Genomic DNA, 69,106 nt, shown 5'->3' on the forward strand with positions numbered 1-69,106 from the left:
AAAATGGAGATTGATGCGAGACCTGCCATATATGTGATGCAACAACTAGCAGTTGAGAGCACTAAACACAATGGACAGGCTTATCCGGAAGCTTTATTCACGAATTTTCATCCTTCTGATGGATGATCTTTCTTCGTGTCAAGGTAATCCGTTCAAGCAATGAAGTGAAGAGGTAGTGAACTTGGCCGAATTCCACCTGCAAGCTTGAACCACATAGAGGGTTTTCCAGCTTGGCGATGGAGACCAATTTATCTTCTGAAATGCTACTCGTGTTAATCCGGTTGCTAATATCCGGTTTGTGTGGCGTGGTCATCTTGGAACAAACAACAAGCAATTGCAGTTAGAGAATATAGAATGTTGGGTTGTTAAAGCAGCCACTCGTGTCCGTTCACGAGCAACCATTTCAAGGTTTATGAACCTGTATATATGATATGATCCATGTGGGTTACAATATATGAACACAGTCAAATAATATCTAAGACAATTTGTAAGGGTTGAGCACTAGGGGTAAGCTACAAAACGAAGAGTGAAGCAGTGAAATAGTTCTAGCCGTAAAGTAAATATTAATCGGTGCCTCATGTAGCGTAAGGCACAAGCTTGTTGGGTCCTCATATTACAGAACGTCATATAGTCCGGTTTTACGACTTAAAAAAAAAAAAAAAATCACAGGCGACCCATATTTCTCCAAATGACACTCATCCACTAGAAATTTACATGCCTTGAGCAATTTACACTTGCGTAAAGCTCCCACAGAACGCATGCGGAATCCACCTACTTAAAAACAAGTAATCTTGACAGGGACGTTGACTCTATTCATTCAAAATACTTACATCTTGTGCAATCTAAACTCTCAAATGATCCACGACTAATGGAAAGAACTCCGTGGTTAGGCAAGTTAATTAAAAAAAAAAAACTACGGACCATGTCGTAACTGATCTTCATAAGCGCACAGAAGTTAAATTCTTCCCAGCGTCCACCAACTTCAGCAACTTGAATCAGGAACATATACGAACGGAATCTGTTCAACAACCTCCTCTCGCCATTGACAACAATGGAGGTTGTGAGAGAGATGAGCTCGTGAAAGGCTGGAGGAGGGGAATAGCTGTTCATCTAAGCAACCAAAAAACTCTAGAGGTTGACTGCAAGTTCGAGGAAATTAAAGACGCCTAGGTGTTAAGAGAGCTGAAAAGACCCAAGAAAAGTGGGGATGAAGTCGACAAATCAACAAAGAAGGTAACAAATAGCAGAGAGACAGAGAGGGGGAGAGAGAGAGAGATATACAACCGTAGAGACCACCGACGCACGCAAGATAGACTTAATGGAATAGCAATACTAGAGTCGAGCAACTCGAGCAAAGTGTTCTTGCAATCGCCATGATGAATTCAACGAAGTTTAGCATAATCAGCCATCTCCTTGGTGATGGCAGGAATGCAGCTCGAGCTTCTGGTTATAGTGGACTTCTTAGGACCACCCAAGTCCCTAGGACTACTAGATTTGCCTCTGACTCCTCTGTTGCTTTTCTTTAGAATCTCCCTCATGGCATCCGCCTGGTAAAGAACAGGGTATGCTCTGCCAATCCTATTAAACCTCACGCACGCACTCATATGCGCTTTCAAGGCATCTTCCTTAGCCCCTCCCTTCTCACCCTCTTCCTTCACGGCCTCCGAGCAGAGGCCACATATCCATTTCCCGCAGAACTTGTCGCGCACACGATGAATGTAGTTTGGAGTGCACTCCTCGGACATGCCGCAGCACTCGCACCTGGCTTCCTCCACCTCAGAAATCGGCGGCAGCTTCGCGTCTATGGCTTCTTTACTGAGCTCTAATGATAGATCAGACATTGCTCTCTGAAGGCCTTCCATTGATAGCTTGCGAGGCTTGCAGAAGCTGTCCCTCGCATCGGAACTGAAGAGTGTCTCTCCATTTGGTGCCATGGGAATCGACTTGAGAAGACGATTAAAGTCGTCTGGAAGTCAGGATTCTGAAACCGAGATGAAAGTTAGTTGAAATAATGGGAGTTGGACTTGATCTGCTGAAACGGATGCCTTCGAAGGTTGGCACCCTGTAGCTAATTTATATCGTTCGCTTCAGATTCTTAGAATCAAAAGGAGCTCACTTGTGTGAACCATGGCGAATCTCGTGTCTACCATCAAACCTCAAAAAGATATCTCATGAAAACCCTAGACTTTTCATGTAAACTGAAAAAGAAAGAAAAAAGATTAGCCATCGTGTATTTACTAATCAGCATGATATGAACAAAATATTAGCTATAGATTTCAGTTATAATTTGTATAAAGTTACATTTTTATATATGATTGATCAGTGGGAGTCGTCTAAAATCAGACCGGCCGCAGTGGTTGCATGCATGATAAAGCAGCCACCCGACTTAAAAAGAAGAATTAAGTAAGCTGGTTATCGTTGTCACCAAGTAATAAAATGTAATACAACGGGACGAGCCCTCACGAGCTGTGTTTGCCATCCATGCAATGTCAGCTCTAGGAGATGCTAAAGCAACGGATGAAGAAGAAAGATGTTTGTTAGGTATCCATATAAGGATACTGCAAGAACATCAACCTCACGAGCAGGCGACTCAAGTAGCCAGAGAAGATATGAGGAAGAGAAGCAGCAGACAGAGAAATCACGAGAGCTAAAGAGGTACCTCCCTTTTTGTCCAGTCACACATGTCATGGACATTAGATCGAGAAGTCCCCGTCCGGCGGTTCTTTATTTCTTATCTGCTCTGTTGAGGTGAAGCATAAGGACTACAGCTGATCAATGTACTTGGTGGAGAATTGTGATCAAGATTCGTCACAACGAGAAAGGCCCGTGAGTCTCAGCTACGACGGAGCTTTCACTTCTACACTATTCTAGTGGCAAATGTGGTACTTGATAAACATAAATCCAAGCGGCCACTGGACTAGTGACTAGAAATTGCCCATATCGCCCCTAGCTAATAACTGACGTCTAGAATTATTTTCCGCACTTCAAAAGATCTGCTCAAGTAAAAGTCTCGGGATGATGCTACTCGATAGTGTCTGAACCTGGCACAATCTAATGTAGATGCAGGCAACCCTCTTTCTCAACTAAGTAAACTTTATTCAAACTTTTCTCCATACGTGGAAACTATTTTATAGAATATAGGAATGAAAAATAATATTGTCGTGATTATTATTGATCAGGTGTAAACTATTTATAGAATTACACAGAGAGATTATAGGTGATTAAGACTCTACAATTTTAGTCTATCTCTAATTCAATCACTAGTTATTTTTATCTCTATTATTATATTTATATTTATCACTATGTTTATCTCTATCTCTATCATGTCCCTTCAAGATGGAACTCCGACAGGAGAGTCTAATCTTGATCTTCAAAAAGAATGTTCTTGGAAGTGGTTTGGAGAGAGCAGCGGCACTGGAGGCGACTGGTGCCGACAAAATTTCATCGTCAGGTGGCAGAGCAGCGACACTGGAGGCAGTTGGGCGGGACGGAATCGCTGTCTGGTGGAAGAGCAGCTGCACAGTAGGCGGCTGAGGCGGACGAAATTTCATCGTTAGGTAGCATAGCAACAACACTAGAGGCGGTTGGGGCGGACGAAATCGCAGTCTGGTGGAAGAGCAGTTGCACTGGAGGCGGCTGGTGCAAACGAAATTTCATCGTTAGGTGGCAGAGCAGCAACACTGGAGGTAGTTGGTGTGGACGGAATTGCATCGTCTGATGGAAAAGCAGCGACACTAGAGGCGGCTGGTGTGGACGGAATTTCATCGTCAGGTGGCAGAGCAGCGGCACTGGAGGCAGCTGGTGCGGACAGAATTGCATTGTCCGATGGAAAGACAATAGCGGGGGCGGACATAATCACATTGTCCAGATAGGATGAAGAGGTTCTTGATTGAGTTTATCTTTTTTATATATAAAAAAAAATACCGCACACGTGTGAAAGCCCACGTGCAGATTTTTTTTTTTTTTGTTCAAAAATTCCTCCTGCGAGATTGCACAGAGAAAAGGAAGAAAAAATAACCAGGTATGGGCGGCTACAGTGGGCTGCAACTACGGAGACTGCTTCTGATAAAGATTTCCAGCGACGACAGACTGGTTCTGATTAATCGATCGGAAGCTCTGATACCATATAGAATATAGGAATGAAGAATATTATTGTTGTGATTATTATTGATCAAGTGTAAACTATTTATAGAATTACACAGAGAGATTGTAGGTGATTAGGACTCTACAATTTGAGTCTATCTCTAATTCAATTATTTTTATCTCTATTATTATCTTTATATATATCACTATGTTTATCTCTATCTCTATCACAATTTTTGTAGCTCCTACTATCCTCAACAATCTGGGTGGAAGCCCAAGTCTGAACACCTGCTCTATACTATATTGGAAGTAAGGAACCCTATCTTTCGATTAATAAACTAAAGATATTTGTATTCAGTTTTTCATATGGCACAATTCTTTCCAATAGAATGTTGTTTGAAAAAACATAACATTGAAGATTTGTGAAGAAAAATACAAATCAAATTCTCTGATCTATTCACTAAGTTCGTCATTTTCCTAGAATTTTAAAGAGTCTACTCTCAAGGCTATTGTTAAGTATAGGATTTTCTTGAGGGTCTCATAGGGGGTTTCCTAAAAGGACATATCAAGTTCGAGTTTCCCCTAGACTCGAAGGTAACTTGGTATAAATAAATCCATTGTAATAGTAAACAACAATAATAATAATAATAATAATAATAATAATAATAATAATAAATGACGGATTCTCCTTTTATAAATGAAGGAGAAAGAGGGCCTAGAATTTGATGAAACAAAAAAAATGTAGAGCCTTGGAAACAACTTGAGGTTGTGATTGGAGTCTTAGCATGTAACTTTTTTTTATGATAAAATCTACTGGTCTACATATAGCATAACTCTTGTAAGTCATGTTAATGGAAACTAGCAGAAAACCGATAGAATACACAGGGAAGAAGAACCTTAAATTTGAATAAACATCTTAAAGTGTTCTAAAATTAAAGAAAATTAAAAAATTAAAAAAAAAATGAATTGAATATTTTAATGACATTAAATTTAAATAAGGAATATTGTAAATTTAAACAAAAAATTAAAAAAATGTTCTAAAATGAAATAAACAGAAAATTAAGGATTAAATTATGAACGGAATACTTTAAAATATTAACCAATAAATAGTGGTTTAAAAATAAATGAAGTAAAATATATTAATGAAAGTAAAATTTGGCTTAGCCTTGAATCATTATTAGTATTGAAATATATAATACAAATTAGATAGGGAACATTGTAAATTTAAATAAAAAGCTCTAAAAATATTCTAAAATTAAAGAAACAAAAAATAAGAATAGTAATACGCTACCCTTCCAACTAGAGAAAGAAGGCTTCTATCATGAGTTTAGGTCCTTTTCTTTTTCTTTTTATATTTTTATCTTAACGGCATATTATATACTCCATTGTTGCACTGGGTTTATATAAAATAGGGGATTTTTTTTGCATTTACAATAAGTTGAATAAGATCATGGTAACTCAGTGGATGCACACTCCCTGAACTTTTTTTATTTTTAAAAACTTTATATTTAATCATCGGTTAATTGGTTGATCAATCCTTTCAATTTTGATTGATGGTCGATGTTGACGGTATAGACTGTTGATGTGGTTACATTTGGCGATCAAACTTTCATACCTACAATGCCAAAATCAGTTTCCCCGAAATTGTGTTTGCGTCCAGATTGCTTAGCGAGGCCTTCAGCTTGAAGGAGAAGGCAAACCAGTGCAGAAGCCAAATCCGTTTGGGCATCTCCAAGAAGGTCACGAAGAAAGTCGGTTGAGGGAATCCATTGGAGCCCCAAGCAAAGATACTTGAGCCGACAAAATTTCTCCTTGAAACTATTGAAAAAATTTCCTTCGCTGATGCTTATGTTTGGTAGAACTCTGGGAGAAGCTTGGGTGTTGAAATTTGAGAATTGTTGGATATTAAACTTGACTAGAATCAAAGAAATATTTAAAGGTCTATTCTCATTGAAATGGTGCAAATAATGTCATTGGAAAGCTTTGCCTGGCTAGGTTCCAATGAATCAGACCATTCATGAATTGGTGTTTTCTAGAAAAGTTGTTGTCAATTTACTATAGGTTGTTCAACAAAACCGAAAATAAAATGCATCCATTGATTAATGTCTTTTGATGTGATAAAATGCATCCATTGACTAATGTCTTTTGATGTGATAAGATACATCTATTAATTAGTAACTTTTGGAATGATAATATGTATCTATTGATTAGTATATTTTGAGTAATATAAATACCCATGTACTCAAGCTTTGTAAATATACCAGGAAATTGTATTAAAGAAATTCCTTTTCTTTTGTCTCTCTTTTGTTTTTTCTTCTTCCTTTATCTTTCTTTGAGTTGTTTGCCCACTATTGCTTCCAACAAAGTGGTATCAGAGCGAGGTTGAGAGAATGAGTTCAAATGGAGCATATCTTTCTTTCCAATATCCACAATTATCCAAAACCAACTATGAGAGTTGGTCAATTCGGATGAAGGCTATCCTTGGCTCTCAAGGATTATGGGAGATAGTTGAGAAAGGTTTCGAAGAATAAGAAAATGAAGTGGCTTTGCCAACAAATGAAAACGAAGCTTTGGAGAAAAAGAGGAAGATAGATTAATATCAACTTACTGTCATTCATCAAGGTTTGGATGATGATATGTTTGTGAAGGTTGCCAGCGACACCAAATCCAAACAAGCATGGGATACTCTTCAAAAATCTGCTATGGGAGTTGACAGAGTTAAGAAGGTATGTCTTCAAACTCTAAGGGCTAAGTTTGAATCACTTTTGATGAAGGAGAGCAAGTCTATCTCAGATCTCTTCACAAAAGTCTTGACAATGGTGAATCAAATGAAAAGGCTAGGAGAAAAGATTGAAGATGTTCGAGTTGTTGAGAAGATTCTTCACTCTCTCAACACAAAATTCAAGCATGTGGTGGTAGCCATTGAAGAGTCTTAAGACTTGGAGATCATGTCCATTGATGAATTAAATGGGTCATTACGAGCCCGTGAAGAGAAAATGAATCCAGGCAAACAAGAGCAAGTTGAGTAAGCCTTGCAAGCAAAATTATCTCTCAAATCTAAAAGTAAAAGCACTTTCAGAGGTGGAAGAGGTCAAGGACGTGGTAAAGGTCATGGACATGGACGTAGTCAAGGAAGAGGTAATGATGAGAAATATTCTATTTTTGAGAATAGAAACTAGATTTCTCAAAGAAGTCGTGGAAGAGGAAGAGGAAGAGGTAATAATGGAGGCAACTATTGGAGAAATAATGAGGTAAGAATTGACAAATCCAAAATTTAATGTTATTCTTGTGGGAAATACGGACATTACTCATGGGAGTGTCGATTCAAGAAAGTATATGAATAATCAAAATTGATTGAGCACAAGGAAGAAGTTGAGGAGCCTACATTATGTTTTTTCACTAAAGGATGAGCCTGTGGGAGAAAATGGTAGATGGTACTTTGATAATGGCGCTAGCAACCACATGACAGGTGATAGAAGCAAATTTGTGGAACTTGACAAATACAAAAGTGGAGATTAAAGACAAAGGTACAGTCTTATTTCAAATGAAAGGTAGTGGCCACAAAATTCTTTATAATGTTTATTTCATTCCCAAGATGAAAAATAATATTTTGAGTATTGGGCAAACAAAATCACCATGGAAGATCGCTTTCTTTGGCTTAGATATCGAGAAGTCAATCTTATTGCTAAGGTCACAATGACAAAGAATCGAATGTTTATGCTTAATATGAAGAACATTGGAGCAATGTGTTTAAAAGCTTGTGTGAAAGATCCATCATGGATTTGGCACATGAGATTTGGTCATTTAAACTTTGGAGGACTTAGAGACTTGGAAGAAAATAATATGGTGAAGGGCATTCCAAAAGTTAATCATCCCAATCAAGTATGTGAAGCGTGCTTACTTGGCAAGCATTTAAGAAAGGATTTTTCGAAACAATCCACTAGAAGAGCCACCAGTCCACTTGAACTAATCCATGCTGATATATGCGGTCTTATCAAGTCTCAATCTCTTGGTAAAAACTCTTACTTTATCCTTTTTATTGATGACTTTTATAGAAAAACATATATTTTTTAAGTACAAGAGTGAGGCTTATGAGGCATTCAAAAAGTTTAAAATTTGAGTTGAGAAAGAAAATAGTTATGAGATTAAAGCACTACAAACTAATCGAGGGGGAGAATTCACTTCCAATGAATTCAAGATTTTTTTGTGAAAGACATGAAATTTGTCGCCCTTTAACACTTCCTAGATCGCTACAACAAAATGGAGTTGCAGAGAGGAAAAATAGAACAATCCTCAACATGGCTAGAACAATGTTGAAGAGCAAGATGATGCCAAAAGAATTTTGAGCAGAAGTTGTTACTTGTGTAGTCTATCTCTCAAATCGATCACCAATAAAAAGTTTAAAGAATGTAACGGCACAAGAAGCATGGAGTTGACGGAAGCCAAGTGTATCACACTTGCGAGTTTTCGGATCAGTCACCTATGTTCATGTTCCAGAACAAAGAGATCTAAGCTCGATGATAGAAGCAAAAAATTTGTGTTCATTGGCTATGATGAAAATTGAAAAGGTTACAAGGTCTTCAATCCTAGCAATAATAAAATTCTAGTAAGTAGAGATGTTGAGTTTGACAAAAATATTTTATGGGATTGGAGTAATAATGTGGAAGGATTGGAGTGATAATGTGGAAGGAGTCTATGATTTTCTTCCACAATGCAACAAACTCAAGGTGAAATTACTCCTCCAATCTCACCAAATACATTATCTCAAGCATCATCGCCATTTTCTTCACCTTCATCTTGCTCAAGTGAAAGACCTCAAAGATATCGGAACCTTGAAGACATCTACAATGAAACTGACAGATTAGAAGATGAAAACTTATTTTGTTTTTTCTCTAATGATGAACCTTTGAGTTTTGAAGAAGTTGTAAAAGAGAAAAGGTGGACACAAGCCATGAATGAAGAAATTCAAGCCATTGAAAAGAAAGACACTTGGAAACTTGTTTCTCTTCCAAGTGGTTATTGGGCTATTGGAGTTAAATGGGTATTCAAAGCTAAGAAGAATTCCAAGGGGAAGGTAGATACAAAGCTAGGTTAGTTGCTAAGGGGTACAATCAAAAACAAGGCATTGACTATGAAAAAGTATTTGCTCCTGTTGCTTGCCTAGAGACGACCCGATTGCTAATTTCTCTTGCAACTCAACATCATTGGAAGATTCATCAAATGGATGTAAAGTCCATTTTTCTGAATGGTTATCCAAAAGAGCAAGTCTACATTGAACAACCATTAAGATATGTTGTTAAAGGCCATCAAGACAAAGTACTAAAATTGAAAAAGGTTTTGTATGGACTCAAGCAAGCACCAAGAGCTTGGTACAACTGTCTTGATAAGTATTTCCAAGAGAATAGTTTACTAGGTGCATGCATGAATATGCACTTTATGGAAAACAAGAAAATGGAGGATTATTTTTTGTTTGTGTTTATGTGGATGATCTTATTTTCACAGGAAGTAATCCAAGAATGTTTGAAGACTTCAAGAAGATTATGACTCAAGAATTTGAAATGAGTGACATGGGCCTAATGTCTTACTACTTTGGGAATTGAAGTAAAGCAAATGGAGGATGAAATTTTCATCTCTCAAGAGGCTTATGTAAAGGTAGTGATAAAAAAATTCAACACGGTGAATTGTAACCCCACCAATACCCCCATGGAATGTGGCATGAAACTTTCTAAAATGGACAATAGATCAAGAGTAGACCCAACTTTATTCAAAAGCCTTGTGGGAAGTTTGAGGTACTTGACTTGTACCAGGCTTGATATTTTATTTTCAGTTGGAATTGTGTTTGACTATGGAATTTTCTATTCATCTTCAAATGAATTCAAGTTGAGAGAGTATTATGATAGTGACTATGCTCGAGATATTGATGATAGAAAAAGCACTACTGGGTTTGTCTTTTTTTTTTGGAAATAGTGCAATTTCTTGGTGTTCCAAGAAGCAACCCATAATCACTCTCTCAACATGTGAATCTAAGTATATTGCTGCAATTTCTTCTGCTTGTCATGCAATTTGGTTAAGAAGACTATTAAAGGAGCCCCATTTAGAACAAAGTGAAGCAACCAAGATTATGATAGACAACAAATCGGCACTTGCTCTAGCAAAGAATCTAGTGTTTCATGATCGATCCAAGCATATTGAAACAAGATATCATTTTATCTGAGAGTGTGTTGAAAAAATGGAAGTTGAGATGGAATATGTGAAGTCACTTAATCAAGTTGCTGACATTTTCACAAAGCCTCTCAAATATGAAAGATTTCAGAAGCTGAGAATGTTGATCGATGTTGCAAATATATAAAGTTTAAGAGGGGGTGTTGGATATTAAACTTGACTGGAATCAAAGAAATATTTGAAGGGTCTATTCTCATTTCAATGGTGCAAATAATATGTCATTGGAACCTAGACAAGTATAGATTTCCAATGAATCAGGCCATTCATCCATTCATGAATTGGTGTTTTCTAGAATAAATTATTGTCAATTTATTACAGGTTGTTCAACAAAACCGAAAATAAGATACAACCATTAATTAATGTCTTTGATGTGATAAGATGTATCCATTAACTAATATTTTTTGATGTGATAAGATACATCTATTGATTAGTGACTTTTGGAGTGATAAGATGCATCTATTGTTTAGTATTTTTTGAGTAGTATAAATACTCATATACTCAAGCTTTGTAAATAGAACAAACAATTGTATTAAAGAAATTCCTTTTCTTTTATCTATCTTTTATTTTTTCTTCTTCCTTTATCTTTCTTTGAGTTGTTTGCCCACTATTGCTTCCAACAAGAACATCTTTCGGTTCACATACGACTCAAATGCAATAACCCTACAAAACTGAGGTTGGGTGCGAACCAACCAGCTTTTGGCAAACCCCATGGCCCCGTTTTCCCTCTTTAAGGTCGTGTACAGGGGCAATGAAAGTGGAGAGAAAATAAATTAAAGAGAAAATGAAAACAAATGAACGCAAATGTTTTGTTTGGGTGTACACAAAAATACTACCTAATTTACAATTTATAAATGTTATAAGTATGGGAGATGTTGCTTGTTCCCTTCAAATACCTCTTTCATATAGCATAACCAGCCGGCCGAATTGATTAAAAAAGAAAATCAGCACTAAAATTTTGCTATTCCATTTATTTTCTTGATTAGGCCATTGACAACAATCCATGTGGTCGCCTCTAACTTATTCAAGTTTTCCTTGCAGCCTTGTTGGTCATCAAACACAGACAAGACGCTTACTATGCAACGTCGTAATCCAATCGTAACGAGGGTTGCTCGTCTTGAAAATCTGATAAGTTTTTTTTTATTATAAAGAAAATTTAATAAAGTCTGTAATATAATAATAATCGTATTATAAGAATTAATCTAATCACGTAACTTATGTTAATTCAACATGTATTGGTCTGATACTCCACTTTTAAGAAGAGTTAGCCCCATTAAGGACAAAATCAAAGATGTTTAGGCACTTGTTTCGCTGGTGTGAGCTACCGTGAATAAATTGGTACTCCCCAAACCGAAGGTTTTTCCCTTGATTTGGATAGCAGTTTCGACCGCAGCTTCCTTTATTGCAACGACTCTTCAACGTCCAACGGAGAGAATTTGTCAAACAGCTCGTACGCAGACACATTTCGATGGCGGTTTGACAAGTTACTCACAGAGGAAGACTCTTGACTATGTTGCGTGTAAAGTTTGACATTTTTTCTCTGCAACTTTGAGGCGCTTCCCGCTCTCACGCTCTAGCAGAATTATGAAATCATTAATCGCTAACAAAGGAGGAAACCGGGAAATCAGAGAGATGTCACCTTCGGGTTCTAAAGCTGCGAGGCTAGAAATATATTCTATTCTCTGGAGACAAAGTGGCTTATCCCTGCTTGTGCCTGACGGTGATGCAGAGGAACGAGCGGTTGGCAAGGATCTAGACTTCATCGAGACTTTTTCGACCTTGTCGAAGCTTGGTTTATGATCATCGGCTCATGAAATGGACTCCAGCCAAAGTCTGGCGCTAAGCGAGAGCTAATTGTCCAAATTTTTATTTGTATCACCTGTCTGGAAGACTCGACCATTTCAGAACTGGAATTCCCCCAGATAGATAGACCACAATCCCTTCCCTTAAAAAAATCAGAACTGGAATACCCAAATCCAGACGTTCCCGGGAGGTGAAAAGATCCGGTGCACTTTCGCTTTTCAGGATGTTCCCTGCTGTGGTAGAACGCGGCCTACAATTTGATGCAAAATTTCTTAGTGGTCTGTAGGCTTGCTTTATCCTCTTTGGACAACAGTAATACTGATAAAGCAAGTCGAGGTGATAAAGGCAGGGCGAAGAAAAGTACGTTTCTGGGAAAGAAAGAGGAGCAAAGCGAACTGAATTATTCGGACATCGGGCTCCTTTTTGTGTGGGAGTGACGACTTTTTGTAGTGTTCCCTGGAACGACGATGCTGACCACTTGTGCACCGTGAGAGACGGAGCTAATTTTGGTAGGTTGGGCCACCTCCGACAAAAGGAACCTCCACCACTCTCTTATGGCGGCACCCTTTGCGCGTCACTGAGATAATATTTGCCGCTCTCTTGGAGGAATACAGTGTAATACAGGGCAAATCTCTCAAATTACATTTAATAGCCTATTTATCATGGAAATGATTCCGAAGGACTAACCCACATATTGTTCTTTCAAGACCAAAAAAATTCATCTGGCAACATAAAGAGAGTCAAAAACCTTGCTTTTTTCACAAAGAAAACATACTGTGGGAATAGAACACCAGGTCCTGGAGCAGATAAGCTCAGTTTTACTTTGTAAAATTCGTAGCTAAATTGGTTGTGTTCTCCGTATGAACAGAGCTCCTCTGTTTAGGTGATTCTTATTTTAGTCTGTCCCCAGTGTCAAGAAAGGGAATGTATGGCTATAATGGGATAGAAAAAACGTCGATTTAAGCAATGATTCCCATTTAAACAAAACGTTCGGCTTTTCCATGCAATAAAGTTTAGCCTACGATAGAAAATCACAGAATCACGGTAAAAAAAAGGACACCATTTGGGTACTGGAATAAAAAACACCAAAAAGAATAGCCGAGCGGAGCCAAGCGTGTCGCCGGTCAAATTGGAGCCCCGTGTGTTTCCAGGACCACCCTGTCTCGTACTCCGCCTATAATTATACCCTCCCATGTCTCACCAACACAAGTTGTGATTTCTATTTGGCAGTTCTCACTCCGCCATGGAGACCCTTCCCGTCGAGGAATTCACCTCCGGGGCGAGCGGTCGTATCATTCCTGTGTTCCGCGACATCCGTAGGTCCCTGTTCTCCCGCCAGTTCGTGCACCGTGTTCTCCTCTTCCTCCACTCCCTCTTCCTCTGGCTCCTCCTCGTCCTCCGCCGCAACCGCCATGCGTCTTCCCCTTCCTCTTTGTCGCCCTCTGCTCTTTCCTCTCCGTCAAAGGCTGCAGCTATAAGGCGTAGAACCGTTTTCAGGAGGGCTGAGGACGATGCCGCGAGGCGCCGAGTTCTCGCTGAGGGCCTCACCATGGTTTCGGATGCCGACAGCGGGACCGCCTGCCGGTGGAGTACGTCGTTGTTCTATGGCTCGCGTAGAAATGCTCTCTTTTCTCGATCATGGCTCCCTGTTTCCGGTCAGATGAAGTAAGTTCTCGAATTTCCATTTTTTATTCGTGTTCCTTGTTTCCCGAATTGGTTTTTTTTTTTCGTAGTTAGGAGTTTTGACTTTTTATGGCCCCCCCTCTGAATGAGAATTTTCCCCAACCATTTATTCCATACTCCTCTCTTTTTGTCGGGTGGGAGGGTAGAAGTTTGCTTCCTTGCATGTGATGGAATTATTTGTTTCATTTCTTCTTTCATAGTTTATTTCATACCAAAGAGAACTTGCCCGAACACAGATCCGTTTTCAAGCCAGTCACCAGTAGGAAAAATTGCACCATTCCATGCTGCTTGTGCTATGAATGTAAGAATGAGTTTGAGGTATCCAGTTTCCTCCGCGGTAACAGGGTGGTTTGATTTTTTTATTTTTTTTATGCCTCCTGGCACTTCAAATGGAATTCATTTGGATAGTCTCAGAGAATCTACAATGAGTATAGCGAAGCAACACTTACTTTTCTGTATGTTCACTGTTAGGTATTCACAAAAAAGGGGGGTGGGGGGTAAGAGAAATTAAGGAAGTTGGGGAGAAAACTGATAGAGGAGAGACATGAAAGAACATCACTATTAATCCAACAAGCATGTGCACTGCTCGACATTCACAAAAAAAAAAATGAATGTGCACCAAATAAATTCAGAAAGTGAAGTTAGTGGAAGGAAGGGTAAAAAGGTGTCAAGTTTGTTCAGCCCATGAAACTTATGTCCACACGCTGGGACTTTTGGTATTTTTGATTTGTGATGTTGGGTTCAAGGCACATCATGAACAAGTAATAAAATATCTCATAAAAAATGGAGTAGGGGAGAGAATCTTGGAAGCATAATATTGAATGTAAGGATAGATTGTTGAAGCTTGGCCATGTTGTGTCCAACAAGTGCCTGCAGGAATGAAAGAAAGGTATAGTGGCTTACTTTGATGCCTGTGTTCCTACCTCTTTTGAATGTGATGGGAAATTAATCACAGTGCCACAGTTATGAAGATGAATGCATGCTGAAATCCTTTTTGATATATATTAGATATATGATGTTTCAAAGTTTAAAAATAAAAGGTAACTATCAGCTTGTTGTTTGAAGAACTTCATGTACTAGAAAACAAAAGTCATGAATTTCATGATGCCAATTGGTTCAATGCCTTAATGTTAGAGAAATAGAGCACATGTGGGTTTATCTTTATAAAACTGATCACACATAGAAGATTGATTGTCTTCCGCGATGGTGGTTGAGTAGAGCGGAGGCGACAACAACAAGGACGTCGGGTGACAATGACGGTGACGGCAGAAGCGTCAGGGAGGGGGGAATGAGAGACGGAGATCGGAGAAAAGAAAATAGGAGAGGAAGAAGATCAAAGACGAATATCGAAGAAAAAGAAGTTGAAATCGGAGCAAAAACCAAAACTTACCGCAGACTATAGTCCATTTTTTTCTCGCCTTCAGCCATTTTTTTCCCTATTTTCCCGAGCTCTGAATCCTCGTTTTCGAGATTCCCCGTAGTCTCGAACTCTGAACCCTCAGGCCCTCGTTAAGTTAATGAGTCGGCTCGCGAGCTTTCGAACCGAGCCATGGTTCGGTCGAGCTCGGCTTAAACGAGCCTCATCTGGATCTCAAACTCGGTTCGAGATCCAGATAAACAGAATCAAACCGAGCCAAGCTCAAGCCGCTCGCGAACCGGCTCTGTTCGATGCCACCCCTAGTTGGGCATTATTGTTTGGCATGCTGTTCAACTTAAATTTTTTCTTTTTTGGTTCTGTCTACATGTATCTACTTTGTTGAATGTCACATTGTCAGTTATTACTTCTGTTGACATTTAATTGCGAAGTTTTGAGCACTAACAAATTTGTTGTTTTTCAGGGGTATTTTGATTGTTATACATGGGCTTAATGAGCACAGGTAGTACTCCTGCTGAGTTATACTGAGTCCTGTATATACATTTCCCTTTCTTTTTTGCTTTGTTGATTGCCATGGAATTTAATCTGCATTAAATGTGTCGAAACTCTTGTCAGAATCCTAGATGTGACATCCCACCTTGTTACAGTTGTTGGACATATTCTAATGAATCTCTGTATTATCTATTTCAGTGGAAGATATGCTCAATTTGCCCAGCAACTAACTGTTTGCAACTTTGGAGCTTATGCAATGGATTGGATTGGTAGATAAGCTTTGTGCTTAATTTTGGCTGACTTATGGTGTTATTGAGTCTGGAGTGGTTATCATCTATGCTGTTGAGCCCCCTTCTTGTCAACTCAGCTTCAGGATTTCTATTTGGGTTAATACATTACACATATCCAATATGTCCCAGTAATCTCAAGAGATAGCAATTTTAGGTTGTGTAATGCCATGATTTTGATTGTTCATACAATTTTAGGGCACTTTCAAAGTGTTGATGTGATGGACCTTCAACAGAAGCAACAGCTGTGTTGTTTCAGTTTGAAGAAAGTGCTGGCAAAAATAAGCCATATTGTATTTCCAACCAGCCATTGATGCAAAATGCTATGGAGAACAAAATCTTTTTTCCACTAGTTATTCATATGCGAGAATCATGACTCTAGGAATTGAATTCTTGTTGAATTAGTGCATCATGGCTTGCGATGCACTATACTTCCTTTCAGGGTTTTCTCTTGTTAGCTTGCATGTAGGACATTTTGTGCCTTTTCTTTTGTGATTGATTTTAATCTGTGTAATTGACTTTGCTGTTCATAACATACCTATTTGGACCATAGCTGACTCTTTTATCAAGTTAAGAACCTGATGACATTTTATCAGTGAATTTATATGATTGTAAAATATGAACTAAATCTTATCATCTTTCTAGGTCATGGTGGAAGTGATGGATTACATGGATATGTGCCTTCCCTCGACCATGTTGTGGCAGACACTGTAGGTTATTTCTGATTTAGCTAAACCAAGAATTATGTAACTAGTTGCATCTGTTCTTATATTTGTTCAAATTTCACAGGTCATCTTTTTGGAGAAAATTAAATCTGAAAACCCTGGTGTGCCATGTTTTCTTTTTGGCCATTCAACTGGTGGGGCTGTGGTTTTGAAGGTAATTTTCTGGAAACTGCAATTTTCGTTGAAATCAGTGTTCCTGGTTGGAGATGCTTCTATGTAGTGGTCATGATGATATGTCTGTGCAGGCAGCTTCATACAGTCACATTGAGAAACTGCTAGAGGGAATTATCCTGACATCACCAGCTTTACGTGTGAAGCCAGCACACCCAATAGTGGGGGTAATTTTGTTCTTGTTTTCCCCTGTGATATGGAACAGTCGTCCTTCAGCCCATTGACTAACAGTTAGAATTTTTTATATCAGGCATTGGCTCCCGTCGTATCTATATTGGCTCCAAAAGTCCAAATGAAGGGTGCTAATAAAAGAGGCATTCCAGTATCAAGGGACCCTGCTGCATTGGTTGCAAAATACACTGATCCATTAGTGTATACAGGCCCCATCAGAGCCAGAACAGGCTATGAGATCCTTCGCATATCTTCCTACCTGACGCAGAACATGAAATCTGTTACTATCCCGTTCTTTGTTCTCCATGGAACCGCAGATAAGGTGACTGATCCATTGGCTTCCCAGGATCTGTACAATGAAGCTGCATCAGAGTTCAAGGACATCAAACTCTATGAGGGTTTCCTGCATGATCTTCTTTTTGAACCGGAACGTGAAGAGATCGCTGGGGACATAATGAACTGGATGGAGAAGAAACTATTACAAAGCCAACATTTGTGAACAGTCAATAGGTTCGTTGTTAGCTCATGTCTCATACAGAAGCGCCAGTGTAATCTCGGCCCAAAATGGCCTCGTTGCTGCTTATGCAAGTAATGTAAGTTTGTGATGCTTGTAAACTTGTTCTATCACTTGATGCCCGCTAGTGTATATGCTTCAGTACTTGGAAAGGTGAAATATAGCCACATTCGCATTTACAATTACTTAATATCAAATTAAGGGTATTTGAATAATTTAATTTAATAGTTATTAAAATCGTTGTTTAGAACTATCAAAGAGGACCAAGGGATAAAACAAAAAAGACAAGGAAAAAATGAGGTGTTCTACCATGCAATTCTTCTTCCCTACTTTGATACTTGTCCTCTATTACTAGACCATCCCTTCAAAAGGTGACATCGGCAGCTCAGTCATCGAATAAACCTGTATTAGAGTTGCAAAGTCTAATACCAATTTAAATTAAGACTTCTGTGTCAAATCTCTATAGGTTTCTCCCAAGAGCAGCTCTGCTGATCGTCGTTGGTTATTACTAGCTGCATGAAACAAGCTCGAAATCCATTAGAAAGATGTAAAAACCACCTTTCTTTATGGCAAGTTAGTGGAAGAATTTACATGGAACGACTATAAGGTTTTGTAGATTTTGGAGAATAAAGTGTACTAGTCAAATTTTTATATGAATTAAAACAAACTCTTAGATGGTAACATGAAAAGTTTGATAGGATAATCCTTTCACATGATTTCAATATTTGTGATTTTGATCAAATATGTGTATTTGAAAGCATTTGATAGTTTTTTTACCATCTTATGTCTCTATATAGATGACCTTTTGATTTTTTGTAATTAACATGTTAAAATTTTCGGGGTAAAAAAATTGTAAAACAGAGTAAGCTCGACCCATGAACATCTTAAAAGCAATCAAGAAGAAAGCCAACGCTGAACCTTATTTCAATACAAAACTAATTTCATCCCACCACACGCTCTTAGAAGAGTTTCAATGGCTTCTGGACTTACAGAAGAAGAAACTAAAAAGGAAATTAACAGGGAATAGGTATTACTCTGGATGCCCGTTGTTGCTGAAGAATACCTCTATTTATAGGTGATTTGTAGCACTGTATCGAGGAAGACAGTTGCGGAAATGAGAGATAGGAAGTTTTCTATCTCTTTCGGCGCGGATGGAGGCCTCTGACCGCTGCGACGGTCTGTACAGCGTTCGCCTCTGCTTCCCGCTACTTCCATTAATTCCCTTTCACACTTGAGTCTTTTAATTTCTGTTCATTTTTGCCCCCTTGGACCCCCGTCGGGGTTGGCGCCCCGAACCCGCCTTCATTTTACAGTTTCTTCACAAATACCGTTGCGGTCACAATTTGACCTCATCAGTGTCTAAGATGGAACTGTTAACTAATTTACTCACTATCGACATTGGCGCTCCTCATAATTGGGGGCCAGTGAATACATTAGTTTAGCAACAACTCGTGAGAGGTGGGCATTGACATACTATCAGAAATATCTAAGTGATAATTTTGATATGAAAGATTTGGGTTACCAAATGTAATTTTTGGAATCAAAGTTATAAAGAAAGAAAATGAGGTTGTTTTGAGTCAATCTTATTAAGTAGAAAAAGTGTTAAGATGTTCATCTATGAGATATGTAAACTAGTTAGTAGACTATAAAATCCTAACATAAAAGTCAAGAAGAATGGGATAGGGTTTTATAGTTGAGGTACTCTCAGGTCAATAGAGGCCTGATGTAATTGTGGAACTTTACTAGATTGGATATTTTCTGCATTGTGGGACGATTGAGTAGGTACATGAGTAAACCTAATAAATTTCATTTGAATGTTACTAAAAGACTTCTAAAATAGTTGAAAGACACCCTTAATTGAAGAATTTATTATTGGAGTTTTTCTACTATGTTAGAAGGGTATAATGATGCTAACTAGATCTCGATGATACAAAGGTCATTCATGATTTTATATCTACCCTAGGTGGTGGTGTTGTGGCTTGGTATATCATCCAAGCATACCTTGATTACCAAATACATCATGGAGGGTAAGATGGTATCCTTAGAGTTTATCGGTGGAGAAGTATAATGTCTCAAGGGTCTACTAGCACACATTCCCATATGGATAATCCAATTCTTGCTATATGTTGAATTTATGAAAAAGAAAAATCCTTCATTGACTTCATAAACTTATTATAATCAGAGTACATGAACCTCTATTTATAATAGAGGAAGGTAGTAGAGTCCAATTACAATAAAACTACATTGGTCCCAATTACACCCAAACTCTAACACTTAAAGATAAGTCCAAGCATAATTAAATAACTCAATATAGATAAAAGACAAATATAACTCAAACTAGAACTCTTCTAGGACGTGACTATAAGATAAAGATGTCTTTGTGAGTCTTTCTTGATCTTCCAATTTATGTGATAAGGATGTCAGCTCGTAGTAATCATGGTGAGTATTACTTCTTATAGGTTTGGGCAAATCTTGTAGGCCTTCTTTGGTCGTATGACCCATCTTATAATACTCTTAGATATGTGTGCATTCCTTGGTCGTGTAGGTTTGGGCCCTATCTTTCAACACTATAGAAAAAGTGAAAATTGAAAATCACAATTCGAAGTTATTTCGACAAATTGAAACTTCTTTATAAAGTCTTGGGAAAGCTCACATCAACTGAAGTGATAACTACTAAGTCAATATTATATCAATGGAGAATTTGGCAAATCATCTAACTAAGGGTTTGTTGAGAGGTCAAGTACAACATGTTTGAGAGGATTAAGATAAAAGCATATTTCTTGAGTTACCATTAGTGGCAAAGCCAATCTATCTGATTGGAGATTTTGACACGCAGGTTCAATGAGAAAAACAAGTTGATTGAGTTTCTTATCTGACCACCAAATTTATGTGAATTTAGTTCACTTCCATCTCAATTTAAACTACGACTTCTGTGTCAAATCTCTACAGGCTTCTCCCAAGAGAAGTTCTACTGATCTCCATTGGTTAGGCATCATCACCACAAGCTTAGCAAAGGCTAAAGCAGAATATGTAGGGACGAAAATCAACATGTTATTGGCAAAGACACAAGATCCTTATGACAAAGAGAGGCTAAACGGATTGCAAGGAACTATACTCGAATGCATATTCTGCAATGAAACAAGCCAAGTATGCTTTCAAGTCGTTCCACCAATCGCGATGCTGAGATATTGAGTGTGAATGATGAAAATGAAAGAAAAATTCAAGTTTCCGCAACCGCATTACATATTTTACACTGGTTATGGTTGATTTTAAGGATTTAACACGCCAATTCATCGAAGCAGGTCCACGTATCAATTTTCCTATAATGATTTATGGAATGATTTAGAAACTGAAACCTCGAGGAATGCTTTTTATTTAGATATAGACTGTAAGATCATGGAGATTGAACAATGAAATTACTCTGAAGCTTGCAGCTCTGCTTCCATCCTCTTAGCCATGGTCTGCACGCTCAAGTCGATAAAGGACTTGAACTGATCTTCTGACAAAGTATCAGCCGGATCGCACACAAAGGACCATTCTATCGTACAGCTCCCTTCGAAATCAGGAAGAACCTTCAACCTCGCCGCGTACTCTGCAAGTCCGAGGTTATTATCGACGATCTCATAGCTGAGAGTGCGTTGGACGGGATCTATGGCGGTCAACTTCTCCGTGGCCCAGGCTACGGTAGCTCCGTCAGCCGATGGAATGCCGACCCCTCCGCAGTACCTGACGCATCCGATTTTGCTCCGCTCGCCTTGGACTAGGTAGCATGTGTCGACGGTAGAGAGCCATTTATGAACGGAGATGAAATCCTCAAGCAGCGACCAAACTTTGTCTGGAGAAGCGCCTCTCAGCTGGGAGCTGGACCGGCCTTCCCACTTGCGCGGTGGCTGCTGCTTACCGTTCTCCATGAAAGAATCTTCTCCGCGGTTCACCTCTCTAAGGCCGGAGACACCCTAAAAAGCTTCCTGCTGTGAGGGATGGGAAAGAACCAACTTCTCTTTTATGCAGTGAGGGAAATGAAACAACAATGACGTTCGGGTATGATCCGGATTCGTCCCCGCCCCGCGTGGTGTAAAAATACCTTGGAAAAATAGAAGACGGTTACGTAAAACTAAAAAACATAAAAGAATCGCCTTTCTAAATGGCCTCTCACATGGAACATACTGCTAGGTAACGTGTAAGAAAGATACGTCATGAATCACATGGATTATTTGGTAAAAAATAAATATAATATTTTATTTAATTATCATTAAACTGTTAAACAAATTAGATAGCTTTGAATTTAATTTTTTGCTATCATTAAAAGTTAAACTTATGTTATTTAATTATTTTGATTGATTAAATCTTATATTATAATAAAAATTCCATTAAAATCTATATCATATACTAACAACAGAGTTTGTCTTCATCAGTTTTAAATAACCAAGATGAGTTCTGTTCAGAAGGTCTTAGAATTCAAATCGTCGGACTCGGGCAGATTTGAGTCACACTCGAGGTTGCCGGCTGACCTCCGATCTTACCTGTCCCTTCCAAAACCCGGGTCAATTCAACCGAATAACGACTCGACTCGCCAGCTCGTAACAGTCTAGGGACCAAGCAAATCCAACCCCTTGGTAGACAATAGAAAAGCGCGTGCGCTTCTCACGTCTTTCTTACTCTCTTCACTCCGCTCCTTTGTGTTCCTTTCGCCCTGTCTCTTACTGGTTTCCATCTTGTCTGCGACTCCGGTTCCTCACTCTCCCGTCATCTTCTGTTTGCTTTTAAGGTGCTCTCTCTGTTTCTCTCTTGATTTTCATGTGCACAGTAAATGTTATCTGTATTCTACGGTGTCTAAACTTTTTGGCCTGCCCTTAACTGAAGCAACATGAAGAACTTAATGCCCTCAAGACCAAGACCTCAAAAGACACTACAATTTGACAGGCGCTACGGTTGGGTGTATGCTATCTTTCTATTTTGATTCTAGTTAGGATCTATCCCTTAACTATTCTGTCTTGCCGCCTCTCTTTTAATGTGCTTCTGTGTCTAGAACCACGAAATTCTTGGGCTTGCTGACATGGTTATTTTGCTGGCAGGATTGATGAATGGAAGGATCCAGTGGAAGTAGCACTAGCCGGTGGCAGGGGAATGTGAGATTCTTTTTGTTCTTCCTTTTACGGTCCCTCCCACATGACTTCCATCTTTCAATTTAGGATTTTTTGTGTTTATTGCATCTTTTTTCTCCTTTTTCTAGGTTTTGCATTTTGCCGCTTGCTAAATCGCTGGTGGAGATTGCTCTGCCGCCAGTAAGAAACTTGAAACCTTGCTCTGTGTTCCTGTTAATGAAGAGTCCAATATGGCTTATGACATGCCTGCTCTCCTTTACATTTTTAGTGCATGGAGTTTTATTATCAAATACTTTACTCAAAATTTAATCAGGTGAGATCCAACATAGCTAATATTTAAAAGGTTTCGGTTCCACAATATGGTCTTTGCTGTTGTAGACTGTACATTCCTGGTAGACTAGTAAAATCGACCTTGTAGCTTAATTCTGGTGACGTATGAATGTATCTTTAGGTGTGGGAGTAGGGTTGTCTTCTATAAGTTGCTAACCTGATTGAGCTGTTTATTGTACTTCATTAATAGTTTTTTTAATAATATTGATTGATAGTTTACTTTTATTATTTTTTTGTATGAAATAACACACAGAAACAAAGCTTGGGTGATGGTTTAGAAGTTAGCGGTGAAGCTAATCTAGTGGAAACCAAGAAGACTAACTTCACAAACAAGAAGCCAAGTAAACACTTTTATAAGCCGTTTGGTCCAGTTGGCTAGTGCCCAGCTCTAATAGCTCATACGGATCCTAGGGTCGAGAGTTTGTGGCTTCCTCAATTGTTGCAAATATAACTCACAAAACTTAAATGCCACAAATAAACTTGACGTAATTACATCGGTGTTGATGCATGCCTCTTCGTGGATGCGCTTCTTCACAACCCACAAAGAATAAATAATTTAAATAATAAATATAAGTAGGCCTGAGGCGTCTATTCATTGTCTTCAAAAGAGATCCACCTCATATAATACACCGGATCTGGTCATGCCTTCCCAAGATATAATAGTCCTTTGGTTTCTTAGATGTACACAAAACTAAGAGTGTCATGTAAACTAGACAAGACCGTTTCTGATTACTCAAACCTTTCACAAACAACATTCGCACTGGTGAGACAGATTAAACATAGCATTATCTTCCTTTTTTACAAAGACCAAAGAACTCTCACAAGAACCAAAGAAAACTTTTACTTGGCCAAACTCTAGAGGATTGAAAGCACTTTTCAGTTTTCAGTGATTTCATTCTCGTTCTCTCTACTCTATTTGAATGTTCTCTACCCACCAATTGTAAAATCGTCCCCTTGATCCTTGAAATGATTTCAGGGTTCAGATTTTGTTTGGATGGTCTAATGATTTAGATTGGTAACAGTCCATCCCATAGTTCGGATCTGTAACCATTTCATCAAGCAAATACGATCCATATCTCAACCCAACAGTCAAATAATCTTGATCTTAACATAAAAGAATACAACTATTTGATCCTAAATGTGTCACACATCTGACATGTATGGCCCATTTGTATGCATGTGCGAACACATAGGCGCCTCACACGCACATGTGCATGTCTCACTTGGGATCAACAGAGGAGGGAGGTTGTTGCTTTTAAGGGGTCACACATTGACATGCTGGACCCACATGCATGCACGTGCAAATGCATGGGCGCCTCGCGCGCACATGTGCATGTTTCACCTGGGATTAACACAGAAGGGAGGTTGCAATTTTTAAGGGGTTTAGTCTCTCCATTGCTTTAAGCAACATGGGACTAACCAGAAAGTCCCCCGCATGTACTTAAGGAAGTTTCTCATGCACATGTTTCTAAATTTGAATAATTCCCACCATTTTAAATTTTGAAACTTGACTCATTTAAAAAAACAAGACAAGAATTTTGAAATTTTCAAGGTTCAAGTGAGTGCAGTTTTGCTTCCGATGGTCGGTGTCTTTTGAACTTGAACCTCCATCTAGCTTTTGATAACTCGTGTTTTTTTATTGTCCTTATATACTTTCATCTATGTTTGGATTGATTTATGATATATGGGGGTAGAACACCAAATATTTGAAAGCCAAGGGTTGTCTTGCTAAAACTAAAACTAACTCTAGGAAGATTGTAGAGGTAATTCCTAAAACATATCATGTTGCTTTTCATAGGATATGCACAAAAAAAAAAAAAAACAATGCTTATTGATTCTTGATCGCATGATCAAATTGACGTAACATTTCTATAAACACTATAAAGAATCAGATGATGCAGTATTTTGTGAGAGTAAGTGTTTTTTGAAAGAGAAGAGGATGTTAGAAGTAGGAGAGTCTTCTACGTTCCAAAGTGAGGATACCGAAGTAATAACACAAACTAAACTTAGGAGGAGAAAGAGGCCTGAGATGGAGAAGAACCTAGGAGATGAGTTTTACACATTCCTTATAGTGGATGATTCTTGAACATATGCCAAAACAATGAAATCTTGTGATGCATTTGTTCAAAAACATGTGTGGAAGTGTCTTACATGACTCTCACAGCAAAAAGTCTCATAGGGTAACGATTCATATGGTCAAATCTTACAAGAGTCTCAAGGAAGGATGTCTCATAAATTTGTCTTAGTTAAAATGTGTTTTAGTTATGTTAGTCTTCTATTCTTGCTCAATTGTTTAATTACTCTAGGATTTATTTTTAAATGTTTGACTTTTGGTGTAACTGAGATATGGATCGTTTAATTGTAATCTAACTCTACTTTTTTGCTTTAATATTAATAGAGGCTCATTGTACTTAGTTATAATCAAATCAATGAATTATTTCTTTTTCCCAAAAATTCAGCAACATCCTTATGAAGGAAGCTGTTAAAAGTAAAATGGATACAATATTTTCACATTATACATAGGTATTGACCAACTTACTTCTATGAACTAGTTCAATCAGATGCAAAGGGATTTTCAAATGGAAATGTAATTTGGATTGTCCTTTTGAAAGTACCAAACTAGATTAGTTGATAAAGATTTTAGTTAAAGAGATGAAATTAAATTTTTTGATATATATTCTTTAGTTACTAGGATATCAACATCAAGTGCTTATACTACTAGCTGCATCAGACAAACTCGAAATTCATCAGAAAGATGTGAAAACCACCTTTTTTATGGTGAGTTAGTGGAAGAATTTATATGGAACAACTAGAAGGTTTTGTAGTTTTTGGTGAATAAAGTGTACTAATCAAATTTTTATATGGATTAAAACACTCTTAGATGGTGACAAGAAAAGTTTGATAGGATAATCCTTTCACATGGTTTCAATATAAGTGATTTTGATCAATATGTGTATTTGAAAGCATTTGATAGGTTTTTTACTATCTTATGTCTTTATATAGATTACATTTTGATTTTTGGTAATTAACATGTGAAAATTTTAGGGGTGAAGAGATATCTAAGTGATAATTTTGATATGAAAGATTTGGGTTACTAAATGTAATTTTTGGAATCAAAGTTATAAAGACAGAAAATGATGTTGTTTTGAGTCTATCTTATTAAGTAGAAAAAGTGTTAAGATGATTCAGCTATGAGATATGTAAATTAGTTAGTAGTCCATACAATCCTAACATAAAAGTAAAAAAGAATGGGGATATAGTTTTATAGTTGAGCTACTCTCAGATTAATAGAAGCCTGATGTAATTGTGGAACTTTACTAGATTGGATATTTCCTGCCTTGTCGGATGATTGAGGAGGTGCATGAGTAAACCTAATAAATTTCATTTGAATGCTACTAAAAGACTTCTAAAATATTTGAAAGATGCCCTTAATTAAGGAATTTATTATTGGAGTTTTCCTACTATGTTAGAAGGGTATAATGATGCTAACTTGATCTCGATGATACAAAGGCTATTAGTGATTTTATATTTACCCTAGGTGGTGCTGGTGTCGCATGGTATCATCCAAGCATACCTTGATTACCAAATCCATCATGGAGGCTAAGATGGTACCGTTAGAGTTCACTGGTGGAGAAGTAAAACGGCTTAGGGGTCTAGTAGCAGACATTCCCATATGGATAATCCAATTCTTGCTATAGAAAAAGTGAATATTGTAATTCACAATTCAAGTCATCTTGACACATTGAGACTTCAATATACAATCTTGAGGAAGCTCACATCCACTGAAGTTATAACTTTTAAGTCAATATTATATCAATGGAGAACTTGGCGAATCATCTGACTAAGGGCTTGCTGATAGGTCAAGTACAATATGCTTGAGAGGATTATGATTAAAGCCTATTTCTTGAGTTACCATTAGTGGCAAAGCCAACCTATCTGATTGGAGATTTTGAGACAAAGGTTCAACGAGAAAAACAAGTTGATTGAGGAGCTGATAGGACCACTAAATTTATGTGAATTTACTTCAATTCCATCTCTATGAAGCTGGTGCTCAACTAAACTAGATATGAGGACAGTGCAATGCCATAAGAATAGAAATTGACCAAATTTGCTGCCCCAATTCCCTTCAGCCGATAGCACTAAACAGAAAGCTGAAAAAAGAAACTTCTCACGAGTACCCATCCACTCTCCTTCACAATGAATTATCTGTCGAGCCAAAAAATGTTCACACACAGACTACTTTGGGCTCAATAGAACCATATTCTGCCCCCAATTGCATGGTCATAATTTCAAACTCTTTCTGATACTCCACTCATTTGAGCTTATTCGCAATACGAAAAGCATGATATCAAGGTTATTATAGTAGGGTATATAGATGTCACTGATGTGTGTGTGATGCTAGGCTGCAATGAAGTGGAGAGTCGAGGCTTATTTTCTAAAAGACACACTAGAAAAGGTACTTGTGCATGGTCATATTGAGATAGTCTGATGAAATTCGCATATTGGACCGATACTTGGTTGTTCGGTATTCTTAAAACTTATGCATAAAGTCCAAGTTCATCACTCATTCACTTAGAACCGGTATGAGTGGCGAGATACCAACTTAGATGAAGGTTTGAGTCTGAAAGACACCTGTCATCGAAAGTCAATGTACTGATTACCCAAATTTTGAATCTTTTGAAATTCTGTTGCCTTTCAAAATCATCAATCAAGTTTGAAATGTTTAAAATGATTGGGAATGTTAAATGGTTTTTGAAGTTTGAAATATTTGCATGAGAAAAGGCCATTTCAGCAGCTCAAGAGGTCTTCAGCAAGGAGAATGCCTTGTCTTCTCTTATTGAACCTTGTCTGTAAAGTCTTTTGCTCCCTCTTCCTCTCTGGGCAGCAACACACATGGTTTTCTGGTTTCAGTCCAAAAGTGGGAGGCTTTCATTTTAGTTGTCTCAGGAAAATCGAAGCCCCTCTAGATTTTTTTCATTTCTTATGGACTACGGTTCATAACAAAATTCTCACCTGTGATGAATTGGAGAAAAGAGGATTCCCATGGTAGATAACATGTGCAAGCTTTGTGGTAACTGAGAAGAAACTGTAGCCTCACATTCTCGTTCACTGTTCTTTCAGCAGTGCAGTCTGGGGAGCTGTCTTCAAGAAGTTTGGGCTGAAAGTTTGTGCCCCGAATAGCTTCTCTTGCTGTAGTGATCAGCTCATCAAGGGTCACTTTCCTAAAGTGGGGAATATTCTTTGTGGTCTTGGCCTTGGCTGCTGGCCGTTAGGAGCTTTGGATGGATCACAACTGAAGGACTTTTAAACCAAAGTCCATCTCTTTGGGCAGTGTAATAGACAGTTTTTCCATAACATCCTGCAATGGAGTGGTCTTCTTAATGTGTTACCTCATTTTCTAATCTCTGTCATTCAGTGGAACTGGAAAGATATTCTCTCCTATATTGAAATTTCACCTCAGGATTTGCGTTTTTGGTCTGCCCCTCCTAGGGCCTGTTCAAATAAAATTTTGATGGCAGTTCCAAGGTCATCTGGGACCTTGCAGGAGTTGATGGCACAATCAGAGATCATGATGGAAATGTCCTCTCCTACTCCGGTCCTTGTCTTATTGGAGCATGTTTGTCTTTATTTCCGTAATTTTTCTATTCCTGTAATTCTGGAAGGGAATTCAGCAGTCATTCTCTCTTAGTTTAGCAAGAAAAAGACACTTCTTAGAAGCTCCAAATTTCCAGATGAAGTATCTCATATTTGCTCAGATAAAACCAGTCTGGTGGCACACCAGCGAATCAGGCAGCTCCCTAGCCAACTAGCTAGCTACGCAGGGTGTCTCCCACCAATAGTTTGTAAAGAGAGTTTATTTTTTTCAGTATTATTAAAAATTATTTCTGAAAGGATTTAGTGGTCACAAACGGTCTTGCCGAGTATGTGTTGAACTCTTAGTCTTATGCACGTCTAAAAGTTTATCCTGGGGAGGGATCACCAAAATCCAATGCTTCATAGGAAGAAATCTCTTTTGAAGATAGTAAATATTTGCCTTGGGCCTACTTAGTACTCTTTAAAATATTTATTTTCTAATGGGTTTTGAAGAAAGTTGAACAAGGAAGAGGTACACGTTGACACCAATTAAACTATATTGGGTTTATTCATGTTATTTGAGTCTGTGTGTTATAATTGCAATATTCTTATGATTTTAGATTATTTTTTTCTAAAACGTCTGCCTTTCTTAGTAGCCTAGGGTTGGTGCTGCCTATTCCTTTAGGTCTTCAAAGGTCGACCAGGTCAGATAGTTTGGTCCAATTAGATGCAGTGAGGTGAATTTGATCCACATATCCTTTAATTCAGTTGGTTTCTATGGAAAGTATACATACGAATTGTCCTCTATAATGATTATGGGTTGCCTGTTGTATTTTATAAGCATTTGAAGAATAATGTGCAATTGGAAGTCTAGATGGTATATACTTTAAGCTGGGTGATGCGTTTCTGACATTTTCTTCATTCCTTCTGTAATTTATTTGTTTTGAATAATAGCTCATTTAAGCATGCATCCTTTACTAATTAGCTGTATGAATTTTTACATTAGTTGCTAAATATTCAACTTATGTTTTTATGTTTTAAGTTTCTATTTGTACTTCTTTGCAGCTTAATTTCATGTCCAGTTCTATTATAAGAATTATTGAAAGGCCTGAGGTGCTTTCACCCCAAGCACTGAAGACAACTGTAGATGATCGATTTCAGACATTAATGAGATCTATCCAGAGACCCAATCTCAATTTGCTGCTCTTCAAAGACAATCTTCCTTTCCCCGCCATCTGTTTCTCTAAGCATTTACATCATGATAATAGCAATCAATAAGGGAACTCAGCAACTACGTGCACAACATCAATACAGCCCTGTGTGGGACTTGCAGACTCGCTTCCAGATACCACCCCCTTGGTTGTAGTAAGGTCCGTTTATGTAACTGACCTACTAGTCCCAAATGTATCCTCTTGATTTTAACCTTCATGTTTTTAACAGGTCAACATGGTCATATTAAGAAATAATAGTGTATTTCTGGAAATTCTTTCCAGATTCAGCGAGCCCATATTTTGCTATAGTCTGCTCCCTTAAATGTTTGCTAAATAAATCAGAAGCCTAGAATTATGTTACTTTATGATTGCAGGAAAATTAGTAGAGTATGCTAAGTCAATGGAACTGATGAAAAGAACAGGATCACTGAGCTTGTCGAGGAATATTGGCCTCAAACTGCCGAAGCTCAGTCTTTACTCAGCATTGTTGACAATGTACTTTTTAACTTTCATGTCATAGTTACTGACTCGACGGGTATTGCATCAGTTTTTTCCATTGGAGTCATCAAAACGCCCTTCCTATTTTTAAAATTACTGTCTTCATGATTGGGTGCTGATGGGGTCATTGTAGTTCTTCCCTTCATTTTTTTTTTCTCATTCCTTTCAAGTCCTATTTCTGTGGCTGATTTTGTCATGTTCGCCACTATTGGATCTTGGTAGGTTTCTTTCTCATTTTTTTTTCTTTAGCCTTTCTGGACGCCCACTGTTTTGTGTTTTGAATTATATTCGAGGGTTAAATAAGCAGGTAGAAGAAAGTGGGGGCACCGCCATGGCATATGAAAGGAGTAGATTCTAAACTGGCGTCGAAGCTCAATAGTAAACCTCTATATATTATACTGAAAGTTCTCTGATTTGCCTGCGCCTATGTGGAACGGGTTATAGAATTGAATTTCGGGATAAATCAAAACAGCAAAAGGTGAATGAATGTGAATTAATCTTCTTATTGAAAAAACATAAAACTGCTATTTAAACATCCTATTTGATATTTGCCATTATGACCAATTTTGAGCAATCCAAACACAAGAAGCTCATTGTAGTGGAACAGCCGAGGAGAGGTAACAAACTAGAATCAAATCTAGTCGTTGTTAATTTGTTCAACAAAACCAAGCAGACCAGTCCTAAGTGATTCCAAACTGCTACCTTCCCAACACTTAGGATGGCCAAATTTCCAGAACAGAATGTCATAAAGTAGTCGGATGGGCCACTCTTTCATGCTTTGTTGCTCTGAGAAAACCCGACAAATTATAAGAAGGAAATTTCTGTTTCTGGCATTCAGCTTCACTTTGAATTTTATTGACCATCATGTAATTGGCAAGAAGTTGATAAAGCGGTAATTCTTCTAATAATCAACAAATTAAGCTACAATATCCAGAAGCAGATTCATTTGCTTCACACAACATGGGCATTACTCCCCCATGCCACAAGCAAGGGAGAGGCCACCTCTGTCAGACAGGATTTTTCAAATTGAGTAGTAGGTGGTAATTCTAAATTTTAAATAATATTTAGCATTTTTCAGCTTTGCTCTTTGCTCAGGAATTTAGATCAAGAGGATAATTCTTTCCGCTTCCTGTTGATACTGCAATTCGGAATGGCTAAGACAGAAGCGCTTCCCGAGTTTTTTATTCAAGGGTCACCCATCAAAATAAAAACATGGAAGAAAGGCAGCAGAATTCGGAATACAGACCAACTTGAGATTATGACAGCAAGAATTTGGAACTGGCAGCAGCAATGATGATGAAAGGAGACGCAGAAAAGAAGAGAGAAAGATGTCATTATTCGGCATTGAGTGCTTCCCCCATCCTCTTCGCCATGGTTTCTACCTCAAGTCCCACATACTCCTCAATGTGTTCTTGGGTCCAAGCCTGCATCGGCTCCGCCTCGAAAGACCAGTCGATTGTGCAGGCGTTATCACCGACGGGCGAAACCGTGATCGTTCCCACATAATAGTTGAAGCCGATATTATTATCAAGGGCCTGATAGCTTAGACTCCGTTGGACGGGATCCATGGCTATCAACTTTTCCTTGGTGTGGCTGCCAACTTCACTGCCGGGGATGGGCGGTCCAGCGTTGAGCCTGACACAGCCGACTTGCCCTGATTCTCCTTCTATGATATCGCTTGAGTCCAAGTTTGGGATCCATTTGTATATTGCCCCGAAGTCTTGCAGGGGGCCTCAAACTTTGTCAGCTGAGACGCCGGGGACCTTGGCACCCGCCTTGCCTTCCCACTTGGGTGCCTCAGCCTCTGGTTTCTGCGCCATCAAAAGACGATCCTGGGGGACTAAGATTAATCGCCATTCAAATATAGATATCCGACCATGAAGACAACTACCAAATGGCCCATGAGCTAATACTAAATACTATGATATCGCTTGAGTCAAGTTTGGGATTCATTTGTATTTTTTTTAGTAATTTTAATGGGTAAAAAAAAATTAAAAAAAAAATTGAAGTCAATCAAGTAATCTGACCATCCTGTTCTTCACTCCGTCCTCATTGGCTCCAGAAAGTACAAGTCGAGCAACCGTGGAATAATCAAGATAGATCATTGACCATGCAAAACGCCATCTGAAACGACGCATTATTGCAGAATCTCAAAACAATCTCAACGATCGGATTAATGTTGGTTCACGCATCTCTGATTCTGTACCAAGACAGTCTAGTCTGCTCAACACATCTCCCATTCATGCACTGAAGCAGGTTGCGTTGAACATGAAAACCACTCCACCACAGCCTTTAATGGAGCCCCAGAAAAAGCAAAAAAGAATCGATCAGTGACTTTGCAGAGCAGAAAAGCTGGAAACTCTTTTTTCAGATTTCAAGTGGCGGGCAAAAAAGGAGGGAGTAGGACCATGCCCGATTTAATGGTTTTTCTGGTGCGAAAGCTCAAACTTCTTCGGATACTTTTTTGCTGGTTTTCATTTCTCAAGGAGGACGGCTCAGGTCTCACGACTTTGATTTTGAGCCTGTTTCCAGTCATAGCTTCTAGAGGCTCTTTACATAATAAAACGACAAGTTTCATCGAAGACGATCACAAAAATAATCTCATCTGATTCCTTAATAAATTTTAATAAAAAACTACAATCATCAAAACCGACGAGTGTTACTATAAACTAAGCAAAAGTAGCATTCAATTAGACATGAGACAGCCTACTGCTGACTGCTGTCACCGTCCATTTCAAGAACAGCATCAGAAACGTTCTGTCAATTTTGCCCTTTTTCAGGTTTTACCGATTGCTCCAATACGTTTTTCTTTTTCATTCAACTGGAGACTTCCTCGCCTGAAATTGCTGAAGAAAAAGTCTTCTACTTTGTTATCTCATTCAAATATAGCTCTCCTTGTTTTTTCTCCAGAAATATGGGTCAAGGAAAACTGTAAACAGCTATGCTAAGTAAGTATGTGGCTTTGCCGAGGAATCAAAATCGGAACAGAATGGATTACAATATCCAGTTTTGATCTTTGTGTTTTTTCCCGTCTTTAACGATTGCTTGTAGTCGTAAATCTAAATGTAGGGTAATACTAAATGCTATGGGACTGCTTCGCCTTGTATATTTTGATGTGTTAGGGCATAGAGGAAATTCTATAATTCGTAGAAGAGATCATGAGAAATCAACCATTGAGAAAGAACACAATGAAGCATTGAAACTAGAAATGTCTTATTTCAAAGATCTCGAAAACATAACAGACCGTCGTAGGAGCTGAAGGCATCCTCGACAACCGAAACCTCTAGCTTTTCGCACAAAAACACACACAAAAACAGGGCGAGAAAGGAAGACAACCTAAGCCTTGTTTTCTTCGACGATCTTCTCTGCCAAGTAGTTCACACAGAACGAAATGTAACCGTTGACCTTCTCCAGAGTCCAGTAGGGCGGCGGCATGGCGGGAGTAACGAAAGACCACTCGATGGTGCTTCCGTCCTCCTCCGGCAACACCTTGAGGGTCGCCACATAATCCTTGAACCCGATATTGTTCTCGACGACCTCGAAACTCAAAGTCCGCTCCGCCGGGTCATACGCCACCAATTTCTCGTTGGTGAAGGCGCGTTCCTGGGAGCCGGGGAGGGGATTGCCACTGCAGAGCCTAACGCAACCGAGTTTACCCGGCTCACCGGATACAATGGTGGTGGCGTCTATGCTTGGGAGATATTTGTAGATGTTCGCGTAATCGTCTATAACCGCCCAAACTTTGTCTGGTGAGACGCCTGGGACCTTGGCGCTAGACTTTCCCTCCCAGGTGTCTTCCGATGCCATTTGTGAGGAGAGAGAGAGAGAGGATTTCAGAGGATTGACGATCAGGGAAAGCTTGCAGCGGAATCCGAGTTAAATGCAGAAACAGGGCGTGAAGATCCGGTGACGGACCTCCTTATATAAAGACATTCGGAAGATCAGACGACCAAAATACCCTCAAAAAAAATTCTCTCATTTTTTATATATCAATTTTTTTTTTCTCAGTATCTTTGACTGTTTGTTAAGCACGAAAGCACATGGCAATTTCATTAATCGATGAGTCGCTCTCAGAGAAGTCTCCAGAGAGTAACCAATATGACTGAACTACCCTCTATCATTCTTTATATATTAATTTTTTTATTTTTCTTTATTTTATTGTTTTGCAACCTTCGTACATGGCACGCCACTTCTTCCCACTAGGTAGAGGGGCAACTAGGCAAGTGCATCTTTGCGTACGGGGTCCCACACGGACGCCTGCCTATATTCGGGAATCCGTAACCTAGTGAATGGAAACGGAGATCACAACCACCGGCCACCAAGTCAGTGGACGGTTTCTTTTATCCAACTACTTGTAAATAAGAAAAAGGGAATTCACCGACCTGCAGTAAAAAGTGGACCAGTGGCTCATGACGTCGCCTTTGTAAGTTAATGGGTTTGTGGCGGAGAACCCGCTTCGGTTGCCACTTGCCACGTCTAATCATGGGGTGGCACTGGTTGGGTCAGAGACGAGTTTCTTACCATCCTAACCTGAATCCGATCACTGTACCTCACTTGCCCACATGTAGTCCACTCATTCCCTTGCAAAAAAATTGGTTTAAAATGTATTAAGAAGTAGTATAGTACGTGGGGCCCCTACTTAATCAGAATCACGGAGGCACATGGCGGTCCAATATGAAAAACCAAAAGGCATCTGTGCGAATGAGGGGGGGAACATGGCATCTGTCGCTGCAGGGCCCGAATCGAGGTTAACGTTTTTAGTTTTAAATGTCACAACTCTCTATTCATCGGCGTCGACCAGAGCTAAAAGTATAACAGGTTAGTTCAGCAGCAACTATCTCCTCCGACAACAAATGTGAATATTACCGGGACCCATTTCCCCTTCAATCACGAACAATCCAAACATAGAAAGATACGCAAATCTCTTTCAGGCGACTGAGGCAGATTTTGCATCCACTAAATTTTCAATAAATTACATTACATTCGCTAACCCTTGATGTGAGAACTCGACGCTCAGAAAGCTTCAGCGACCATTTCGGGTTCCGAGCAGCACTCGAGTAGACTTACAATAGAAGTTAAAAACTCGGTGGAAACCATTGAAACTTGGTTCCTGCACCAGTCTGGAGTTTCCGCTACACGAGAAAGTTGGAATCAGCACACGAGCTATCCGTGGGACTAAACTTCACCGTATGGGATCTGAAGGCCAAAAAACTGAAGGACCGGCGATGCCCAGACTTGGGCCTTTGACTTCCTTTCACTTTTTGTTAAATTTCATCACTTGAATTGCCGAATAGACGCACTACAAGCACCCCTGATTGACCCCGGACTTCAGCTCCCGAATTCGAATTTGTAAAAGGAAAACGTCTCAGTTCCGTCCAACGAAATTATCCCCTGCTATCTCGTTCGCAGGAGGACACAAGTCCGCCGACCGTCGTTGCATTAATCCACAAATGTCATCGGTGGGCGGGTGGCCCTCTCCATCCATTTCTCTTCTCTCTTCCCATAACACCGGCCACGGTCGCCACTTTTCACCTTCTCGATAATGTGGATCGATCAGATTCCTGTAAATGCATATGAAACAATTCATTGTTCTTCACTTGATGAAGACGACAGGTAGGCGAACGAACATGTAGAAGAATTGCGTCAGTTTTCCACTGTACGCTGTTCACCTTTTCTGAAATGTATTTGTTCTTTTCTTCTTCTTTTTTCTAAAGTTTCAGAAAAATTAAGAGGAAAGTACCTTTAGCAAAAAGAGGGGCAGGAATCAGGATAGTTTATTAAACATAACCAGATATGAAAACCATTTTGCATAAACATGTAACATCTTACATGATTCGATGGAAGCACACCCACACATACAACCCTACAGCCGCCAACAAAACAGGGGAAATAACACATAAAAGGGAGAAAACAAAGGAAATTATTTCTTGGGGCTAAGAGCTTCTTCCATTGCTTTCGCCATGCCTTGCACGCTGAAACCAATATACCCCTGAACCTTTTCCGGTTCCCAGTACGGTATCGGATCCGACACAAAAGACCATTCGATGGTACTTCCACCGTCGGAATCCGGCACAACTTTCCATGTCGCCACAAAGTCGCCGAATCCGATATTGTTATCAAGGACCCGGTAGCTCAAAGTCCGTGTAGCGGGATCGAATTCTACCAACTTTTCGTTGGTGAAGGTGGGAGTATCGCTACCGGGTCCGGGAGGCCCAGAGCAGCGCCTGACGCAACCGAGTTTACCCGGCTCGCCTTCCACGACGGTAGTCGAATCAATAGTTGGGAGCCATTTGTGCACGTTGCCGTAGTCTTCTACGAGCGACCATACTTTGTCGGCAGAAACTCCGTTCACCTTACCGGCAGCCTTGCCTTCCCACTTGGCCGGCGGCTTCAGATTGTCCTCCACGGAAGATTGGGCAGAGTTGGAGAGACTGAGGGACGGTGTAACCAGGTTTCTGAAAATGGGTTTCGGCGTCCTCAACGTTAGGTGGCGAATCCGTAAGGCATCCGAAGGTACCATAGAGAGACATCGGCAGAAACCGATAGAAACGTAAGGATTAGAGGGCCGTGTTACGAGGTTACGGCCAAGATGTGATGCGTATCGCCCGAGTTTGAGAGCCATGGCTGAAACTTGAAAGGGTGAAAAGGTAGAAGCAAGTGACCACTAGGAGGAAACGCAGGGACAGCGGTGCGAGACTTGTCTGCCTCTCTTTCTCGTGACCTATAAATTGGATATGAAGCGGACATAATTTTACCAATCTATCCCTCCAGGCACTAATTTTCAACGCGCACCGCAATTGCTGTCGTCTCCTATGGGTCTCCCTGTCCCGACTTTCCCACTGCGACGCCTGATTAGACCAGAACACGGGTTGAGAGTCCGGAGACTACATCCATTCACACCTCCTACTAAGGTATGGGGTCAACGGACGGAATGCCAAGTGCGTGACCTCACACCTAAGGCGAAACGTCTAGTGGGACAGTCCCTTCTAGAAGAGCTGTTGGGCACGTCTGTTCGGGCAAGAGTCGGTCTGAGGCATTTAAGGCTAGGGCTACTGGACATGTTATATAATGTATAAATAGAAGAAAATAAGTTACTTTAAACTGTTTTATTTAAAATAAGATTCAGTGTTATTATTATTTAATAAAATAATTCAGAATTATTGAAGAGGACATCCTCTCTGTCTTTTTCCCTCTGATGCTCTGTTCATACTTTTTTATAACTAAATGGTTGCCGTCAAAATACGCCTCCTAAAATATCCAATTTATTTATGTGAATCCTTCGGTTTCAGTGCTAGGACCAGGCGGTAGACCTAGTTATATTTGCAGAAGATAAAATTCAGATATTCTTAGACGAGATACCAAAGTAAGAACACGATGAGATATTGATGCTAGAATTTTTTTATTTCAGGGACTTCGAAAACATAACCATGCCCAAACAGACAGTCAGACAGTCACAGGCACACACGGGACCTCGAGCTTTTCACCCCAAACTTTAAAAAGTTAAAAACAGGGAACGGAAAAGACATATTAGGCTTTAAGCTCTTCGGCGATCTTCTGTGCCATGTGGTTCACACTGTACCCAATGTAACCCATGACCTTCTCCGCAGTCCAGTGGGGCGGCGGCATGGGAGGAGTAACGAAAGACCACTCGATGGTGCTTCCGTCTTCCTCAGACAACACCTTGTGGGTCGCCACGAAATCCTTGAACCCGATGTTGTTCTCGACGACCTCGTAGCTCAGAGTTCGCTCCGCCGGGTCATACGCAACCAATTTTTCGTAGGTGAAGGACCGATCCTGGCCACCGGGGATGGGAGGCCCACTGCAGAGCCTGACGCAACCGAGTTTACCCGACTCACCCGATTCGATGGTGCTGGTGTCGATGCTTGGGAGATAGTTGGAGACGTTGGCGTATTTGTCTAACACCGCCCAAACTTTGTCTGCAGAAACGCCTGGGACCTTGGCGCTAACCTTTCCCTCCCACTTGTCTTCCGCAGCCATTTGTGAGCAGGCAGAGAGAGAGAGACAGAGAGAGAGAGAGAGTCTTTCGGAGAGAAAGGAGTGAAACGCAGAAACAGGATATGGAGATCGGTGACGGACCTTCCTTATATAAGGAAAATAGCATATCAGATTACCAAAATACCCTCAGTCAATTGTATCCGGTGAATTTATTAGTTTATTTGACCGATTTGGGGCTCCTACGAACCACACGGAACCGATGCCGGTAAACGCAGGAATGGTTAGGGACTTTTGAACGCGTGGTTGGGCACGCATAATTATGACATTATTTTACTATGTAGACCCCAGTTTGGTAAGATGTTTAAATTAGTCTTTTATTATAAAGTAAATTATCAAGGTACAGTTTTATGTTACACCAAACCATCCACTATTTGGTTGCCATTTGGATGTCCATCTTGGCCACTAGAGGTAGACTTCTCGATTTTCTGAGACATGTTGTGTAGTTAAAAACGGATCATGCTTGTTTCCTTCGCCCCTCGCCTTAGGTCGACATCAAATACCTGCATGGGATGTCAATTTTCTAGGACTTTTATATAAAGTTACTTCTGTTAGTTAGGATGGAACTTGGAAGACAACAGGACCAGGCGAAGATAAAAAAGAGTCTAAAGTTGAAGACACCAACTTGGGCCTTGGCAGTTTTCTTCCTCCAACTGTGTATTAATTAGCTCACTTGCCTTGACTGATTGACTTGAAGCAGCCATGCTTGACTCCGGACATCAACTCCCTATTTCCAATTTGTAAAAGGAAACGTCTCATGTCCGAGTCAACGATTCGTAGCCCAGACTCCGGAAACTACCCCCCACAGAAGACCGTCGTTTTCTCCCAAATCAGCATCGATCCAGAAATGGCGTCGGTGACTACCCCCTTTTATCACTTTTTCTTCCCTTCACAGGGCAAACTCCTTCTCCTTAAACCTTGTAGAAAATATGAGCCTATCGAGGGTTTGTTTCAGGTTCCCGTAAATGCATGTTAAAGAAATGAAAGAAATCATAGTTCTTCACTTGATGAAGACGACGGATAAGCTGACGAACTTACATGTAAGAATTAGTTTCAGGGTACGAATTCCATTCGACAGTCCCGTCTTTTGCCGTTCTTGTCATGAATATGTTCTTTATTTCCGTTGTCAATTCCTTTCGACACTCCGTCGTTAGCTATTTCTGAAATGATTGTATGTTTTTTTCTTTTTCATCTTTTCGACTAGTTAATTGAGAGAGTAGAGGTGGAAAATGCATTTAAAGAAAAGAAGGGCAGGATTGTTCATTAAACATAACCGCATAACAAGCGATTTTCAGAAACAAGTAACATCTACATGATCAGGAAGAAGAAAAAGCAAGCCTACATAGCCGCCGACAAAACAGGCAAAAACGTCACAGAAAAGGGAGAAAACAAAGGAAATTATTTCTTGGGGCTAAGAGCTTCTTCCATAGCTTTCGCCATGCCTTGCACGCTGAAACCAATATACCCCTGAACCTTTTCCGGCTCCCAGTAGGGTATCGGAGCCGACACAAAAGACCATTCGATGGTACTTCCACCGTCGGAATCCGGCACAACTTTCCATGTCGCCACAAAGTCACCGAATCCGATATTGTTATCAAGGACCCGATAGCTCAAAGTCCTTGTGGCGGGATCGAATTCTACCAACTTTTCGTTGGTGAAGGTGGGAGTCTCGCTACCAGGTGCGGGAGGCCCAGAACAGCGCCTGACGCAACCGAGTTTACCCGGCTCGCCTTCCACGACGGTAGTCGCATCAATAGTTGGGAGCCATTTGTGCACGTTGCCGTAGTCTTCTACGAGCGACCATACTTTGTCAGCAGAAACTCCGTTCACCTTACCAGCAGCCTTGCCTTCCCACTTGGCCGTTGGCTTCGCATTGTCCTCCACGGAAGATTGGGCGGAGTTGGAGAACCTGCGGGACGGCGTAACCGGGTTTTTGAAAAGGGGTTTCGGCGCCTTCATCGGTAGCTGGCGAATCGGAAAGGAATCGGAAGGTACTATTGAGAGACATCGGCAGAAACCGATAGAAACGTGGGGATTTGAGGACCGTGTTACAAGGTTTCGGCTAAGATGTGATACGTATCGGCCGAGTCTCAGAGCCATGGTTGAAACTAGGAAGGGGGCGAAGTAGGACACACAATAAAACTGCAGACGAAGAGGAAGCACCGGCAGAGCTGAGCAGAGCACTGGGCCTTGCCTTGTGAATTGTGAGATATAAGAAGGACATGAAGCAAACATGTTTTGACCAAACTGTCCCTCTGACAACTGTTTTTCCGACGGACACCAGTAATTCGATGTCAGTGCGTTTTCCCTATTTCGTCATAAAGATATTTCCATTCAAATCACTTCTAGAAGAAGGCTGATAAATCCTCTTGTTCAAGAGCAGATTCTCCTTGGGATATGATCGCGACGCTGCCTTGTATGGATCTTGTACTCTTCTCGATAGATGAAATTGCGACTTGTCTGATTGACCCCTAATCGAGCCTCTCCTAAATTACTTCTTCCGACAAAACTGATTCTGCAAAAGAAACGACGAAACTACAAAAACCCTTCGCTCTTGCCAAACGACTCCATTGACTCCAGCTGAGAGTCTTTAGGTTCACACCTGCATTGGACCTCTTCGGCCAACGTCGCACTCACTCGTACTCGAGCAAGCCCGACTGGAGCCGGTGATTTATAAAACCGTGGTAAAGACCCGAAGCGAGAAGTCTAACGGGGGAGACTCTTCTAGAAGCAGTGCGGAGAAGGTCGGTAAAAGCATAAAAAATCAAGTTCCACTCAGGCCGTCTCCTCTCTCTGAAATCTCGAGTCATGAAGGCCCTCACGTAGTGGAAAGAAATGAGGGAGGGTTTTTTTCATGATTGGGTGTTGGGTGAGTTGGATTCAACCTACATGAAGCTTTATATTCAATTGAAGATTGAACCTAAGATTTGAGAAAGATTAAAATAAAATTAACAAATAATTCTCCAAGGATAATTTTGAAGAGAGTGGACGTAATAAATTGAAATTTAGGCATTAGAGCTTATAAATGTATTCACGGCCCATGAGCTTTATGTTTGTAGGATCCAACAAATAGTAGGGATGTCTCAAATCCGACTCGGAAAACCCCGTTCTGGACGACGACTTATTTAAATTAAAAAACCTAGAAAATCCGTCCGCTTCCCGGGCAAAAAGAACACTTGGTTCTCCTCGTGAAAATGGCGGATGGTCTTGTCTTCAATAACATTCTCCTGGGAGGCCGGGGTGGTGTGGTGAGTTCTCACTCCCAAAGTTTTTTTCTTTTTTTTTTTTTACTGTTTTGTGTTTCGTTTTTGTGTTTCTCCTGGAGTCCTTTTTTATTTCCTTCGGCCGTCGAAACGATTGAAATGCGTGGGTTGAGAAATTGCCTAGGGTTTCGATTTTTTGTGGTATACTTGTTTGCGACCTTTTATAAGGCAACAATATTTAAACAAAAGTAGCAAGATTTTGGGAGTGACAGGAATTTCTAATGGCTCATTTCACAAAAAGCAGAACCCTGGACAGCTTACGGTTCATTCGATGGGGATCAGGTGGAAGAAAGTCGGAGGTCAGGGAGAAGCAAGGGTTCTTAACCTTGAAAAGGCAAACATCCTTGCTGTTTCATGGATGAAGATCCCTAGAACCTTTGAGGTCAGTGTAAAGGGCAAGGATGGCTTATACTACAAATTCACTGGTTTCCGTGAACAGGTATGCTACTTCTTTGGAAAAAAATTATCTTCTCACTCTATTTTTTTTTTTTTTTTTGCTTGGCGGCGTAACTATTTGACCTACTATAAACTCCGATTATCACAATTAGAGCCGGGGGAAAATGTATGAATTGTAGCTTTTTGAATGCAACAGACCAAAATGAGCATGTGTATCATTTAAGATTGCCAGGTCTGTTGCCTGCAGGAAAATATCGTCTATAATTTTTTTCTGGATACTCTTTGAACTACGTGGTGCCATCATAGTGCTACTTTAAGTTGATCTGCCATTTTGAACAACAGATGTGATCAATTCAAGCTTTTGAATGGTGTTTGTAATTAGCTTTAAACATTTGTCTGGGCCATCCGGTGTTAAATCGATTGATAGCAAGGCTTTCTTCTCAGCTTTTTATTTTTGTTGTGGGAAACTTCATAAACATAACGTAGAAGGGTACACATATTAGAGTTTGTCTTTGTTTATGCTCGAAATGAGTGCTAACTACCATAAACCAATCAAGGAAAAAGTAGTGCTGAGGAATGTTATTATCATGACAAATACAGAACCAATCACGGCAAGGAAAAATTTGGCAGCTTCATCCAGCTGGTTCTTTCCTGAAATTGATTTTGAGAAGTATTTTAATATTTAAACATCTCATATAGAACCTTCAAATACACCAAATTGACATTCCATTTTCTCACTTGCTAGTTGCTTGTACCTTTAGTTTTTATGTTAGTTGGAATATGTTGTTATCTATCATATGCTGCTATTGTTGTTCAATACTTTGTAAAGACCTCATTCTCGCTTTCTATCAGGACGTCAGTAACCTGACAACTTTTTTTCAAAGCACTATCGGAATAACACCAGAGGAGAAACAACTCTCTATCAGTGGCCAGAATTGGGGGGAAGTTGATTTAAGTGGTCAGGGATTATCTATAACTTGCTTACCTTTTTTTTTTTTTTTTTATTCTTCCCATATGGTTTTGTTCATCATGGACTATTCAAATGGCATGGCATTTTCAGCATTGCATGTGAACTATACTCTATAATATTTTTCCAACGATCTTAACGTGGACATTTTTGTTTATGTTGCACGAACTTGTGGCTGAGCATTTTCCTTCCACTTGGAGTGTGACTTTCAATTGCTAATTGATGCTGGTGGATTGCTCCTGTTCACGACTTTTCTTGCAAATTAAAATTGCACTTTTCTCTTCCACTTTGTGTTGAAATAAATGCATCTTCTTCCATTTTAACTGCAGACTGAGGCAGCAATCTTGATTTCCCATTCTTGACTTTCCTTTTTTTTTAAAAAAAAAAAAGAAAAAAACTTGTGCAACATTTTCTTTGCAGGCAATTTACTGAATTTTTTAGTGGGCTCAAAGCACGCTTTTGAAGTGTCATTAGCTGATGTTGCCCAAACTCAGCTTCAAGGAAAAAATGATGTTTCACTGGAGTTCCATGTTGATGACACAAGGGGGGCTAATGAGGTTGGTATCTTAACCTTTTTTTCTTAGGTACAACCATTTATTCAGTATAGAGCTTAGTTGAGCCTGAAACAGGGGTGGGAAGGGATCTTTTACGATCGAATTCCTGACAGAATCACATAATATGCACATGAGTGCTAGTAACATGCATGCATGTATGTGTTCACATGCACAGGCACACGAGCATGCGCACATGCACACTTATGTGTATGTTTGTAGATGTGTATGAATTTGCAAAACGTCTCATGACATGTTTGTGAACAGGCCTGTATATTAGGCATTTTTAGAAGGTTTATTTAGAAAACCATGTGCTTTCAAAAGTAGAAATATCAATGTATGGCTCAGAACTAATTGATCTTGGTGGGTTTCAGTTGCACTTTAAGAGTCTAATGATGCAAGTGGTTGTCTGAAGCAAATGACCTTCAAATAATTTGCTTTTCTGAAACTTTCGTTGTTCTAACAGTTTCTCTTTGGTGTCAACAGAAAGATTCGTTGATGGAGATAAGTTTCCATGTACCTAATTCAAATACACAGTTTGTTGGTGATGAAAATCACCCTCCTGCTCAGGTGAAAAGTGTGCTGACTTTGTTTGGTTTATTGCAATATCTGCATTGAGTCTTGCTTCTTATATATTCATGATCTGAAATTTTTAACTCTTTTGTATAATGATAGGTTTTCCGAGACAAAATAATGTCTATGGCTGATGTTGGTGCATCTGGTGAAGATGCTGTTGCTTTGTTTGAGGGCATTGCAATTCTTACTCCTAGGTTTGTCTGATAATCTAGCTATGCCCTTGATTTTGGTTGTATTAATAGTTTGTATGTTAAATGGATGACCTTCCTTGTTGCAGAGGACGATACACTGTTGAACTCCATTTATCATTCTTGCGGCTTCAGGGACAGGCTAATGATTTCAAAATTCAATATACAAGCATTGTTCGCCTTTTTGTACTTCCTAAGGTACTGAATTAGTCCTGATTCTGAGAGCTGTATACATATAGTGTATTCTAGTTTGGCAGGATTCTCTCATACCTAAGTATTCTTGTTTTATTTTGGCTGGATTCTCTCATAGCTATCTCACTGCCTGTGATATTTGACTTCTATGCTTACGGTTGTGTTATTTTCATTGTGTTGCACATCTTCTGTATCTCATTTTGTTTCATTTATGTTGCAATTTGTAGTCCAATCAACCACATACCTTTGTCGTGGTGACTCTTGACCCACCTATCCGCAAGGGCCAAACTTTATACCCCCATATTGTTTTGCAGGTATTGTGTTTTAGTTCACTGCATTGCTATTTATTTTTATTTTTTTTGGAAATTTTCTTGGAAACGTTTTTTTTTTTAATGAAGATTTTCTTGGAAACTGATAATGTTTTATTTTCCTTGCTTTTGGTTGCAAAGTTTGAAACAGATTTTGTTGTTGAAACTACTCTGATGATGAATGAGGACCTCTTGAATACCAAATACAAGGACAAGTTAGAAGCATCGTACAAGGTATTAAGCAAATCATTTCCTATAGTTACTCTCCATTTTTTGTTTATTAATTATAATATGTTTTTCTGAGGGAGTTGGTATGTTGATTGCTTCTTTAATATGTCTGGAGCAACTATATGTGAGTAAAATGCCTATCATCTTGCATGCATTTGACTGTTTTCTGTTGGATTGAAAGTCTGTGTTGTTGAGGAGAGAGTGGTGGATGGTAGGTGCACAAGTCTGTGTGGATTTATGAATCTATGTGCCTACTAGTTCAACATGGGTGTATTCATTTTCAAGTGGAAAGACATAATGTGGCCTCCATTATAGGAAGTAGCCCGTGCACATTCTATATAATTGTGAAGTATGTGAGGTTGTGTATGCTTAGTTGGGCGTATGGTGTGGGCTCCACATTGGATATGTGAACAGGCATTAAACTAGGCGTTTTAATGTTAGGCTTATTGGTTCATATACTTGATGTGTGACCTCTCCATGCCTATCATTTTTTTTGTGGTTCTTACATCAAGTTTATGATCCAACACTGAAATCGGCCATTATTCTATTATGGATCTACAATAATGGTATGTAAATGGTTTGCAGCATACTGATATTGGTGTTGACGGTATGGCAAAAAATCATTATGTGCTTTAGAAGATCTTAGTTTTTTTTTAATTAGGGATGCAAATGGTAAATAAAAGGAATGGTTGTGTCTATGGACAAGTTATTTGTTTGTTCTCTTGTTTTTTGGATAAGTGTTAGGTAACTAATAGATAACCGATAATCGGGTAAATAAAATCCAGAATGAAGAAAATAGAAAAACTCCTTGTTTCGAGGTTTAACTGGGTATTAGGATTGATTTTACTGCCAAACAAAGAAGGGTAGACTATTTGAAGTCCTGTTCTTGAATATGGTTCTCATCATTAAGGAAAAAAGAAAGAAAGCGGAGTCTGGTTTTGTTCTTCTTCTAGAATGGAAGGCAGGCCTGCGAAAGGAACAACTTTCTTCTGCACAAATTGGAGTTTGAGTGCCAGCCTTCATTGGCAGATGTAGCCTTATCTTCCTTTATATGATCCTGCTGCTTGCTAATTCTTTTTATTTATATATATATATATACACAACCTAGTCTGGCCCTATGGGTGTCACTGACTTCACTTCAGCTGAGCTTCAGGCCCTCTTCAACGGCCTCACTCTCTTTCAGGATCATCTCTCTGGCCTGCTCCATATCGAGGGTGACTGTGCTGTGATTATTGGTTGGTTTTTCTCTCCTTCCACCCCACCGTGGCAACACTGGGATGTTTTTTATGTTATCATGGACATCTTATCCCATATCACTTGTATTTGGTCTTATGTTCCTAGATCTGCTAATTTTGTAGCCGATTTACTTGCTAGACAAGGAGCCTCTTTCCAATCCCTTGTTGTAAGGGGTGTACTTTCCTAATTGTATTTGTTTGTTGTTTCTTGCTTAGTAAAATGCTCACTTTTTCAATATATATATAAAATGTTGGAGAAACAGTTGGGAAAGAGAGTTTGAGAGAATGGGCTGGAGGAGAGAAAGAGAAGCATGATTTGCATAGAGAGAGGAGATCTTTGATTTAGCAATTAGATTAGAAAGTAATGGGAGGTTTTCTTGAGTCATTTATATGATGATGTGCAGATTTATATATGTTCCCCTCGTATCTTTATCCTTAAATGGGTATGGGTACTAAGTACAAAAGTAGTCTTACCTTTGTCATATCTGTATAATAAATAAGAAAGAGGAAATTGGTTCAAAATTTTCATAATCTTACATGAATAAAGATTTTCATGAATAGGAATTGGGTATAATTCACTCCTATTGCTGTAACTAGCAGTGAGACTTTAGTTGACTGGAAGTCTATGAATCTTTCTCAGTAACTGGTCCAGCTGCACTATGTAAGCAGTTTTAGTTGTACACCTTTCTGGTTTTAAACACTTGAGTTTGCCAGGTACATGTCATATGATTTAATTGTTTTGCTTTGGTGATCAGTTATCATTTTTTATCATCATTTGATCTTTGATTGATCAGTGGAATATCACCTACATCAACTCACAGTTATGAGTGAGGTGACAAATAAGAAAATAAAAGTGGTGACCCACTTTTAGTATTAAGAGGTTTATTTTTTTTTGAAATGTGGTGTATAAACTATTAAAAGAGAGGCTAATATGCATCCACTTCTCACAAAGTACAATTTGAATTGTATTAGTGCCATTCAAAATAAAAATTATTACAACAGTATATTTGTGAATTTCATTTTGGAACTGAAATTTCAGACATATTCTGAGTCTTGATGCTAGAGTTAGATTGTGAATAAATTTGACGCGGGACGCGTGTCGGGACGTTGCAGAGAAAGGAAATTGACGAAATAGAAGGAGAAGAAAAAGGGTAGGAAGATTGAAGAAGAAGAAGCAACGGGGGCAGAAAATTTCAATTCATTCAATGATGTTCACTCATCCGATCACAACCCTTTAAATAAGAAACAAAACAGAAGTTCAAAATTTAAATAAAAGAGATAAATCCTATCTGATGAATCTCGTAAAATCAAGAAAAAAAAAGGATAAACCATTATCTGATAAATCAGGATAAAATAAAAACGAAAATAAGATAAATTACAAATTTTTAGGGTGGTGGGTTCTGGTGTGACCCGATGTCTCCCAGTGTAGACTCGTGTGATTGGTGGTGTTCCCACCAAAATATAGCAAACAAATTGATGAAAATAAAAGAATGGAAGGATTTTTTAAAAACTGAGGCTAAATGTGCTCTGAAATTTTACTAATTCAAGTTCAAGCTAGTAATGTTTTTCAACCATGCATACAGTCAGCTCTTAGAACTGAGATTCCTAACATAACTGAGCCGTGTCAGTCTTAGAACTGAGATTCCTATGATAACTGAGCCATAAGCAGGCTAATTCAAGTTACTTACCAACTCAATTCCTCCGACTGAACTATATAATATTCAATTTGGATTTCTATATTAGCTATAGTAAGAATTTCCATATTTTTATTTATTCTACATAATATTCCTTCTTGAAACGCCTTTCCTCTGAAAGATGTGTCAAGCACGTTATCAGCTGTGGGTCTTATTAATTAGGGTTAAGAGATCTTGATAGGAGGGAGGCAGTATTCAGGTGGTACAATGTTAATCACCCCATTGTGGCTTTTTTAGTCAGTGAATATGAGAGTATCCTGCATTGCTTTGGTGCTCCTTCAGCCACTGATTGATTGGAAGTATACCTTTTTTTTTTTTTTTTCGGTACTCATTGATGGACATTGATTTTTTTAATCTTCAGGGGTTAATTCATGAAGTCTTCACTGGAATATTGCGTGGCCTATCTGGAGCTAAAATCACCCGACCAGGAAAATTCAGAAGTTGCCAACATGGATATGCTGTAAAGTCTTCGTTAAAAGCTGAAGATGGAGTCCTCTATCCCTTGGAGAAAGGCTTCTTCTTTTTGCCTAAACCCCCTACACTCATTCTTCATGATGAGGTAACAAATCAATGGAGAAAAAATTGACATTCCTATCTTTGTACCATTGAACTATATCTATTCCTTATGATATCTTGTTACTTGATTAATCTGATATGATATTAATTATTTTTTATATGTATTATATTTCATGCCTAGATTGAATATGTTGAATTTGAGAGACATGGAACTGGAGCCTCCAGTTCGCAATATCACTATTTTGATCTACTCGTGAAATTGAAGAATGAGCAAGAGCATTTGTTCCGGAACATTCAGAGGAATGAGTATCATAATCTTTTTGACTTCATTAGGTAGGTCTATGGGACCTTTTTGTTTTTAGAGAGGAGATCTACATTAGAATAGAGTGGGCCATGTTGCCTTGTTAGATAGTCCAGTAGGTGTATTTCTGTTATATTGGTTGCACATGCTTCCGTCATTTCTTATGTTATGTTTTCCACAGTGGGAAGGGTCTGAAAATCATGAATCTTGGAGAAGTGCAAACTACAGATGGAGTTGCAGCTGCTCTCAGTAATGATGATGATGATGCTGTTGACCCACATCTTGAACGGATTAAAAATCTAGCTGGGGGTGATGAAAGTGATGAAGAGGTACTTCACCCTGAACTCGTATGATTGATTTGTTGATTGGACTAGGATGCTTGAGGTTGACATAAGTTCACATATGATTTTTCCCAGGATGAAGATTTTGTTGCAGACAAGGATGATGGAGGCTCTCCAACAGATGATTCAGAAGAAGGATCAGATGTAAGCCAAGAGTACAAAGATGTAAGCCATCTTCACCTGTTTTCACTGAAACAAGCTCTCTTCACTTTAAAGAATATAATTTTTTTTATTTTCACTTACTGAAAGACGCATGATTAATGCTGAGAATGTCTTGTTAATTTCCAATACGGACTCTGTGATTCAGAAACCTGCCAAGAAGGAAGGCAAGAAAGAAGGTGCTGCCTCCAAGCCTGCCTCAAAGAGGAAAGTCAAGGACGGGGATGAGGAGGGTTCTAAGAAGAGAAAACAAAAGAGGAAAAAAGATCCTAATGCACCTAAGAGGGCAATGTCTGGTTTTATGTTTTTCTCTCAAACTGAGAGAGATGTAAGCTTTTATAAAGTTCTCTGGTTCTTGCTGTTTGTGTCCTTGCAGTACAAATACCCCTTGCGGACCTACATAGGAATGTCTAGTATCGTGGTTTTTGTATTGACATTTACCTTTGAGCGCTAGAGGTCCCTGAAGTTCTCTAGAACTAGCCCTTACCTTTTTGATAAGTATTGATTGTGAGGGAAGCACGGTGATCTTCCATGTTTGTGTTTTGCAGTTTCTAAAGAAAGATAGTCCTGGACTTTCGTTTACAGACGTGGGTAGGGCTCTGGGAGAGAAGTGGAAGAAGATGACAGGTACTTCCAACGTTCTTATATTGGATGTTTGGTTGTTTTCTTCTGGTCATACATGTGATGCACTTGTTGATCTTTCAGGGGAGGAGAGGGAGCCTTATGAGCAAAAAGCTCGGGATGATCAGAAGCGTTACAAGGAAGAGATGGCCGGTTACAAGAACACTCCTGCAAATAGAGATTCCGGGAATGAGTCAGACAGTGCTTAGATGTTGTCCACTGCCCTATGTAACGTTGGCCCTGACTTATGGTGATATATATGCTTAAGAGTGAGAAAGAATATATGACCCGCGACTGTAGAACTGAGACGCTTATTACTTGTAATATCGTTTTCAGTTTTTTGCTATCCTTTTTACCGTGAAACAGGTTGTATACCAGATCTCTTGTGGGCTCAACCGATGGAATCAAAAGCTGCTAGTGCTGCATTTGGACGGGGAAGAGACTTGTACAGTAAAAGGTTTATGCTTTGGTAATTATGACAATTATGAGCCATCAGTTTTATCAGAAAAAATTGAGGCCTCTCAGAACTTGGTTCCACTGATTGAATGCGTAGGACCAAGCTGCGGGACTTGAGCTTTACGGGGTACTTCAGCATGCAGATGAAGAGGGCATGCAGTAGACGACGACGTTACACAAGAGGGTACTATTTTTATATTGATAATACTGTAGTGGATGAATGGTCTATGTAATTTCACTTGTAAATGCTTATAGAAGGATTAACCACATCAGCCTGTCCAAAAATTGTAATTTATGTTCTCTTTGATGAAATATTAGGTAATACTAAACTTCACATTCCATTCTTTTGAGCGGCAGCCACACACTGCACTTCCTAAATGTTCATGTCTTCTATTTATTTTTGTGAAAATGTCGAATATGACTCTCAAAGATACTGAATTTCCAGGCACAGTCAATTAAACCATGCATTCTCAATTGTAATTTAATGGACAGTTAAGAGAATAAAAGTGTGAAATTATTAAATTGGAAGCATTACCCATGTCTTCCATTTTCTTTTTGTGTTTAAAATTTTTCTCAGATTTTATTAGTCTTATTTAAAACTTTGACTAATCATTTTAGAATTACAGTTCCTTCTGTCTTTTTGCTGCAAAAGAGACTAAATTCATTAAAATCGAAAGCACCCAAATTTTCAGAAGAAAAAAGTATCCACTTGGCTCTAGTATGAGAATTTTAACACATAATCGGATGGTCATTTTATAAGTATATAATTGACATCATGTACTGATTTTATGATTACATGAGAACCCAAAATACACATATAGGATACTGTAGGTGTATAAGAATCAGAGAAAATGAGAAACCTCAAGTGGAGCATTATGTATCGATGTTATTGATTTACCTACTAGTAGTCTAATAAAATAAAATAAAAAAGCTTGAAACTTCAAATATCAGATCAAAACTCAAATGCTAATGAATAAGATTTAAATTGAGGTAATAACTTCTGGAGTGATGAAAATTTCATATAGGCCATTCTGCTCTTGTCAAATTGCAATGAATTGGTTGAGTCGTGGAGAAGATATCTTTATCTTCTAGCTCATCCTATTTCTATCATGATGTAATGCTATCAGTTTCAATAAATTCCCACACAAATTGCGAAAAAATGCTTGCTCCATTGCTCTCAACTTTCAATGATGTATTTAAAAGAGTTCAGGAACGATGAAAGAGTTGGTGACGTATTTAATGGAAAGACGCTTTTTCTTCTGTAGTTTCATGTTGATCTACACTCCTGGTCATCTTCATTAAGCGGATAACTTCTTGACTTGATCAATTATAAAAGTCAGTGCAATATTTAACATGGTATCAGAACACATATATGTTCATCAGAATTGTTTTTTCCTCTTCCTCTGCCTCTCCACCCGTAACTCGAACGATGCCCTTTACAATTACGTTTAGAACGCCAAGGTGGAATTAAGAAGGGTGTTAGACTTTAAAAACAGAAGAAAGCGACCAGACCCGGCTTCGATCTAATTTCCTTGATTGTGTCGTTTGAATGATAAAAATGAAAAAAAGGACCACCAATAATGAACTGCTGAAATATCCTAATAATTCAAGCTTAGTTACTCCAGTGGGGACATGCTGTTCTTTCCAAGTCTAAGAGAATTTAGTATTGATTTCTTCCCCTTCAAGAATGCCTCGTTCATTACCTCCCGTTACCTGGGGAGGGGCCGCCGCCTCCAATTTCAAAGCTCAAACAGGAAAGGCTTCAAGTAACATTCAAAGATTAACTCTCCTTCCCGCATTTTATATCTCGTTCGATCATACCCTTCACCAAACCTTCGGAATTGGGAGCTTCCGTAAATTTAGGGAATATTTTTATAGAATAAGGGATGCAGTAGGGAGCTCGAAGCATGCTTTATGGGCAACTTCCTACAGTTCTGAACAGTTCTCGTAGTGGATGAGGCAATAGCCATATTATCTTTTCAGTATTTATTAATCTTGCTATTATTTCCGACTTGATATTTGAAATGGGTCACCCCCAACGCCTCGTCCAAATTCCGCATCTTTGGACCTCTTCCTTAATTATCTATGTCCATGTCCAGTTGTCCTCCTCAACGTAGAATTTTTTGCATTATGTTTGGTTAGTGTCCTGCAAAGATAAGTTGGAAGAAATCATGATCAGGACCCTTTAAGCCTAGTTTAATCAGCCGTTTATGCTGACATTTCTCTTCATGTTTTAATAATCTAAATAAGTGAACTGCAGAAGAGGCCTGCTTCCTAAGAATCCTTCAAAAAATGATGAAAGTGAATAACATTTCTATAAGATTCAAATGTGGCGCTTTAACACAACAGATTCCTCCACTGAAAAAGTACAAGAGAAACTGGGGGCTTTATTTTCCCTTGGGCCGATCGTAAAGCCATAAAGGAAAAGGTTGATCATACCAAACCCAATAACCAAGTGAGTTCAAATAAAGAAGCCTTTATTAGGAAAAGCTGGAGAAAAAATATGCAGCTCCGGGGATTATTCAAACCATGCAACATCAAGTGCGCTTTGATGTGGATGACTACTCTATTATAGGCTTTAAACCAGTCTTCTTCTATTCGCATGGATCGCCTGCTTTATTGATTTCCTTCAGCAACGGGAAGTAGCACTTTTACTCATCCTTGAAGGTTACTCTTGATTTTTACCACAAAATCCATCTTGGAGGAGGAGAAACAGAATGTGCATTCAAGGCAAAAGTTGGAATATGAACCCTGGCATTGTATCCTCTTCAAAAGCAAAGGACGGAATCAGTTATTTGCCGCATCACCCACGACACTGTACAGAACTTTAGCCCCAACCCGAATGGATGGGTATGACATTTGTAAAGTGTACACAATTAAAGTAGTCTGATTGGGGCGATCACGATCGCCACAGGCTTTTATTGGACGTAAACCCTCTGGAGTTCCGAAAAGCTCGCAGTCTTCGTATAGAAGGCGCACAGGAAAGAACAAAAAAATAAAAAACATAAGATACATAACTTTCATGGTGGAAATGGTGGATGATCCACCACCACAAGTGACAGATGTCCGCTGTCACTGTACACCTGGCGTAGAGTACGTGGTGACCTGGGTCGTCGATTAGGTCTCTGTTGATAATTGATGCAATAAGGACTCTGTTTTCGTCACATCCCATTGCCCAGAGAGGCAAACTCTAGCATTCCGCTGCTACATACCGATCAGGAGCCCTACAGTTTTAAGACTCTGTCCTTTCCCTCTATTTTTTTTATCAAAACAACCGAAATAAAAGCTAAAAGAAGGTCAGTCAAGGCGCTGATCAAGTGACACATGTACTCCACAAATTTGAAATCATGGAGGAAGACCAGTCCACCCATGTCAGGTAAAAGGTGACGTCCTTCGGTGTGAATGAAACCTGAAACTACCTGAAACAAGAAGAGCACACATACACTATGAGATCTTCCGATCAAAGCACAAACACATTGTTGAAGCTTCTGAACTAATTGAAATCTCCGCGGACTCGTTAGCCTTTAATTCCATCTCGCCTGCACTGGATCGGTAAATCATAATTACTTGTGCATAAACGCCATTTAGTAGATGTCTTGATGCGACCACCGACCGGAGGTTCATCGGATTGTGGCGGCCAGAGGACTTCCAATCGCCGTCTGATAGGATTTGAGAGCAGGAAGCTTACTTCTTTTCTGATCAAAGAAGTTTTTGTACGACCAGCTTCATTTTTTTATTTTCACCGGCAAATGTGCCTTCTTGATTGTTGATTCGTCCTTCGCCTAGGTAAAACATCAAATCGACAAAAGAAATTTGACGGAACAGGGGGACGGATAGGGTTCACCGACCGCCTCGAGATCTACGGATCCAAATTTATTTCGGCCAGGTGCGAAAGCAGAAACTCTAGTGATCGACAATACCTGCAGGCAGATGCAGATCTAGCAATCTTATCTTTCCATGTCAAAGAGAAATGATTCAGATACAAACTCTGATGGTTTTTTTTTTTTTTTTTTCTGGTACGAATGAAGGAATGTTTCTGAATCTCTGAATCACAACAGAGCAGCAACGAGTAACGAACTCGATGATTTGATTTCCATAAAGAAAAAAATGAATAAGGAGCTAAAGTACTAAACAACAGTAAGGAACTAGGCTACTTCGTACTGAGTCTGACCGATCCGTACATTTCAGATCTACAGCAAACCAATCGAAGAAGTGACTGCCAAGTGGTAGAGAGTGGTTGCGCGACATTGATTCCCGCCAACCTCATCGAGCTGGCCAGTGGGCTTCTCTACCGCGGAACTCGTCAAAAAGCGAACGTAGGAACTTGAAATGGCTAAAAGACCTGAAGATCCAGTTAGAAATTACAAGAAGCAATATGATCAGATCCAGGTTTGTAAAGCTCTTTGTTAATAATAGAAACGGTGAGCACTTCTGGAGAAATAAGGGCAGTTCAGGAATTTGCCATTGCTAAATATCTCTCATCGTTGTTCCCATATGGCTCAATCAAGAGTAATTCAGTACAAATCTCATTGTCCTGTGAATAATCCATGGTCCTTCTAGTAGTTTCGCCCCCCCCCCCCCCCCACAACCTTTTTTTTTCTGGCTTCTTCTTCCTGGTGGACCTTTAAATAGCGTTCCCCTTCTCTTTGCTCATGACCAAGAAAAACCTCTCCTCCCAGGAGTTACCTCTCTCTCTCTCTCTCTCTCTCTCTCTTTGCCTCTCCCCTCTTCTCGCGCTTGCTCTTTCTTCGAGCAAAATTGAAAAAAAAACACAGAAGAAGAAGAAGAAAAACGACCTACCGTAGTGAAAGGAGTCACTCTTCGTCTCTCTCATTCATTTTCGCCCTGGAAGAAAGCAAGAAAATGGAGGCTAGACCTCCTGTTTTAGCTAAGAGGCTGTGGCAAGTCGCGCGTGTCGTCTTCTTCATGCTCCGGAAAGGGATCTCGAAGCGGAAACTTATGATGGACCTCCATCTAATGATGAAGCGTGGCAAGATTGCCGGCAAGGCCATTGGGAATCTCATGTTCCACCATCACAACAGCTTCAGCTGCCACTCCCAAGACCCCCATCTCGCCTTCTTTGCGCCCCGTGAATATGAATTCAGCTGCAGCAACAGCCCTGCCTTTCCCTTCCACATCTCCAGGCGCTCCAAGAACCACCACAGTTACGCCTACTCCCACCACCACAACTACTTCTCCTGCAAACACCCTTCTGTGGAAGACGAGGTCGCAGTGTCTGCTCTTCAAAAGACACTTGAGATGTTAAACTCTGAAAAATCTGCCGCAGCCTCCCCCATGCCTCTCTCATGGTTCGGCCGGAGTCCGGCAGTACGTCAGCTGAGGATCACGGACTCGCCCTTCCCTTTAAAAAACACTGACGAGGACTGCCATGTGGATAAGGAGGCGGAGGAATTCATTGAAAAATTCTATGAGCAGTTGAGACTGCAGAAGAAGATGGCCGCCCTGGAGGCAAGGTATTTCGAAGACCTTTGTGCCCGGGGTGGTGGCTGAGATTTTGGTTCGATATGATTCATGTACGCGGCAACGATGACAGAAGGTGGAACGATGGGAAAGAGAAATAATGGCGATTTGCGTTGGTGTTAAAAAAAATGGGCTTCTTTCGAGTTGCTGGTTTATATGTGAATAATAATAGTGGCTATATGAATCTTTCTCTACGAATTTGTAAATTCGTAAAGGAAGTTCTGGTCTTCTGTTTTTCTAAGTTTAATGTTGTTCTTTTGTCCGCCCGCTTTGTAACGTTTCTTGCTACTGATCGAGGACTTCAACTGCGACTGTTTTCTTTTTATGCCTCTTTTTGGCTTTTCCGCGAGAGTTTTCCGCCAAAAAAGCTGGGTAGGTTGCACTCTCTCCAGTATCCAATCCAAAAGAGGTAATTAAAACTTAGAAGCACGTATATTTTCGATTTGAGAACACAGTTTCCTTTGGTTTTAAGCTTAAGCTTGAAGAGAAGATGAAGCTCAAAGACAACCATAATAAGGGGACTATTTGAATCCTGAGCACTTTTGATCTTCGGCCTGCAATAGCACCGATTCACCGGTGCTGGAAACGTCAAACTTTTCCAAGAAACTGAAATAAAAAACTTCCAGCATGCCAAATTGAGTCTCAGAAAAGAATGTGTTTTTCAGGTCTTTTGATCCCTCATCAGAAGGGATCAAGGCTCATCACACTCGCAAAACTCTACTTCAGTTCCATGCGGCGTTTGTAAATATGATCATTAATCCTGTTGTGAGACGTAAGTGTGCTTTTCAGTGGAATTTACAGCTCCAAATATCCGATCGTTCAACGCACAACCACTGCGCTTTATTCCTTCAGAACTTTTCACTATCGCCAGTCGCCACCATTAACTCGTTGGCCCTATCGTTCTGACCTTAAAGCACCACTATTCGAGCCAGTGAACCCTTCTGATGAGGGTTAGAAAAGAAAAGGCAACCATAGAAAAGGACTGTATTAAAGAGTTGGTGGAAGAAGGGGGTGAGAGCTGAATTATTGGGAGGTCTCTCTCACGCACTAAAAGCATAGTAAACCCTTCATTCTCTCTTCCCCGCTTGATCAATTCTCTCTCTTCATGCTTATCTTGTATCAAAAAACCAACATATAGATAACCCATCCGTAACCGTGACACGCTTTTAATTTCTAGAACCATTAAAATAATCCATAACTCTCTAGGGGTGTGTTGCCGTCTCTGTTAGTCACATGCCACATGTGTCCACCGATCACTGCCGTTTATATTAATCCTGTATTGGCTGATAATGGTGCATCAACGGCTGGGGATTAACAAATGTCGGCCATCTAACAATGAGACTGACTCAACTTTTTTTGTCGTGCACTGTTAAAATGATCAGGACCATTAAAATTTATGAGCCCACACAGTTATGTCAGATTTGTAAGAAGGATTTCGGGCCACGAAGACCATATTTCACAGTCCACGCAGCTGGAACGAGTCTATACGTTTGGATGTCATGACTCCCCCCACGAAGCCTTTTTTTAATACGATGGGAAGCTTTAAGAAACAGTACTGCAAATTTGGCAATATCTAAGGTTCGGGAACGATGACAGACATGAAAATTAAGCCGGAGAAGGAGGCACGAAAAGACAAAAAAAACGAAGACGAAGATGAGAAGAAAGTACAAAGCTTTTGTGGGAGGAAATTGACACCAAAAACCGCTTCGAAGCAGGTGTGGAGGGTGGAAAACCAGAAAAAAAAGTGACAAAATTTGGCGACGGGTTACTTTTGCTTGCCAGGTGATACAGATAAAGAAATATTTTTTGGGTTCGACAAGGGATTCAATTATTGAGGATACCCCTGCATGCTTACAGTCACAGACAAAGTGCACTGGTGAAAGACGAAAACAACTCGTAGCTGATTTTCCTCCTGTCTTCCATTACTGCACGTTGTCTGATTGCAGCTGGAAATGATTTAAGGTTGCGCCACACGTAGAGAGATCTCTCTTTACGAGTCGCAGTTCCTCACCTGCTCTCCACCGCCTTCCCTCTCTCCCAAGTCCCAACCAAACTTCTTCTTTTCCATAAAATCTGTTCATTTTACTCAGTTTCGATAACGATATACGGAAGATGCTCACGAAGATAGACATAAAAAGACGAATGCTAGCCCCAGTGCCTCCCTTTCACTATCGCTTGTTTTGGATCCTGGATTTTATGGATTGAAAATGCGACACAAGTAGATGACAGAAAGAAGAGAGTTTTATTAGTAGTTTAGCACTTCAACCCTGCAAAAACTTAATTTAGAAGATCCGGAATCGGGAGACAAAGGCTGTTTTCGCCATGGATGCAACACAACATGCAGCCAACCGGTCCAGATTGGTCTTTCTGAATGACTCTGATTTGTTGGTGCACGATTTAAGCAAAAACATAGAATACAAAACAGTTCTTCTATTTTGAGATCAGATTCGACAGCGACTATGACTAGTGCACTACGATTAACATATTTACATTGTTTATACTTCATCGCTTAGGTTTCTACCAAATTGCTGATTATCCCGATAGACTTTCGATCTTATAAGCAATCGCACAGATCTTATACAAGGATTGGCCCGATATAAATATCTCAATAGGTGGTTTTTGGCTTGTTTTGGATGATCTGATGTGTTTTCTTCCAGAAACTAGTAATACGTGATTTCCAGTTTTTATCGATGATTTAGAGTTTAGACGAAGAAAACCACTTAAATTATTGTAAGGCCCTTGTGAGTTTTTATGTGTTTGGAAGTTGGAACTCTTCATTTCTAATTCCTTAGAAAACCGGCTTATATGTTTTTTTTAATGTTAATTAATCCCATCTCCCCTTCCCCGCCCTTATCCCCAAATGAGAGTTAACCCTAAACCTTAAACCCTAAATCTTATCGTTAAAAATGATACATTGTTGTTTAGAATCCCCATTGGAAGGAGGAGCTCCTGTCTTCCCTACCCTTTGCCTCTCCTTCCCTTTTTCTAGTGGGATCAAAGGGGGAACCCTAGCCATCCCCATTATCAAACTATGGGAGGACAAGTTACCCTCACAGATTGGACTGACTTTGTCCATTTATTGGTCAACCATGTTTTGACTAAATTGTACAGTGCCCCAAATCCAATTGAAATCGGTTTAATTACTCAACAGGTGGGGTTTTGTAATTATAATTTGAATCATATGAGGTCCATCTCGACACCATACTTTTTTCCAGAAAAAGTATTTGAACAGAGTCTATATACCCCAATACGATTCAAATCAACTTTCAGGCCCACCTATAATTATTTGGTTGACCGGGCCCGTTGGTTTCGTGTATCTCACTAATGGAGTGGACCTTAGGGTGAACGGTTCGAATTTGGCTTTATTCAGATTTGATTCAATTGGATTTATCTAGAACCGAGTTCGAGATTACTCGATTTAATGAATTGAGCTCCATCGAACCATGGTTTGGTTCAAAAACTCGCGAACCTAACAAGCACGGTGGCGAGATCGCCTCTTCGTTATCAACTTCTCGGGAATCAGGGGGCGAAAATGGGCGGGATCGATTCTTCGTCTTTCAATTTCTCACTCTCAGTCGTCGTCAGCCGTCATCCGTTCTGCTTAACCACCATGACCGATGCCACATAGAAGTTCCCCGGCCCCGCGCGTCTCGACATATGTTGAAACTAGTGCGCCTAAAAATTCGAATTTTTAGGAAAAGCAACCGCACAAAACTTATACAAGGACTGGCCCAATATAAATATCTCAACACTCCCCCGCACGGGGAAACTCGTGGAATTCGGGGCCTGTGGAAATACGTGGGGAGCGGGATTCGAACTCGGGACCGACTTGCTCTGATGGATCTCTCTCTTGGCTATCTTCAATAGAGGGAGTCATCTTCATCTCACAACAAACTAGTTGTAAGCTTCACAAGTCATTTTATGGTCTCAAACAAGCTTCGTGGCAATGGTATTCCAAATTTTCTCAAGTTTTGATCACTCTTGGCTTTCTTCAATCAAAGTTTGATTACTCTCTTTTCACAAAAGGTCGTGAATCCTCCTTTGTTGCACTATTGGTTTATGTGGATGATATCATCTTTACTGGTCCTTCATCTCATGCTATTGCTGAACTCAAACAGTTTCTGCATACTCAGTTTAAGGTAAAAGATCTTGGTTGTCTCAAGCACTTCCTTGGTCTTGAGATTGCTCAGTCCAAACAAGCTATTATGTTTTCTCAACGCCATTATACCTTACAATTACTTGAAGATACAGGTTACTTGGCTTGTAAACCAACCAATGTTCCAATGGATCCAAAACTTCGTTTAAATGCCACTGAAGGTGACCTGCTTCCTGATATAACACACTATAGGCGGCTTGTTGGGAAACTTCTTTATCTCACTTTATCTTGCCCCAATATTACTTTTACAGTTCACAAGCGCACTCAATCCGTGGCTCAACCCCGCGTTCCTCATCTCAAAGCAGTGTATCACCTGCTTCGTTATCTCAAGAATAGTCCTGGTAAAAGGGTTGTTGTTTTCTATCTACTTCTTCTTTCTACTCAACTTTTTTCTTTGTTGTCCAAGATGGCTGTCAAGGACATTTACAAGCCACTTGAGGGGGAGTACTAGAATGTAAATAATATTTATTATTTTTATTATTTTGTAATATTTATTATTTCATTATTCTGTAATGTATGTATTTTTCCTTTTTCTCTCTCTGATGTATAAAGACCCTTTTGTAACTTCGAAAGGCAAGAAATCAAAAAACTTTTTTTTTGTTTTGTTTTCTCGGCTCTGCCTCTCTGACCACCTGAGCTCAACGGCTCTAATACCATGTCAAGAAGCTGGCCAATACAACCTAAAAGACTAGTCGTTTAAGTGGAAAAAACCAACCTAATCAAGAGAAGTGGACCAGAACCTCCTCTGACACCAACCCTGCCCTTTACTACTCCCCATGGGATTTCAAGGCGAGACGTGCCGGACTTGGCTCTGATACCATGTTGAAACTAGGGCACCTAAAAGCTCGAGCTTTTAGGGAAAGCAACCGCACAGAACTTATACAAGGACTAGCCCGATATAAATATTTCAACAACAGAACTGAGAGACCTAAGTCGGGAACAACTCTCAGATATGAAGAAACGAAGAGAAGAGACACACGAAATAAAGAGCAGTGGACATTAGGCTTTTTCAGTGAGTGATATTTGAGAAGTTTACCGGATTTTGAGTATTCTATTGCCTGAGATTCTTGAAGGCGCCGGAGCATATTGAGTTTTTCCTGTCGAATTTTCCAAGTTCGGGTTTGGATTCCGAAGTTGCTTGAGATCTCGGTCTTCGTGTGGGGAGCGAAATTTGAGTTTATAGAGATTTGGTGGAGGATCTCGTCTGAATGTTGAGGTCAACGTTACAATGGTGGTGAAGATGATGAGATGATACATCGCAAAGATCATAACAAGTGACATTGACGGCCCAAGTAAGGTCTTAATCGAGATAAATGAATGCTGCAGGGACCCTTTTTTCTTGTAATTATCTCTGTTGGGACTTGGGAGTTGAACTTGACCGCGGACTTTAATTTTATTTATCCCCACCGTCTTCCTCGATCCATCACGGCTGGTCAGTTTTCAATTTTTAGTTTTTACCTGAAGCAAATCTCTTTTCTGTTTTTAAATTATTTTTAAATTATATTTAAAAATAATAATTAAGATCAACACTCAAGTAGCATTTCGAATTCATGAGTTTTGTATTCGTTGAGTCTTCATTTCGAAGCTCTTTATTTTAATACGGTTTTCAGCTCTTCTTGCGTTTATCTATGATAATGACCACTTAACGACATAGCTGATAATAATAAAAAAATATATTTGAAAGTGATTAGTTCCTTCGTTTATCTCTTTCACAATTTCTTCCAAACTAAATGGTTTTGAGTCGTGAAATTATTTTTTACATTTTGTGTTTGATTATAGAATACAGTTTATGCATAATTATGCAGATTTTATGAATAATTTTATGCAAAATGTATAGATAATTTTATGCAGGGTTAATATACAGAGGTTATGCCCAATTTTAAGTAGAGGTTATGTCCGATTTTATGTAAAATCTATGCATAATTTTATATATAATTTATTTTTATGTAAAATTTTAAATGTAGGTTGGAACTTGGACTCAGCTTGAGCTCGAGCTAGAATTCGGTTAAAATTATTGAGCTCGAGCTCGATTACAATTTTAGGCTTGAGGCTATGCTCGGCTCGAGCTCGAACTCGAGTTCAAATCACCCCTATTAGTGGTGTAGTGCTTTATTCAAAGCGGGAGGTCTTTTTGGCTCCTTTTTATAACTTTTGTTTATAACTATTATACATAAATTGAAATAATCTTATTTTTATCATTACCTTTTTTTAAAAAGAAATCTTAGTCATCTATACAATTGTTTTAAAAAAAGAACTCAATTTTTTAGATCTTATGATTTCACTTTTTAAATTTTGTTGTTTTTTAAATAACATTAATAAATTATGAAGAGGAAATAAGAAATCCTTTGGGTTCTCCGTTTTAAAGAGAGATAACCTTTTTTTTCTCGTAAAAAAATCATTTTCCTTACTAAAAAAAATAGATAATTAGAAGTGAGAGAACTAACCCCAAGTTTTTTATTTGAACGATGGTTGCCTTTTATAGATAAAGTATAAAAGAGAGAAGAGAAATTATTTTTTAAGTTTTTGTGTTTTACTCAACAAGGGACACTTCTTAATACAGGAAACTCTCTAACTTATTTATTATTATAAACAAGGTCCAACTTCTAGTAAATATATTATATAAAAATATTAATATTTATATTGTTAAAAACAATTAGCACTATAATTATTTATTTATGCTTAGATTTTTATATTACAAAAATATTTATTCTATAATCTTATATACTATATAATGGAATTCCAATAAAAGAATAAGCTCCAATGTGGTCAAAGCTTTAAAAAAACTACAGCTTAACCGCCCACCGTGGGGTTCGAACCCACGACCACAAGGTTAAGAGCCTTGCGCTCTACCAACTGAGCTAGACGGGCACCGTTGAGTTTTGTAAAAGAAAAAAGAAGCAAACATCATAAAACTTACGTGAATAGACGAACACTATAACCAGCAGATGGATTCTCTTCTTTTCTATCAGATCTTTCTCACTCAGACGACTGCAGTTTCGATATAATTAATCAACCGTCATGTTCTTCTGGGTTCCGGCGCTTTAGCTCTGGTGATGTCCTTTCATCCGCAATAGTACTGCATGATTTCACATTGTGGTCGTTGATATCCAACCAACGAATTTGACAACTCTCTTAAATCGCGTTGAGCGTAGTTCCTCTTGATTCATTTGTCTTCTCATGGCTTCCTGGCTCAAAGTAGCTGAAGGTAACATTTCCTTGATTAGACAACCAAATGTTTTTGTTCGTCCTTCCTGGCTCCCTGTTTTGAAATCTCGTTCCATAATATCGATTGGTACAGGAGCTCTATTATCTTCGCTCCTGATCATTTAGCACAATACACTCTCCCGTTATAGTGTAGTGTAGGATCTCGGGATTATGCTGCCAAATGTTGTTAGACTATGCTCACTTGGTATTTGTATCTGAGCTGTTAGAAAGATTGATAAACTGCAGAGAACTCAATGAATGGCGACCTTCTCTATGCTTGTCTTTGAAATGTGACGAGCTACAAAAATTATTGCCTATTAAGGGTTTAAATACAAGAATTTCCAGTTTAGGCTCTGAAATGGGAGAGGAGGTCTCTAGGTGAGGCATTTCCATCATGTGGCTGTCCATACACAACCTTGCAAAGTTTTGGGCTTAGGGGGGAGAACATGCTGGTGGAACTATTTTTATTTCTTACAGAAGGAACAATAAATCCCTCCCAACAATTATACTTGACTTAGATGGCATGAAGCAGTCTAATTAAAGTATGTGGATAAGCTGTGGTACTTAATCTTCATTAATGTGGTAGCATTACTGTATTCTTTTCTTGAATTGTGTATGAAGATTAGGTTTTTATTTTTGAGATCCGAAAGGATCAATGAAATTGTTTAAATCTTCCAATCGATATCCGGATTGTTGCCTTCCTATGCAGCATCTTAGTTCTGTGTCCAACAATTTTGGATCCTTGAAGTATGTATGTTGTGTTTGTAGAAGCATCAAATAAATAAAGGGATTCAAATGTTCTTTTTCACCTAAATGTTGATTGTTTTATCAAAGTGAAAGGCAATACAATCAAACTGGGGGGCACCGCGGGTGGTGTGGAACCTGAAAACAAAGGATTACTCTTTAGCTAAAGCATCGGAAACATGATTAGAAGAATGATTTACATGATTTCAACCAATTAAAAAGTTTTAAGAATAATCTTGGATCTTGTGGAAAACTTGTCACTGCCTCCAAGGAGAGTCAGCACCATCTGAGCTGTCCGTAACCTTACTGACTTGAGAATAATTCTGTTCAATATGTGTCTTATTTCTCTCTAACCAAACCATCCAAGGAATGTAATCTAAACGAGGATGCCACATCAATTTCCCGAATATGTTGCTCCATGAAATCTTTTGAGTTTAGCTGCAAATCCAACTTGCAAATTCAACTACTGCAAAATGCCCAATCAAATTTCATTATAGAAATGACAATGAGTAGTGGGTCCGAACTCTCATAGTTTGGACAACCTTATATAACCATTTCCTGAACTTTTATGCTGGATCCTTCAGTCACACATAGGAGGGTATGCCGAATGTGATTCTCAGGCATTTCATCCTGCTCGACCTTTCTTTGTTGGAAAGTATTTTTCCTCTCACATGATGCATAAGATTCAAGCCTGAGTGGATTTGTGTTGCTTCAGCTTGAGGTACTCTCATTAATTCTTACATGGACATCACCTAGTTAAAGAACTTCCATGAGAAATAGATCATTTGGAAAATCAGAAGTATATATGATTTCGATAAGCCATATGATTTCCTGAGGACTTGATGTAGAACGTTTAGGTTTGCAACTATGCAATTTGATAAACTATTAACATTGTCCATTGGAACAGAATTAGAAGGGAGCAAAACTAAAAGAGTTAGTGTGGTTAATTGAACAGACTTCTCCGCACCAAATACCACTGATACAAGAATGTTGTCTGAGGCCAAGAGTTTGATAAAGGAAAATAAAAGAAAATAAATGTGGCTACTTTTATGTATATATGCTCATTTAAAGTATCTAATTCTTTATCCCACAATATCTTGTGCAAGTATGTGCTACAGTGATATGCACTCTGTTTAGTAATCAAACTTTGTTCTTTTATGTTTTTAAATTTCTCATTTTTTAGAGAATGCAAATATTAAAACAATCAGGTACATCTGAGGACCCCCTTTTTGTACTTGTAGTATATATTACTTTTAGTTATTATATTTTAAATCTAATCAAAGTGAAGAAGATGTGATGTTTATTCGGAGGCCCTAAGTGATGTAACGGCTTGAATCAGATCTATTTGAAGTAGTAGACAGAAGGGCAAAGCTAGTTGTCAGTGAGCTGTCAGAGGAGCAGTCCAACTCACATCCATCAGGTATAGATTTTAGTGCAACTTCTAGCTTTAAATATAGACTCTTTTTTTTTTTTTTGGGTGGAAATTGTAGAAGGGGTACATTTGGAAAATTGGTGTGTATAATGGGATTTGTATATGGAATTTGAATATACATTCTAGTGTTATATGCCCTCTTGATACCAGGGAGGGGGCGAGAGAGGTTGGCAGGTGAAGGCTTCAGAAGCAGAGAGATCAAGAATTCCATTTTTATATCTGAAAAAATAATAGGAAATCTGGATCTGGGGAAAGAAATGTTGTTTTCAGCATGTGGCATTTCCTTTTTCTGAGAATGCTGGGAACTACACTCTTCCAGTCCCTCCTGACCTCCAACAAGATTATTATTGTCTTTTGCTGGGGGAACTCTTCATTTGAGCTCTCTACTGCTTGACCCTTAGTTTATTCACTTCTTAATCTCATTATTTTTTATTAGTTTATTCACTTCTTAATCTCATTATTTTTTATTCGTTCTTCTTTTTCTCTTTTGGCAACCAGTAGCGTCCAAGGGGGAAGATTCTCAGAAGGGAAAAAAATCCAAGGTTAATTGTAAACCACTAACTCTTGTAAGTTGTAGATGTCTTTGCTGTTATACCTCACAGATTGGTCCTCTTCTTTTGTTATATTATTTATTCAGAGCAGCTTGAGACTACAAATTGCTGAACCCTCTAAGAAGAGTGATACCAAACAAGGGAAACGAGTCTCAGCTTCAAATGATGCAATTGATACAACTGTTAGTGAAGATGGACCGACATCTGAAAGTCAGGGCATTATGCAGAGTAGAAATACCGATGCTCCATCTGATGTTAGTAAAGATGAAGAAATCTTGGTTACTCTCTCACCACTGCCAGATTCAAACGATTTTATTGACGATAGTGCTTCTCTTATCATGGAACCATCAACTAACAAAAATGAAGTAGAAACTTCTCCGTTCTCTCTAAACAGCAAAGTTACCAGCGAAAACACAGCAGAGTTGCGTGAAGGACTGTTCTCTGCACCTTTAGAGGCAACTGGAACTCAGTTTGTAAATGTACATCTTTCACCTGGAGCCACTACTGGCTCAATAGTTGAGCTGGCAATGGATGAAGATTCCTTAAAGATTGATCAAAAGAGGCCTGCAAATGAAATAGCAGAATCATGTGACGGTGAGATTCTTCAGCTGATAGAAGTGGAGGTCTTACAAGAGCCTGTCCCAAAGACACAACAAGATCAGGGAAATGATTCTGCTGCCAAGTCACAACAGGATCTGAAAAATTATTCTGCTGCCAAGACACAACAGGAACAAAACAATGATTCTGTTGCCAAGACACAACAGGAACAGAAAAATGATTCTGCTGCCAAGACACAACAGGAACAGAAAAGTGATTCTGCTGCCAAGACACAACAGGAGCAGAAGGTTGATATTTCTATCAGTAAAGTTCAAGACCAGCTCGATGAGGTAAAGGATGTGTTGTGGCTGTTCTTACATGAATATACTATCTCTAGCTGTAAGTCTTGTTTCATCAAGACAAGAAAGCTGAAAGTTGCTCCCTATTATGGAAACGGTTTGACTCATTGAAGTAATCATAGCATTCATTGTGGACTATTTTAGCTCATTTCTGTTGTAATGATGAAATATGGACTTTTGCCTACACTTTTGTTTTGTCTGTTCTTATTATTTTCAATTCATTATGTCTAATGGCCACCCTTAGATGGCCAATTTTTCATGCTTTGCCTAATTTCCTCTTCTAGCTATTATCATTAAGAAAACAAATTTTTTTTTGTCTATAAAAACCCTCTTTTAGATCATGCTGTTGTAGACCTTCGTTATTATCTTTCTTCCAATAATCCATCCCGGTCATCTCTCATTTGTAATAGAAAAATCTTATCTAACAGTTAAAGATTTGTGGTTAAGGTTCGTTTTGCAAAATGGACTCAATCCAGTCCTGAGCTTAAAGCTCTGGGTTTTGAAAAACCCCCTGTCTGCTAAACAAGCAGTTCCAATTTGAGATCTTCTACATTTTCTCTTTTTTTATCTTCAGTTGGCTAAAAGTTTTTTATTTTTATTTTTCTTCTGGTGTGACTAAATATTTCTCTCATGACTGTTGATTTTCTTCTCTGAAATTTATGACTTGATCATTCAGTTCACAGTTTGATCTTTGAATGTTTTGAAAAAAAAATAAACTAAGTAGTTAAAATTCAGGATATGTATTGTAGCATATGTCTTTTTGGATCTCTTCCATCTACGATATTATACCCCTCCATTTTGTTTCCTCTGCCTTTGGGCTTGAAATAAAATTTCATTTTCTCAAAAAAATAAATAAAAAAAATTTATACCCTTCCGTGCCCATTGAGCGCAATGCCCAATCACTGTATATGATCTATATTCAGAAATTTAAGTCTTAAAATTAGAAAAATAAATATTAACATGTTGCTTTCTTTTTATATCTTATTCATTATTTACTTTTCTTTCCTTCCCCTTGGAAAAGGTAAATTCCAAATCTGATCATTTAGTAAGCATATTATAAAATATGGTCACATATCAAAATTTAGTATAACTGCAGCCTCACTATCATTATACTGTGACAAAAGAAAGTTTGACTGTGGCGGGTGGGGAACCAGGCTCCAGAGAGCATAATTGTCTCTCCTTCCCCTTGTTCTCATTTCCACAGGGAAGAGGAAAGGGGTGCAATCTCCCCCATCTTTGATTTTTTTCTCATTCCTACACGAAGAGGAATGAGGAAAGGAGGGGGAGGAAGGGCCTTCTGACAGATCCTTCATTTCCATGCAATTCCTGCACATGAATCAAGATGGGGCTCTTCCTCCCCCTTTGCCTGCCCAACCTCCTCTGAAAGAAAGAAGAGGAATTTTGGTTGCAGGGGAAGTAGCAGAGTTGCCACTTTCTTCTTCCAATGTTCGAGAACAAGGGGAAAGGCAGGCCCTGTTTTCCTTTTGTGAAAATAATTTTTCTACAATAAATTAATGAAAGAAAGATAATTATGACCCTAAAAATAAGCTTCTTTTAGGATTCCACTAGTGGCATTTGATTAGCCCATATCCAGAAATATGGCATCTAAGAGGGTCATATTTGGAAATTACCCTAAAAAATTTAAAGAAAAAGAAAGAGCTAAAAACAGCCTTACTGGAATCCTCTTCAAACGTTTCTGAAATAGGCTGCAAGTGAAAATGCTTCTATTTTTTTAGATAAACTGATAGTGTATTTTATCTGCTTTCTGAAAACTTTATGCATAAAAAAGCAAAGTAAAATGACTTTCTGTCGAAATGTTTGCAACTTTGCTTAAAGAAGACGAGCTTAAAAAATGCTTAAAAATTTCATACCCTGAGAGAACCAAATTCCACCTAAATGAATTGTAGAACTAGATCTTATATTTGGGTTTTTGTTTTTTTCACATTAAGCAGTATCTTTGATAAGCCATTTAGTTGCTGGCAGGCTCAAGGACTTCTTAAAAGTACAGTTACCACTGGTCAGTCCAAGGAGGCTAGGTTAGCTCGGGTAAGTTTACTATCTTTACAGTTGCACTCTTTAAAGTCTCATTAACTATCTCTTTGTATAATCTCAAACTCAAACCAATTGCAATTTGTCTTTGAAGTTGAGAATAATAGACAATCGGCCGCTGCTTCATGGAGGCATTGCATGTCTGACTATTTAGCATTTGTCCATACCCTCTGCAGCAGAATCAATTTAAATCCCAAATTTTGTTGGTCATGCAGATTATCATGGAATACTCATGGAAATATATAGATACTTCTTTGACTTTCTATAGGTTCTTTTAGTGATATTGTTTCCACATTCCAATTCTTTTCTATTCATGAATAGGTTTGTGCTGGGCTATCATCTCGTCT

At 39.1% G+C, this 69,106-nt stretch overlaps 10 protein-coding genes and 1 non-coding gene across 13 annotated transcripts in view; 5 read left to right on the forward strand and 6 right to left on the reverse strand.

The window, feature by feature from the left end:
• Nucleotides 1–1,382: 1,382 nt before the first annotated feature.
• Nucleotides 1,383–1,934, reverse strand: LOC137940742 (uncharacterized). Its single transcript, XM_068785876.1, has one exon. The coding sequence runs from the start codon at nucleotides 1,932–1,934 to the stop codon at nucleotides 1,383–1,385; it is 552 nt and encodes a 183-aa protein (XP_068641977.1).
• An 11,393-nt stretch (nucleotides 1,935–13,327) lies between these two features.
• Nucleotides 13,328–17,705, forward strand: LOC137941107 (uncharacterized). The gene is made up of 7 exons (XM_068786369.1): nucleotides 13,328–13,770; nucleotides 15,627–15,665; nucleotides 15,854–15,924; nucleotides 16,588–16,652; nucleotides 16,732–16,821; nucleotides 16,913–17,005; nucleotides 17,089–17,705. The coding sequence occupies exons 1-7, from the start codon at nucleotides 13,349–13,351 to the stop codon at nucleotides 17,506–17,508; spliced, it is 1,200 nt and encodes a 399-aa protein (XP_068642470.1). The 5' UTR covers nucleotides 13,328–13,348; the 3' UTR covers nucleotides 17,509–17,705.
• Nucleotides 17,706–20,939: 3,234 nt separating this feature from the next.
• LOC137940743 (lachrymatory-factor synthase-like) lies at nucleotides 20,940–21,434 on the reverse strand. Its single transcript, XM_068785877.1, has one exon. The coding sequence runs from the start codon at nucleotides 21,432–21,434 to the stop codon at nucleotides 20,940–20,942; it is 495 nt and encodes a 164-aa protein (XP_068641978.1).
• Nucleotides 21,435–22,194: 760 nt separating this feature from the next.
• On the forward strand, nucleotides 22,195–30,157 carry LOC137942145 (uncharacterized). Its single transcript, XM_068787838.1, has 5 exons — nucleotides 22,195–22,291; nucleotides 22,387–22,461; nucleotides 22,599–22,652; nucleotides 22,757–22,808; nucleotides 29,598–30,157. Exons 2-5 carry the CDS (start codon nucleotides 22,391–22,393, stop codon nucleotides 29,808–29,810), a joined length of 390 nt encoding a protein of 129 aa, XP_068643939.1. The 5' UTR covers nucleotides 22,195–22,291; nucleotides 22,387–22,390; the 3' UTR covers nucleotides 29,811–30,157.
• Nucleotides 30,158–33,577: 3,420 nt separating this feature from the next.
• LOC137940744 (lachrymatory-factor synthase-like) lies at nucleotides 33,578–34,048 on the reverse strand. The gene has a single exon (XM_068785878.1). It carries the CDS (start codon nucleotides 34,046–34,048, stop codon nucleotides 33,578–33,580), a length of 471 nt encoding a protein of 156 aa, XP_068641979.1.
• Nucleotides 34,049–37,768: 3,720 nt separating this feature from the next.
• LOC137940745 (lachrymatory-factor synthase-like) lies at nucleotides 37,769–38,239 on the reverse strand. Its single transcript, XM_068785879.1, has one exon. It carries the CDS (start codon nucleotides 38,237–38,239, stop codon nucleotides 37,769–37,771), a length of 471 nt encoding a protein of 156 aa, XP_068641980.1.
• A 1,413-nt stretch (nucleotides 38,240–39,652) lies between these two features.
• LOC137940746 (lachrymatory-factor synthase-like) lies at nucleotides 39,653–40,213 on the reverse strand. The gene has a single exon (XM_068785880.1). It carries the CDS (start codon nucleotides 40,211–40,213, stop codon nucleotides 39,653–39,655), a length of 561 nt encoding a protein of 186 aa, XP_068641981.1.
• Nucleotides 40,214–41,341: 1,128 nt separating this feature from the next.
• LOC137941382 (FACT complex subunit SSRP1-like) lies at nucleotides 41,342–50,575 on the forward strand. 3 transcript variants are annotated; one of them, XM_068786764.1, is made up of 17 exons: nucleotides 41,342–41,502; nucleotides 41,762–41,956; nucleotides 42,766–42,871; nucleotides 43,301–43,437; nucleotides 43,918–44,001; nucleotides 44,107–44,201; nucleotides 44,285–44,393; nucleotides 44,615–44,701; nucleotides 44,837–44,929; nucleotides 48,214–48,411; nucleotides 48,550–48,701; nucleotides 48,851–48,998; nucleotides 49,086–49,175; nucleotides 49,318–49,497; nucleotides 49,718–49,796; nucleotides 49,875–50,018; nucleotides 50,157–50,575. In XM_068786764.1, the coding sequence occupies exons 1-16, from the start codon at nucleotides 41,449–41,451 to the stop codon at nucleotides 49,997–49,999; spliced, it is 1,932 nt and encodes a 643-aa protein (XP_068642865.1). In that variant the 5' UTR covers nucleotides 41,342–41,448; the 3' UTR covers nucleotides 50,000–50,018; nucleotides 50,157–50,575. The 3 variants fall into 3 exon arrangements, 2 of the variants coding, with proteins under 2 accessions (XP_068642865.1, XP_068642864.1); XR_011110394.1 differs by having other exon boundaries at nucleotides 41,343–41,502; nucleotides 49,875–50,259; nucleotides 50,344–50,575; XM_068786763.1 differs by having other exon boundaries at nucleotides 41,343–41,502; nucleotides 49,875–50,575.
• Nucleotides 50,576–55,006: 4,431 nt separating this feature from the next.
• On the forward strand, nucleotides 55,007–56,030 carry LOC137942168 (uncharacterized). Its single transcript, XM_068787860.1, has one exon. It carries the CDS (start codon nucleotides 55,110–55,112, stop codon nucleotides 55,755–55,757), a length of 648 nt encoding a protein of 215 aa, XP_068643961.1. The 5' UTR covers nucleotides 55,007–55,109; the 3' UTR covers nucleotides 55,758–56,030.
• A 6,648-nt stretch (nucleotides 56,031–62,678) lies between these two features.
• TRNAK-CUU (transfer RNA lysine (anticodon CUU)) lies at nucleotides 62,679–62,751 on the reverse strand. Its single transcript has one exon. It is a non-coding gene; the product is annotated as a tRNA-Lys (tRNA).
• A 141-nt stretch (nucleotides 62,752–62,892) lies between these two features.
• The window catches only part of LOC137940748 (golgin candidate 1-like), an 18,060-nt gene continuing 11,846 nt past the window's right edge, over nucleotides 62,893–69,106 (forward strand). The window contains exons 1-7 of the mRNA XM_068785881.1: nucleotides 62,893–63,088; nucleotides 65,171–65,251; nucleotides 65,762–65,805; nucleotides 65,901–66,807; nucleotides 68,053–68,176; nucleotides 68,663–68,756; nucleotides 69,081–69,106. The exon at nucleotides 69,081–69,106 is cut by the window's right edge and continues 52 nt beyond it. Of these exons, the coding sequence (XP_068641982.1) occupies nucleotides 63,061–63,088; nucleotides 65,171–65,251; nucleotides 65,762–65,805; nucleotides 65,901–66,807; nucleotides 68,053–68,176; nucleotides 68,663–68,756; nucleotides 69,081–69,106 (1,304 nt within the window). The 5' untranslated portion in view covers nucleotides 62,893–63,060. The remainder of the gene's footprint in view (nucleotides 63,089–65,170; nucleotides 65,252–65,761; nucleotides 65,806–65,900; nucleotides 66,808–68,052; nucleotides 68,177–68,662; nucleotides 68,757–69,080) is intronic.

This window comes from Aristolochia californica, unplaced genomic scaffold (assembly GCF_029961685.1).
Source record: "Aristolochia californica isolate CCGP_79_NKW_82.1479 unplaced genomic scaffold, dmAriCali1.0.hap1 SCAF_9, whole genome shotgun sequence".
NCBI lineage: Eukaryota > Viridiplantae > Streptophyta > Magnoliopsida > Piperales > Aristolochiaceae > Aristolochia > Aristolochia californica.

What these genes read in the sequence shown, in the direction of transcription:
- LOC137940742 (XM_068785876.1), bottom strand. Translation starts at nt 1,934, where the DNA reads ATGGCACCAAATGGAGAGACACTCTTCAGTTCCGATGCGAGGGACAGC.
- LOC137941107 (XM_068786369.1), top strand. Translation starts at nt 13,349, where the DNA reads ATGGAGACCCTTCCCGTCGAGGAATTCACCTCCGGGGCGAGCGGTCGT. An exon ending in CCTGTTTCCGGTCAGATGAA is followed by an intron (nt 13,771 to 15,626) that starts GTAAGTTCTCGA and finishes GTTGTTTTTCAG; the next exon opens with GGGTATTTTGATTGTTATAC. An exon ending in GTGGGGCTGTGGTTTTGAAG is followed by an intron (nt 16,822 to 16,912) that starts GTAATTTTCTGG and finishes ATGTCTGTGCAG; the next exon opens with GCAGCTTCATACAGTCACAT.
- LOC137940743 (XM_068785877.1), bottom strand. Translation starts at nt 21,434, where the DNA reads ATGGAGAACGGTAAGCAGCAGCCACCGCGCAAGTGGGAAGGCCGGTCC.
- LOC137942145 (XM_068787838.1), top strand. Translation starts at nt 22,391, where the DNA reads ATGAAGAACTTAATGCCCTCAAGACCAAGACCTCAAAAGACACTACAA. An exon ending in GACAGGCGCTACGGTTGGGT is followed by an intron (nt 22,462 to 22,598) that starts GTATGCTATCTT and finishes TTTTGCTGGCAG; the next exon opens with GATTGATGAATGGAAGGATC. An exon ending in CTAGCCGGTGGCAGGGGAAT is followed by an intron (nt 22,653 to 22,756) that starts GTGAGATTCTTT and finishes TCCTTTTTCTAG; the next exon opens with GTTTTGCATTTTGCCGCTTG.
- LOC137940744 (XM_068785878.1), bottom strand. Translation starts at nt 34,048, where the DNA reads ATGGCATCGGAAGACACCTGGGAGGGAAAGTCTAGCGCCAAGGTCCCA.
- LOC137940745 (XM_068785879.1), bottom strand. Translation starts at nt 38,239, where the DNA reads ATGGCTGCGGAAGACAAGTGGGAGGGAAAGGTTAGCGCCAAGGTCCCA.
- LOC137940746 (XM_068785880.1), bottom strand. Translation starts at nt 40,213, where the DNA reads ATGAAGGCGCCGAAACCCCTTTTCAAAAACCCGGTTACGCCGTCCCGC.
- LOC137941382 (XM_068786764.1), top strand. Translation starts at nt 41,449, where the DNA reads ATGGCGGATGGTCTTGTCTTCAATAACATTCTCCTGGGAGGCCGGGGT. An exon ending in AAAATCACCCTCCTGCTCAG is followed by an intron (nt 44,002 to 44,106) that starts GTGAAAAGTGTG and finishes GTATAATGATAG; the next exon opens with GTTTTCCGAGACAAAATAAT. An exon ending in ACCCCCATATTGTTTTGCAG is followed by an intron (nt 44,702 to 44,836) that starts GTATTGTGTTTT and finishes TTGGTTGCAAAG; the next exon opens with TTTGAAACAGATTTTGTTGT.
- LOC137942168 (XM_068787860.1), top strand. Translation starts at nt 55,110, where the DNA reads ATGGAGGCTAGACCTCCTGTTTTAGCTAAGAGGCTGTGGCAAGTCGCG.